Source organism: Olea europaea, chromosome 17 (genome assembly GCF_002742605.1).
Source record: "Olea europaea var. sylvestris chromosome 17, O_europaea_v1, whole genome shotgun sequence".
Classification (NCBI taxonomy): Eukaryota; Viridiplantae; Streptophyta; class Magnoliopsida; order Lamiales; family Oleaceae; genus Olea; species Olea europaea.
Window position 1 is genome coordinate 12,050,983 of NC_036253.1, and position 72,089 is coordinate 12,123,071.

General features: G+C 35.3%; 4 protein-coding genes across 7 annotated transcripts in view; 3 read left to right on the top strand and 1 right to left on the bottom strand.

Annotated features, from left to right (window-relative positions):
• Positions 1-17,786: 17,786 nt before the first annotated feature.
• Positions 17,787-24,764, top strand: LOC111366340 (lycopene epsilon cyclase, chloroplastic). Its single transcript, XM_022987090.1, has 11 exons — positions 17,787-18,302; positions 20,173-20,341; positions 22,392-22,527; positions 22,629-22,739; positions 22,816-22,918; positions 23,125-23,268; positions 23,354-23,461; positions 23,529-23,625; positions 23,716-23,844; positions 24,171-24,303; positions 24,482-24,764. Exons 1-11 carry the CDS (start codon positions 17,985-17,987, stop codon positions 24,645-24,647), a joined length of 1,614 nt encoding a protein of 537 aa, XP_022842858.1. The 5' UTR covers positions 17,787-17,984; the 3' UTR covers positions 24,648-24,764.
• Positions 24,765-25,979: 1,215 nt separating this feature from the next.
• LOC111366341 lies at positions 25,980-33,186 on the bottom strand. Its single transcript, XM_022987091.1, has 5 exons — positions 33,034-33,186; positions 27,349-27,529; positions 26,617-26,700; positions 26,329-26,532; positions 25,980-26,195 (listed from the first exon to the last, which is right to left on the bottom strand). The coding sequence occupies exons 1-5, from the start codon at positions 33,076-33,078 to the stop codon at positions 26,104-26,106; spliced, it is 606 nt and encodes a 201-aa protein (XP_022842859.1). The 5' UTR covers positions 33,079-33,186; the 3' UTR covers positions 25,980-26,103.
• A 5,413-nt stretch (positions 33,187-38,599) lies between these two features.
• LOC111366343 (protein ANTAGONIST OF LIKE HETEROCHROMATIN PROTEIN 1-like) lies at positions 38,600-40,583 on the top strand. Its single transcript, XM_022987092.1, has one exon. The coding sequence runs from the start codon at positions 38,711-38,713 to the stop codon at positions 40,343-40,345; it is 1,635 nt and encodes a 544-aa protein (XP_022842860.1). The 5' UTR covers positions 38,600-38,710; the 3' UTR covers positions 40,346-40,583.
• A 26,102-nt stretch (positions 40,584-66,685) lies between these two features.
• The window catches only part of LOC111366344 (WD repeat-containing protein VIP3-like), a 6,184-nt gene continuing 780 nt past the window's right edge, over positions 66,686-72,089 (top strand). Inside the window, exons 1-3 of one of the 4 annotated variants that reach the window (XR_002697643.1) lie at positions 66,686-67,103; positions 67,774-67,856; positions 67,952-68,233. Coding sequence is in view for 3 of the 4 variants with exons in the window: in XM_022987093.1 (XP_022842861.1) it covers positions 66,765-67,103; positions 71,812-71,898 (426 nt within the window). In the remaining variant the exon portion in view is untranslated. Of the gene's footprint in view, positions 67,104-67,773; positions 68,234-71,811 lie in introns of those variants that run through there. The other 3 variants (XM_022987093.1, XM_022987095.1, XM_022987094.1) reach the window with 3 other exon arrangements.

Here is a 72,089-nt window from a genome sequence, read left to right on the forward strand (position 1 = left end):
AACTTTCCATGGCTTGACGGAAATTGATCGGATCTGTCAACTTCATGTTCTTGAAGAAATACGATGTAATCATTCGAAACCGCACTTCTCCTCTCTCTAGTGGATCTTCTTAATGGCATTGGTTTTTGAGGGTGTAGAGTTTGTTCTTCTGGAACAATTTGTTGATCTTGAGAGGGAGGTATGACATTGTCTTGATCCAGAGTTGCTTCTTGAACAATATCAGGGATAGAAACCTGATCATTGTCAATGGCAATTGGGGGAATTTCAACATATTCCTCCTCAAAGACAAAGCCTGTAACCCTTTCTCCCCCCGCAAACTCAACATCTTCAAAGAACCTAGCATTTCCTGTCTCGAAAATTGCCTTAGTTGTGGGATCATAAAACTTGTAACCCCTGGACCTTTCAGAATATCCAATGAAATAGCAACCGATGGTCCTTGTGTCCAGTTTCTTTTCATTTGGCTTATAGGGCCTTGCCTCAACTGGACTCCCCCCCCCCCAAATATGTATATGCTTCAAACTAGGCTTCTTGCCCGTCCAAAGCTCATATGGGGTTTTATCAGTGGCCTTAGTTGAAACTCTGTTGAGTATATAAGCTGCAGTCTTTAATGCTTCACCCCAGAGAGATTCTGGTAAGGTAGAATGACTAATCATACTCCTCACCATGTCCTTAAGCATTCTGTTTCGTCTTTCAGCAACACCATTCATAGTGGGCGAACCCGGCATAGTGTACTGTGGGACGATACCGTATTCCTCTAGGAATTTAGCAAACGGTCCTGGACGCTGTTCACCTGAACCGTCATATCTGCCATAGTATTCACCCCCATAGTCAGATCTGACGCTTTTAATCCTTTTGCCGAGTTGGTTCTCAACTTGAGCTTTATAGTTTTTGAAAACATCCAGTGACTGTGATTTTTCATGAATGAGATATATGTAGCCATATGTTGAAAAATCGTCTATGAACGTTATAAAATATTGTTGACCATTCCAAGAACCCGTAGGAAATGGTCCACAAATATCCGTATGTATAAGTTCTAAGACGTCCGAAATCTTATTAGCTTGAAATTTCCTTTTATTGGTTTGTTTTCCCTTTATACAGTTGACACACAAATCATAATCTGTGAAGTCAAGAGGGTCGAGAATCCCGTCAGACACAAGTCTCTCAATTCTCCTTTTGGAGATGTGACCTAATCTCTTGTGCCACAACGAGGCAGAATTCTCATCGTTTAATTTTCGCTTTACACCTCGAGTACTTACATGCAAGGTTTCATTATAAGAAGCAATTGTATCAATTGAATAAAGATTATCGTAACCTGATAAAGAACCGGAACCAACCAATTTTGAATCATGAAACAAACTAAATTTTTCATTTCCAAAAGAACAAGTATAACCAAATTTGTCCAAAACAGAAATAGAAATCAAATTTCGTCTAAAAGACGGTACAATAAATGTCTCAACAAGATCCAAATAAAATCCAGTCTTTAACAATAATCTAAATTTTTCTATTGCCTCTACTTCTATTCTATTGCCGTCGCCAACATAGATGTATCTTTCACCATCACTTGGTTTTCGACAACTCAGGCAACCCTGCATAGACATAGTGATGTGAGTTGTTGCACCAGAATCTATCCACCATGTATGTCTAGGTACCGAAGTTAAATTAACCTCAGAACAAACCAAATGAAGAAGAATACCTTTCTTTACACGCCATGCGTGGTAATTGGTGCAATTCTTCTTCTTATGACCTGCAGCTCCACAGAAGAAACAACCGCCTTCAGTTGGTTCCTTATGCTGTTTCTTTTGCGGTGCCATACCTGCAGCTTCCTTATTAATCTTCCTTTTCTTGTTGCTTTTGTCCTTAGAGGTGGTGGCTAAATGAGCACTTTCTGTCTTTTCATGCTTCGGTCTTTCCTCTTCCTGGACACAGTGTGAGATGAGCTCATTAAGGGACCATGAGTCCTTTTGACAGTTATAGCTCACATTGAATTGATTGAAATGTGCCGGAAGGGATATCAGAACCAAGTGCACTAACAAGTCTTCAGATAAATCCAACTTGAGCGCCTTTAGTTTTGAAGCAATGTGAGACATTTCCATAATGTACTCCCAAATGTTTCCTTTCCCTTTATACCTCATTGAGACAAGATTTGCCAAAAGTGTACTTGTTTCAGCCTTTTCATTCTTGGCAAACCTCTTCTCAAGGTCCTTGAGGTCCTTGAGGAAACCCTTAGCCGTAGTCACCTTATCGAACATAGTGCCCTGGAATGCTTCTGGAATAGCACGCTTCATGACCATTAAGCTTATGCGGTTCGATCGTTCCCACTTTTCCATCTCCCTCTTGTCATCAGAGGTACTCTTATCAGTAAGTGCAGCAGGTTGATCGACCCGTAAAGCAAGGTCTAGGTCCATGACTCCGAGAACAATCATAACATTCTCTTGCCATGTCCTGAAGTTTGTGCCATTTTACATTGGAATTGAATTGATGCTAGCGGAGATATTAGCAGCAGAACCTGAAATTGAATTAGAGAACATTTATTATGAATAGCTCACATGAATATCTTTAATATGCAAATAATAATAATCTCAAATAGTGGTAGGGCCCATCACAAGATACCAAGCACAACATCAATATCCAGTCTTTGGACAGAGATATTGACTTGTAAGCGGTACTCTTGGTGTAGTGATCAAATATTGACGATAAAATAACATGTCAATCAATAAACCTTTCTTTGGACCGATTTATTGATCACACATTAAACCAAATAATCGTTACACGTTTATCACCATAGGTGCACGTGTATTCGGCTAAATATTGACATTTTTTTGGGCCGACCAATATTTCCATGAATAACACATGCACAAACACCTTTTAACATTCTAAGTTAGTCAATTTTCACAAGAGAGGTTGCTTTGGCAACATGTTGCTTCAATTAACTAACTTTCGAATATTATATCTCTTAAAAGAGTCTTTAATACCAAAATTTGAGAAAGAGAATCACCAATTTTGCATATTTTGATTTGTTTTAAACTTTAGGAGCCTTAGGATTAATAATTCAAAACTTTAAGGGGGCACAGTTAATTAATTTGAAACTTTAGAGGTTGAAATTAATAAACTTGAAACTTTATGGACCATAATTAATTAATTCAATACTTTAGAGGATCAATTAGAACAATTTTAAAACTTTAGGGGGCCAAAATTGACCAATTCAAAACTTTAGGGATCAAATTTTAAAAATTTGAAACTTTAGGGGTCAATTTGAATTAATTATGAACTTAGGGGGCCAATTTGAATTAATAATTAAATTTTGAGGGCTTTAATTATAATTTCAGAACTTTAATGGCTCGAATTAATTAATTTTAAAACCTTAGGGACTGAATTATTAAATTCGAAACTTAAAGGCCCAAATCTCAATATAACTTAAAAGTTAGGGACTGAAAACTTAATTTTATAACCCTAACCCTAATTGCAACTAAGGACCTCAATTCATCTAAATTACAGGAGAGACCCCCGTCTCAAAAAATGGCAAAACCTCAGAAACCTAAAAAAAAAAAATTCCGTCTTCTCCTTTCCTGGTGGCGGCGCACTCCGGCGTCGCCTGGAGTAACGGCGCCGACCAGCAGCAGTGCCCCGCGCCGCCGCCGACTTCCAAATTTTTTTTTATACAGAAATTTGAACCCAAAAAAATCTGAATTCCAAATCTAAATTTTCTCGACCAATTAATCCGAATTTCGAAAATAACAAAAATTATACCGCAAAAAATTTCAAATTTAACAAAATATATTGCAAGAACCAAATTATATTATTCGATTCTCAATGATTCAACATGAAGAGGCTCTGATACCACTTGTTGAAGAATTTAGTGATTTAAATTATTGGATCTTTCATGTTAAATCATCGAGAAATATAAGAATTAAAGCGGAAGCATACCTGAATCTGACATGGTTAATGCAATATGAATTTCGCGGTATGATCTTCCAAATCTACACGCAGTCTCCTTTTCCTCTCTGTGATGGGATGCAGTAGAGAATGAATAATACGTTGCGTTGCGTGTGATCTGAGGATCATAACCTATTTATATAGGGATGTCCTTTGACTTAATTCGGCCCATCATAGAATTAGGACTTGGGCCCGGTCTCTACACATATGTAAACCCATACTTTAACTGGATACATTAAAACCCAAAACCGAAACCTTATTAGATCACTTTAATCGGGCTCAACTGAATTCGATAGCCTATAATTTAACACACAATTATTCACACATACAAGCCCATCTTTAATTAAAAATCCTTACATAATAAACTCGAAACTCACCGATTTCTGTTATTTGCCAATGATCTTGTATGTTTGCAGGTTTTCAACGTAACAATCTTGTTACTAATCCCTCGTGTTTTTTGAGCTTGACATTGATTATCTCCAAGGATGATTTTTTGGTAGAATTATTGACATTTTTTTTGTAGAAACCACATACAATCATGTCACGCTTTTGGGTTTTCAACCCAGAATTTCGCTCACTAGTATGCCTCCTAGGATCTCCACAAGTGGGGAATACTTCAATTGCTCGAACCATTACCCAAAGGAGGAAGAATCCCCTAACAGATTCATGAGGACCACACCATCAAATTCCTACACCACCAGTATCACTTCAACGACCATAAACACAGGTGAGCTCAGGAAATAAGCCATAGCTTTAACAAAAGCTTTAAGAAACGCGTTCCGCCTCCTGCATCACGCAAACCCACTGCCTCCCAAATCTATCTCTCTTTACCGTGTCCTAAATCTCTGTTATCGTATTGTTATAGATTCAAGCGACATATCTGAAGGTGGCGGGTTTGGAGAGTTTGCTGGAGATAACCTTTACATTTTTCAACGAATGTCTTTGTAGAAAGAGGAAGGTGCAAATGGAGGCGACGGTAGCCTTCGGGTGGTGCTGGTGATAGTCTATGGTTGTATATAATTTGTACGTGATCGAGATGGTGGTGGTGGTGGTGACGGAGTGGAAGATTTGAGAGTTTGTTTGGGGTTACCTTTGCATTTTTTCCTGTAAATGTCCGTGCGGAAACAGAGGTGCTGGTTGTAGTGGTAACGACGACGGCGTTTGGGTAGTGCTCGTGGTAGTCGATGATTATAGATGAGTGGCAGTTGATTGCGATGGAGGTGGAGGTGGAGGTGGAGGTAGAGGTGGAGGTATTGCCGATTATTTTGGTGGTGATGGTTTGTCAATTTGAGTGATGTCAGTGATTAGGGTAGTGTAGACAGTAGTGGAGTGAGTAGAGATGAAGAGTGATTAGTTAATTTGATAAATTGTGAAGTTGTAGCTAATTAATTTGATAAATTGTGATCGATTAATAAGTTGTAATATATAAAAATTGTAATTTGCGTTTAAATTTGTAATTGTAACTTATATTTTGTATCTTTGTGACTGTGTGTCCTGTTCCTATTTCTCAGCCAGACCATAGTATTTTACTATTTCTATTTTCTACTTTGTGTATGAACTTTGATTTCCAAATGCACAAAGAGTCCATACTTGAGGTGTATATGTTGGTTTGTTAGTGTGTACAAAGTCGGCTATATATTTAAATTGGGTAATTAGCACAAAACATCCCTACCTTTCGATGTTTTTGTGGAAAACGTCCCTACCTTTCATTTTTTGGTGGATTACACTCTTACCTTTACATTTTTTTGCGCAAAACGTCCTTCTGTCAACTTTCCGTTAAAATGCTCCGTTAAATCAAAAAGGTAATTAGCACAAAAGGTCCCTACCTTTCAAAGTTATTGTGCAAAATGTCCCTACCTTTTATTTTTTAGCATAATTAGCAGAAAAGGTCCATACCTTTCAATATTATTGTGCAAAACGTCCCTACCTTTCATTTTTAGCATTTTCACCCCTACCTTTCACCTTTCATTGCAAAAAAGGTCATTCTCATCCATTTTTTCAATAAAATGACGATTTTACCCTCCTATTCAAATAAAACAAAAAGAAAAGATGAATTACCAACTGCAACCATAATCCTTAAATTTTTAAAAAATTACAAAAAATCATAAATTTTCAACCACCACCATTTTCACAACCTATCAAGCTGCCAACTATAAATCCACATAATACTGCCTTTCGGCCACCATGCCCACCGGACTCCACCACCGTAAATGTGGTTGTTTCGGACAGATTGGTGACCAATACTATGGAGGAGGATATTGGGGAGAGTGAGGCGACGCTGGTGGTGGTAGAGTCCTATGTGTTGTGATCGAAAAGTGGTGCTATATGGATCTATAGGTGGTGGCTTGGTGGGGTTGTGAAAGTGGCGGTAGTGGAGAATTTAGGATTTATCTGTAATGTTTTGAAAGATTTAGAACTATGATTGCAATTAATTAATTATTTTTTCTTTTCTTTTTGTTTTATTTCAATAGGAGGGTAAAATCGTCATTTTATTGAAAAAATGGATGAAAATGACCTTTTGCGCAATGAAAGGTGAAATGTAGGGGTAAAAATGCTAAAAATGAAAGGTAGGGACGTTTTGCACAATAATATTGAAAGGTAGGGACCTTTTCTGCTAATTATGCTAAAAAATAAAAGGTAGGGACGTTTTGCACAATAACTTTGAAAGGTAGGGACCTTTTATGCTAATTACCTTTTTGATTTAACGGAGCATTTTAACGGAGACTTGACAGAAGGACGTTTTGCGCAAAAAAATGTAAAGATAAGGGTGTAATCTACCAAAAAATGAAAGGTAGGGACGTTTTCCACAAAAACATCGAAAGGTAGGGATGTTTTATGCTAATTACCCATTTAAATTCTTGTTTGATGGAGATTAGAATCAAATTTTTTAGTAAATTTTGATAAAAGTTGATGAAATGTCTTGTTCGAAAATTGAGGATCTCATGAAATATATAGTTAAAATTAATTGTTAACTTTGAATTAAATTAAAATCTTGATTCTAACCCCAACTAAATAGGAGCTTATAAAAATATTAACATTCAAGAGATTTCAAAAGATTTTATGACTCGAAAATTCATAATCAGAAATTTTTTTTATCCTTACTTTTAATAAAAGTATATATATTTAATAAAGATAGACAAATATACTTTTGAAGAAAAAATTTAAACCATTGCCATTTTCCATTTCAATCCACGAAAGAAGGCCGCCTTAAAACTTGCCCTTCTTATGAATCGGACTATTTTCGCTTGTTTAGTATTGCTTTGGTTTCGCCCTATACGTAAGCTACCACAACTAAAAGAAAGAAAATAACAATATTTGCATGACTATTAATTTTTCGTGCAAGTTGCAACATTTTTAAAATTTTAATTCAAATTATGCCATAATTTAAATGTTGGTGATGATAGAAAGAATATTTTCTGCAATAAAAATTGTCAAGAATCGATTACATAATTGGATTTGAGATCAATAGTTAAATGATAGTATGGTGGCAAATATTGAGAACAATGTACTCGATAATATTGATAATGATATAATTATACGACGTTTTCAAAGTATAAAAATGCTTATGCTATAATTGTAGTGTGTATATTGACTTATTTTCTTTAATATTATGCTAATTTAAAAAGAAAGATTATGTTTTAATTTTTGACATAGCAATACAAAAAGTGTGGCTCCGCCAATGACTACACATTTAGTTGGAAATGCCAGCCCATAACATGCACCAACTTCTCTAAATGCAGTGTTCTTATTTTTCTTCTATTTTTGGTGTCTTCTCCAATTCAAGAATCCAAATTTATAAGAGGATTATTCCAACTTATATAGTAAAAAGTTTAAAAAGAACTTGATTCTCCTATCTAAAGACTAAAATGACCATTTTAAGCATTACATAAACAGTGATAAATAATGTGTCATTAAGTCCTTGATTTTGTTAAAAATTAAGGGTGCGGTTGGTTTAGTTTTTCATTTTTCATTTTCGGCTTCAAAACGATTTTTAGTTTTTTCTGAAAATGGTGCGTTTTGGGCGTTTTCTGTGTTTTGGAAATTTATAGCTAAAAACGTTCAAAATGATATAAAGTCGTTTTGTGTTTTCAGTTACAAATTTTAACTCATTTTCGAAAATGCATTTTCGAAAACGACGGACCAAACGCGTTTTCGAAAACAAAAAATGGTCCAAAAGCACCAAACCAACCACAGCCTAAAATTTTAATAGATTTTAATAAAACTTAACGAAATTTATAGTTTAAAAAATTGATAAAATTGTAAATTCTATGAAATGTGTGATTAAATATAGGGTAGCGTGTAATAATTCTTGAAAACTTTATGATAGAAAACTTTGATTTTTCTTTTTGATAAAAACATTTTTAGCAAAATTAAGTTACAAGTTTTGCCCAAAAAAATGAAAAATAAAATCAAGTTACGAAATAACCCACTATTGTTTTGGGAATTTATTGTCACTATTCTAAAGGATAAGAGTACATGGGGGTACTTTTTAGAAAGGCTGAAAAATTCTTCCTATTTTTCACAATGGCCTCTTTTGTTAAAAATACTATTTTGCCCTTACTAAAGTTATTTGCCAGATGTGTCTTATATCTTTAAGGATTTTTCAATCAGAACATATATCTATATTTTTCAATCTTTCTAACACCTTTAAATATTCCTTATATTTTAGTAGTTCTTCAAAGATTATGGATTGTACTTTCTTGATTATATATCCTTTAAATAATCCTTCTAAAATCTCTTCTTGTATATCTCTATGTTTAGTTATAATATCCTCTACCTTTCTTATTTCTCTACTAGTTCCTACAGAATTAAATCCTATATTATTTTTACAATTATAGTCTATATCTCTATATATTTCTTCAATTTTTTCTTAACCAACAGGAAATATATTATCAAATTTTTTGTCTAATTTAAGTAGAAATGAAATATCTTTTTCATCTAAGAATAATATGAGATTATCATAATTAGTGGATGTGGATGCTTGTGAATTGTTCATCAGAATAATTAAAACATAAGCATGTAAAGATAAGTAAATAACTTACAGTAATTAAATGGAAATAAACAGGCTTTCCCTCCAATATGCTCTTATAGATGCTTTGCATGTACTTAATCAATCTTCTGAATCAAGTAAAGATTTAAAATGTTTTTGAAATCATTTGGGTCCACAACTGCTTCCGCAAAAGGCTTTTCAATTAAGGTTGCACTTCTCATTCTAGAGAACTAGCCGTGTTTCCACAGACGCTATCTCACAGTATCCAGAGTCTCTATTTTCACCTCTATCCAAACTCTTTTCAGAATCAAGTTCCTACTTGAAAGGAAATTTTAAAAGATAACTCACACACAAGGTGCTACAGATTTTGTTAGAAAACTGCCTTTTTTTCCCCTAAACCATATATCAAAGACGGGTACTTTGGCATGGCTAACATCCATTCAAAATCAATGTTTTGAAAATCTTTTAAAATCTCTATCTGTACTGCCGAGGAATCATGAGAAACTTAACGAAATCTTTTTATGAAAGCTTTGTTGAACATAACAAACTTTACTTTGATATTCATAGACTGAAATTGTACATGCTTACAAACTATATTTACATACCTTTGGTACTCACCTTATAAAATTTAGAACTCCATAAGTGATTACCTTATTACACGCTTTACTATCTTCAAGCTATCTAATATTTTTTTGAATACAAGTGGTGTATACAGATTACAAAAGATCTATCTAAGATGTGTTTTCTCTGAGTGTTTTAGAGATAAGCTATTTCGAGATATCCTTCTTCTTCCTTCTTGCCTCATTTTATAGAAGCCTTTGTGAATCTTTTCTTGACAGGTGTTTTCCACCTTTCTTTGTTGGGTAGTTAGGCCATCTTATTTCCACCGAATTTTTTCATTATCTTCTTGCTAGTGGACCTCTCCTTTTGAAATTAGATGCCTTATCTTTTGAGTTTGTCTGCCACTTGTAGCAATTGGTGAGGGTAGTTACAATTATGGAGACTTTTCTTGCGCTATCTTCTGTCTTTTAGTAGCCACAGTTTTTCTTTAATAAATTTCTTTATTAAAGTAGTGATAAAGGGCTACTTTAGTCACCATCACTTTTTCATTTTCGAATCAAAGAATTCTGCAGGGAATTCTTCACTATTAAGAGATTCTTGACTCATATCTTCAACAACACAGCATTCACAATGGTGATCACTGTAATTCCAGAGTAATTTGCATAGTTCTTTAGCCATATCTTCTGATCCATGCACTTGGTTAGAAATAATTGCAGATAATAAATGGTCTAGATAACAAATATCTTCTTCCTTGGTAGCTATCCTTGCATTGGAATAGATAATATGATCTTCAGATGGATAAACCCATATTTTTTCTTTCTCGGTGATTATCTGAGTTACATGTTCAAATATCTCTTTGTACCCTTTTGCTCTTCTGTAGGGCATCATATTTAAAATATCTTGATATCCATTTTTAACAACATTTTGATTGATTGGTAAAAAATGTTGATTTGTAAGTCCCATTTTTATCACATGGAACGATGGATGCATATATTCAAAAATGGGATCCCATTCCATGGTTGCTGAATGGAATCTGATATATATATTTGTTGTCTTGACGACTTCAGTATATCTTTTAACAGCTTTCATAATGTTGGCTGGAAGTTGAACTATTTCTTTGAGATCTTTACTAGGATATATATAAAGTATATTTCCTATCTCAAAACAATTTCGAACCCAGTTGGCTGGTGCTTCTGGATAAAAATTTATCTTGTTGTATTTTGAATAATGGAGAGTCTTCATCCATTTTCCAATCTCCAGATACCAATCTGATAAAATATTAAAAATAATAATAAAGAGTGTTACTTCTTCATGGTTATCTTTTCTGGGAATTTTTGCTTCATGACATATCTTGACAATATCTTTTGGATCTATCTTTTCAATAGAAAGTTTAGATTGAGTTTGGCTCTGTGAAGAGCTACCTTCTCTTTTGATATCTTGAATATCTTTATTACCAGTAATAGGTTCAAGTTTTCCCTGTGAAGGGGTTCCTATTACCTTCTTTTCTTTCCCTTTATCCTCAGGGAGAGCGCTAGTATTCACGAGTCCCTGCGAAGGGATACTAGACTTGGTACAAGTAACTCCTTCCTCAAGGGCTATATTTTTGCCTCGAAAGCTATCTTGGATATTTTGAATTTGTGTTTCCAAATAGGAAACTTTTATCTCAAATATTTGGACTTTCGTCCTTAATTGTTCCAGCTCCATCCCTGCTAAGATAATCGGGAAGAAAGTTAATTTTACCTTTTATATATTCTATATCAAATTTGAAATATGAGAACCAAATTTGTATCCTAATAATCTATTGATAATAGATGGATCAACATTATTTTTCAAAAATGCTTTAATTTGAGTATTATCAGTTCTAATCAAGAACTTTTTTAATAACTAATAATCCTCATATTTCTGAATTCCTCTTTTCACAGTAATGAGTTCTTTTCTATTCGTCTCATATCTTATTTATACTTCTTTGAATGTTCCTGATATACAACCTGCAAGTATTTCAGGACAAAAACAATCTTTTTCACATTTATATTCTTTATGATTCTGTTTCACCTTTAACACTGCTCCCTAGTAATGATCTGAAGTATCAGTTTCAAGGATAAAGAAATCTTCTTCTTGTGGTATTACAAGTTTGGGCAATACCTTTAACTCTTCTTTAACTTTCCTTATATTTTCATAATCTTGTTCTTCCTAAGACCACATAATATTTTTTCTCAACTTTGGAAGAAAATAATTTTTTAATTTGGCACAATTTTCAATAAATCCTTCAGCATAATTTAATATACCAAGGAAGTTTTGTAATTATTTTTTATCTTTGATTTTTTCAGAAAATTCTTAAAGTTTTTCTCCAATATAAGATTGCAATTGCAATTCTCCTTCTTTTATAAATAATCCTAAAAATTCTATCTCTATTCTAGTTATCTCAGCTTTCTTTTGAGAAAGTGTAATACCATATTTTTTCATAATATAACAGAATTTCTCAAGATGTTCAATATGTTCATCAATATTATTTGAATTAATAAGTAAATCATCAACATATGCAATACAAAAATGAGTAATTGGTTTGATTACCTCATCCATTCTTCTTTGAAAATATCTGTGGTGCATTTTTCAACCCAAATAACATTACATTCCATTCGTATTGTGCTAAAGGATTGGAGGTACTAAATGCAGTTAATGGTTTACTTTCCTCTGTAAGCACGATTTGCCAAAATCCTGACTTACAGTCAAATTTTGAAAATATCTTTTTGTTCTGTACTTGTTTAATAAGGGTATCCTTATTTGGCAAGTAGTATCCATCAAATTTAGTAACTTCATTTAATTTCTTATAATGTATCACCATTCTAGCTTTTCCTCTTTTTATTTCACTGTGTTTTCTAACCATAAAGGCTAGGCTGCTATGTGGACTTTTACTAGGCCTAATTAACTCGGCTTCTAGCAATTCTTTTATCTGGTCTTTAAATTCTTTTTGGTCATCAACACTATATTTCATAGGTTTGACTTTAACAATAGTGTCTGGTTTGCTTAATTCTATCTTTACCTTTATTTTATCAGTATTCCATTTTTCTAACGGATTTTCAGAATATGTTTTAGAAATTTCTTTTTTCAATTTTTCTAATCTATTTTCTGTTGTCATTTTTAAGACTGTAACTGATTTAAATTTTTCTGTACTCCAACATCCACCATGCTGGGTTGATGAAATCTGATGGTTTATATCTGTATATGCTATTGTAACAGCTTTATTTATTTTTGGTGTAAATATTTTATGTCCACAAGGTGTTGTGAACATATATTTATCAATATATTGTGTAAATGGTGTATATTTTAATAGGAAATTTTGTCCTAATAAAATATCACATCCAATTGTAGTTGACATGTATATTGTATCAACAAATACTTCTCTAAAGGAAATTAGAAAAGGTACTTGCGTAGCATATTTGCTATATATTACCTTATTTCCACCTGCTGTTAGAGCAGTGACAATCTTCTTTGAATTGTATTTCCAGTATTCAGATGGTAATACATTTGGTAAGCATAAGCTTATTGTACTTCCTGTATCTAAGTAAGCATGAAATTTAATTCTACAATAACTTTTTATATTAAGTGTAATTTCAATATATGGATTCATGGGGTTAGTACTTATTACTCTTTCCATGATAACAATGATTTCATATTTTCATCTATTCTTGATATGATGATTGGGTTATCATCAACTGTTATTTTTAAATATCCTTGGCAAATTTTATAAGGACTATATTTCTCAAGAAAGTTCATTCCTAGTAAAATAGGTGAACGATCTACTCCATATAATTCATCTTTATATAGAATTATTTCTTTAGTATATTTTTTCTGATCCTATCCTATAAGTATAAGAGGGAACTTAACATATTTTCTTATTTCAAGATTATTTCCTAACTAATCTTTAAATATATATGGTTCTGGTATTTCAAAGTCTATTAAATGACTAACAAATTTAGCATTTACATGACTTTTATCTGCTCCAGTATCTATGAGGACGAGAAGATTCTTCTTGTACCCTTCTTGATTTACATATCTTGTCTTAATGTAATATTGTGAACTTGATGGTTCAGCAATACTTAAATTCTTAAGTCTGCTTATCCTAGACTCTTGTCTAGAGGGAAATCTTGCAATAAGATTATCTCCTTCTAAGCTAACACTATTTCTTCTTATTAATTTTCCTTCAGAATTAATTTCTCTAGCTTGTTTATGGAAATCAAGCATTATTTGTTTTGGTATAGTGACTTCATGTTCTTGGTATTTTCTAGGAGGTATATATTGTGTTAATTCTTCAAAATCTTTCTGTATGATAATATTATCAGTGATTTTCCTTAGATTGTTATGGTGGCTAGTACTAAAAGCAAAAATTGATTTTATGCTTATACTAACAACCTTACTTCTTCGTAACATTTTCAAGTTTCCAATTCTATAGTATAGATTAAAACTTTGGTCAATATTTTCATCATTTAAGGATATTGCATAATTTGGTTTTACTGTAAATATTATTTTTTGGTAGACTAAGTTTCCTATAACTGTTCCTAATAGAGCATCTATAGGAACTTGTAAGATTCTATTGTCCATACAGTAGATTTCAATTGGTATATTCATACATTCTCTAAATAATCCTTTTACCATTATCTGGACTCCTCCAAATTCAATACATTTCATTTTATTTCTTACATTCTCTGAAATTTTGGATAATTTTTGTTTTATCCATTCTTTTGTAATTATAGGAATCCTTGCTTTTCCTATAGTGTCTTCTATATTGATAGACATTTCTTTATAATTCATACTTATAATTGTTTTATTTATTCTTGGTAAAATTCCTAAGAATCTTTGATGGAATACATCTTTTTCGTGTATGTCTAGTATTTTCTTAGTGATTCCTGTGTATTTTTTAATATCAAAGGTAATCTCTTGATTTATACCTTCTATAGAATCTTCAACTTCTTCAGTTGTCTCTATTTCTATTTCTGGTTGTTGTATCTCCTGATTCATATATATTATCTCCTCATAATCTTCTTCTGATGAGGATATATCTAATTCATAAATGCTACTGCATTCACTACTTAAATCTTCAAAGTATTCAATTGGTTCTATATCACTATCTTTTTGGAATTTTTCATAAATTCTAAGAGTTTTTATATTTTGTCTATCTTTCTTTTTAGGATATTGAGGTGCAATGTGTCCTTCCTCATTACAAATAAAACATCTACATTTTTTAATGTTTCTTGTTTTAAATTTCTTATTCCAATTTCTTTTCTTGAAATATTTTTTATGTGGTTTAAAATTCATTTTCTTGAAGTTTTTATAGTTTTTGAATTTTCTTTTATATTTCTTATATGGTTTATATTTTTTCTTATGGCATCCAAATTGTTCAATTTGGCAATTATCTTTGTAACAACATAATGAATTCTTTCTTATCTTATATGCCTTTTTTATTTTCTAAAGCCTCTCTACACCATATACCTATCATTCTTTTTGTAAATTCAATTCTACTTCCAAAACTATCTATTTCTTCTCCTTCCTCTTCTCTTAGAGGTAGTAATTTTTCATATTCTTTTAATAACTTAATTCCCCATGAGAATGGTAACTTAGTAAAATAAGATCTTAATATAGGTTTATTTTCCTAATAATCTCCTTGATTTAGTATATAGTATATTTCTTCGAATTTACATGTGTATCTTTCTAGTTCACACATATTACATATCTTTAAATTTTTCATTGCTATCATTCCTTGATTATATTCATCTTGTTTTCTTTCTTCATTATTAGAAGTAAATCTATCTCCTAAAAATTCTGTTCTTAAGATCTTTTCAAATCTTTTTAATATTTCCTGAATATTTTGTTCATTTAAAGAATTTCTATTATCTAATATTTCAGTCCTACTTGCTCCATATTTTACCCTTCCTTTAATAGTTTCTGGTAATTTTCTCCACCATTCAAAAACAATTTCTCTGAATGTATGTTCTATAAATCTAAAAACTGTGTATGTCTCTCATTTATTAAATTGTATTGCTAAATTTGTACTTTTCATCCATGTTTGAATAGCTTTATTTTTATCTACACAGTCTAAATCTAATCATATCCCTATTGTATGGATTGGTTCATTATAAGATTTCATTGAGTTTATTTCTTTTATGGACTGTTTTTTTATATTTCCAGTATATATCTTCTGTGTTTTTCTATATTGGTTAATATCAGCTTTATCAGGTATTGGGGTACCATAGGGATAATCAGTTTCCTCATCACTTCTAAATTCTACTTTTATATTCTGACTTGAAGATGGATTAGTATTCATCTTTGTATTTTCCATTTTTTCAGTTAATTCTTCTAACTGTTTTTTATATTCTTCATACTCTTCTCCTGTATATTATAAGAATTTTTGTTCTATTTCTTCTATATTTGTAATCATATATTGTTTTTCTTCATGTTTTTTCCCTTTATTATTTTCTTTTTGTGTTATCCTGAAATCTTGAGGTGAATTAATTATAATCCTATCTTTTCCTTTAAGACTTTTATCTAAGAGAGCGTTTCCTACTTGTAGATTATGTTCTAGATTTTCTAATTTTTTATGTATATCCCCAAAATTTTCATTTGTGGTATTTTTAGGTAAATAGGGATAACTAGGTTTTTTATGTTTTTCAACTTTTTTTCAAAAATTCTTCAATTATATTTTCTTCATCTACTATATTTATCATAATTTTTGGTTTGTAACATGGCTCTGATACCATTTCATCGGAGTGTTCAGCGGAGGGATTAAGATTTTTGAGCCAATTAAAATCTTCATAAGTATTTAAAATATCACAATAGAATTTATAGAATTCACTATTTTTTATTAATACTTTTTCTTCAATGATTACATTTAATTCTTTAATTCTTCTTCTCAAGTTAAGAATTAATTTATATATATCATTTTCTGTTTTGATTGTATTATTATCTATAGAAATATTTTTATTTTTTAATTTTGGATCTAAGTATTCTGTAAAGAATTCTTTCAGATCTTCGTCTAAATAGTTTAATTTATTTTCTGTTGTATTTTTTAGATCAATAAAATTTTGTATAATATTTGGGTTTAAATTTATTAAAGATTTTTTATCTATATTTTCTTGAGGGCCTAATTGAAGGTTTTTATTCATTGTAGTGGCTTTGGTTGCAATTTCCTAGTAAGGGTATTTTTGGAAAGACAATTGTTCAAAGGCTATTTTTCAAATGTTTTTATTTTTTGGTCTATTCTCACAAACCTTCCTTTTATTTAGGCTAAATTGAGGTATTTCCTGAGTACATGGGCAAATTCCATCCGCAGTAACTAAACTTCAAGGAAAATTTCAATTGAATCACTAAACTTTAATTTATACCAATTAAATCACTAAAATTCACTTTAGCTTCAAAATTCACTATCCCGTCACATTTTGTCACTTATCGTCCCTAATTTAACAGAAATTGCTTATTTAATGTCATACGATAATTAATCTACTGTATATTTATTAAGTAGCATAGTAGTATAATAGCATGACACACAATGATTGCGTCAAAAATTTATTATGGAGAGACTCTTAACTAAGCCCCTACTTGTTACGAATTAAAATCTTGGTTTTTATTTAAGTCAAAAGTAATAATTAATTTTAAAAATATATTTTATGGGGCCCACTATTTTTCTACCATATATATTATCAAAATTTATTAAAGCCCCGTTTGGTACCCATTTTTGTAAGAATAAGAATAAAAAATATAATTGTTACGAGACTCACACAAGAGATAGAAACTCAAATATGATATCTTGATATGATTGATAACGATCATATTTTTCATTTTTATGGTTAAAGAATGAGAATTAAACAAGGGCTAAAAATCTGATTTTTAACGACAATGCTAAGAAATTTGTATATGTGTACAAAATTGGTGTACACGTAATTTAAAGGGTGTCGACACCCATTTTTATGGAAAAATGAATTTTAGAATAGTAGATTGATGGAGAATGTGTGGATGAAAAATAAAGAAAAGTTTTTAATTTATGTATAATATTATTTTAATGATAAATGTGTGATTAAAAAGAAGAGAGAAAAATATATTTTGATAAAAATGAGAATCAAACGGACCTTAAGTCAATTTTGTATCATTTAACTTTTGAAGAAAATAATTAATAAAATAGAAAAATGTGCTCAAGATGAACTAGCTATATATTCAAGAAACGTAGCCAATGATATGTGTCCACATGGCACCTCGGGGGAATGACCGTTGAACACCTCATAAAAGCGTCTCTTCCCCTATCCGTTCAGAAATCAAAACTATCTTTCTTCCACAACCAGAAACACACAAAACCCAATTCTACACTTCTCTTCGCTACAGTTTTTACAGTTTCTCACACTACATTTTCACGTTATGACGACGAAATGATCCCAAACTTGAGTTTCTGAACAAACTCTTTTGAATACACACACAGGTAGTTAAATAGACGAAAACTCAGCACAGAATTTCGAAAATGGAGTGTATTGCAGGTCGAAACTTGGCAGCCATGGCGGTTTCAGTATGCCCAACAGTCAAGTTATCAAGAAGAAAGAGAGTGAGAAGCAAAATGGGTTATTTTCCAATAGATACGTATGGTTCGTGTATATCAAAGATTTCGTTTAGAGTGCGGTGTGGAAGTTCTAGTGCTGGAAGCGATAGTTGTGTGGCTTTGCCTGTAAAAGAAGATTTTGCTGATGAAGAAGACTATATAAAGGCTGGTGGGTCTGAGATTTTGTTTGTTCAAATGCAGCAGAACAAACACATGGATCAACAGTCTAAGTTTTCTGATAAGGTAAGTTTCTTCCTTTTTTTGTTTCTTTTACATTCGTATCCTTCGTGTATTTTTTTGAGGAAACTTCAGAGATTTCAGTTGAGAATTCTGTATAAGAAATCTTTTCATTAAAAATGAGGGTTATTATCATTGTAATAATGCGAGTTTTCACAATTTAGCATCAGTGTGTGTCAAAGCCTTCATATAAGTCGTCAAAAATATTTATAATTGTGATCCAAATTCTTGAAAGTATTTGAATCACTGTATAGTTGTACACTTTGAGTGTGAGATTTAAACTTATAAAATAATTTGAGATTTGGATTTGCAAGTACGATACAATGAAACTTAGGTCCTGTAGAATCCTGTCGAGATATATGCTGAAACTTGGGCTCTGAATGTGGTTAGTTCTTAAGTTTTAATTTTCGAAATGTTTCTAATGTGTGATCTTATTGTGTGGATCGAATGAATGAAGACATATTTGGGGGGGTTTTTTTTTTTTTTTCAGCTTCAGACTTCTCTTTCCCTTAGGCCGTATACTCTGTTTTCATCCCTGCAACCTGAGCTCTCTTTCTCTGCAATGAGACCTGAACTTTTTTCTTTCATCCTTAAATTCCTTCATAAACTCTACTGATAAATCTCGAACGCTTCTTCCAACCTTTAAGCTAAATGTCCTGAATTGACATCATCTTCTCTAAAAATCTTTCATTTAAATGTATCTTGAGCTTTAATTTCTTCACTGACCTTTACATGAATAACCCTCCACAAACGCCAACCTACTGGTTAAAGAATGTACCTCTACATTTTGTTGATGACACTGTTGTCTCGACTACAAGTTACTGGCTTGAGGACATGCTCTAGAAGATGACAAAGGGTTGCACACAGTTCAATTTGGTTTTCTTCTAGTTATATTTTAAAGGTCCCTGTGCTGTCTCTTTGACAAATGCTCAAGCTGTCTTTACATAATATGGTGCATATTTGGCAAAGTTTAAATTTTAATGTAAACTGATCAAACATACTTTTTCTTATAGATTTCATAGGAGCCACAACATGCTACAAATTTATAATCCACGTATTCTGTAGGACCCGCAACATATAAGCACTACCATAACCCAGCTTGAGCTACGATTGCATAATTACTAGAACACCTAAATTTTCAACATTGTTGCATATACCAGAAATTTAAAATATCTGCCACATTGATTTGGTAAACAGAGAAACAATTTAGCAAATAAAAAACAGTGAAATGAGAAAAAAAAAAAAAAAAAAAAAAAAAAAACCAAAACAATTTGCCAATAAATGGGAAATGTGCTTCATCTTCTTGTTGTGTTACTACAAACCTTAGTAAGTAATATCAAGTGAATGTTACCTCATATTGTTATTAAAAAAAATTTAATTCTATGTAAATATTCATGGTAAGATATTGTAAACAACTTGACAATTCATCTTATTAGCATGTGAATATTGTGATTCGCTTGGTATGTGTACTTTCGTGGCCTAAAAATGAAACGATACCAAACTGCAGGCCTTTACCTTTGTGAAACTGAAAAGGAATTCGAAACCATAACCCAACAATTCCATCCTTTTTGGTTGGGTATGGTCAGTTTGGTCTGGTTTATAAATTTGTTGAATATCAATCCAACTTAAATCCTACTAAAAGGAGTTTGGTTGGGATAGCAGTTCTTCAAGGTGAGAAATACAGCTTGCATAGTAGGATTTGAGGGTGGCACAAAAATCTTATATCTCTTAGTTAGTAAATCAGCACATGAATGTGGAATGATTAGTAAACAGTAGAATGACGTGAGAATGAAACTGATCCATTTTTTCCTTGATACGACTGTTATTATGACATATAGCCGTCTGTCATCTTCATGAATTTTTCTCATTTGTGCAGTTACCTAGAATACTAGGTGATGATATACTGGATTTGGTGGTGATTGGCTGCGGACCTGCTGGTCTTGCTCTCGCAGCTGAATCAGCTAAGCTAGGTTTGAATGTTGGACTTATTGGACCAGATCTTCCTTTCACAAATAATTATGGTGTGTGGGAAGATGAGTTCAAAGGTGCTAATCTTTATTTGTTTTATGTTATCTGCTTGTTTCAATTGATACTGAATATAGGTAACTAGAAACTTATATACATACTGCAATGACAGTAGTATTATATTTTCTTTCATGCAATCTTATTTTGATTTCTTATCATGCTTTAGAAGTGGAGAAAGACATTTTACATGGTTGTGCATGCTACTTTCTTAGTTTCCTTGCAATACTATTGTTATTCCCACCAGTGCAATCTGGTGAGGTGGAGCACTTTGAGATACTGCTGCTGCTCCTTGATTTCGTTTATTTTACTAAGTGAATTAATTAGTGTAAGAGGTGAAACTCATCGGTTAATTTATGCCCACATGTGATGCAAGAGCTAGACTGTGATCCACCCCTCTCTCTAGAGGAAAGAAAAGAAGCATGTCAACCACTTACCAACTATGAGATGATACGGACGAATGGAAACTAAGATATCGAGAACAGTAATGAATTAAATTGATTGGATTAACATGTTAGTATGTGATAACATGAAGAATAACATGGAAGGTATCTATAACATCATGTACTAATCTTAAATGCTACAACATGGTACACACCTACTTTGTAGAAGGGCTGACATTGTGTTTCCAACATTTAGTAGTTCATGCCGTGTATAGGTGTCCATGATCTTAAAATTCAACTCAAATCACAATCCTTTTTTTAATACTCTGTTATAATATCCTGTCAATTGATTTTTTCTTCAAGGTGAGAAATACAGCTTGCATAGTAGGATTTGAGGGTGGCACAAAAATCTTATATCTCTTAGTTAGTAAATCAGCACATGAATGTGGAATGATTAGTAAACAGTAGAATGACGTGAGAATGAAACTGATCCATTTTTTCCTTGATACGACTGTTATTATGACATATAGCCGTCTGTCATCTTCATGAATTTTTCTCATTTGTGCAGTTACCTAGAATACTAGGTGATGATATACTGGATTTGGTGGTGATTGGCTGCGGACCTGCTGGTCTTGCTCTCGCAGCTGAATCAGCTAAGCTAGGTTTGAATGTTGGACTTATTGGACCAGATCTTCCTTTCACAAATAATTATGGTGTGTGGGAAGATGAGTTCAAAGGTGCTAATCTTTATTTGTTTTATGTTATCTGCTTGTTTCAATTGATACTGAATATAGGTAACTAGAAACTTATATACATACTGCAATGACAGTAGTATTATATTTTCTTTCATGCAATCTTATTTTGATTTCTTATCATGCTTTAGAAGTGGAGAAAGACATTTTACATGGTTGTGCATGCTACTTTCTTAGTTTCCTTGCAATACTATTGTTATTCCCACCAGTGCAATCTGGTGAGGTGGAGCACTTTGAGATGCTGCTGCTGCTCCTTGATTTCGTTTATTTTACTAAGTGAATTAATTAGTGTAAGAGGTGAAACTCATCGGTTAATTTATGCCCACATGTGATGCAAGAGCTAGACTGTGATCCACCCCTCTCTCTAGAGGAAAGAAAAGAAGCATGTCAACCACTTACCAACTATGAGATGATACGGACGAATGGAAACTAAGATATCGAGAACAGTAATGAATTAAATTGATTGGATTAACATGTTAGTATGTGATAACATGAAGAATAACATGGAAGGTATCTATAACATCATGTACTAATCTTAAATGCTACAACATGGTACACACCTACTTTGTAGAAGGGCTGACATTGTGTTTCCAACATTTAGTAGTTCATGCCGTGTATAGGTGTCCATGATCTTAAAATTCAACTCAAATCACAATCCTTTTTTTAATACTCTGTTATAATATCCTGTCAATTGATTTTTGGCCAACTTTGGGGCCGCACCATCATTCTTTCACATGCAACTTCTGGCTCATCTTACCATTATTTTAATGCTGTATTTACCATGTACTTAAATGTTTCCTAACATTCGGCCATTAGAATTTGGGAATGGTTGTCATAGTAAAAAGTATATTTTTCATTGTTTTGTACACTTCTTTCTCAATTGCCCATACATCTTATATAAGATGATTTTTCTTAAAGTCACTTCTCTTTTATTTCAGATCTAGGCCTTGAACGTTGCATTGAACATGTCTGGCGGGATACCATAGTATATCTTGATGATGACGATCCTATTTTTATTGGTCGTGCATATGGACGAGTAAGTCGCCATTTGCTCCATGAGGAGTTACTGAAGAGGTAATATTTTGTTATTTTGAATCACACGCATTTACTCTTCTTACTGCATTTGATGTTTGTAGTACTTATTCCACTTTTCTATACCTTAATAATTTTCCTAGGTGTGTTGAGTCAGGTGTTTCGTATCTTAGCGCAAAAGTGGAAAATATTGTTGAAGCCTCAGGTGGCCACAGACTTGTAGAGTGTGGAGGCAATATTGTGATTCCTTGCAGGTATGGCTGATATAACCATTTTCCAGCAAGATATAAGATTTCTCCTCATTTTGAAGTGTCTAACTAAGACCTATAGGCTTGCCACTGTTGCATCTGGAGCAGCCTCAGGGAAACTCTTACAGTATGAGGTGGGGGGTCCACGGGTTTCTGTCCAGACAGCTTATGGCGTCGAGGTTGAGGTAGGAAAGTAGTAGATTCCCGACTCCGTCATTTGAATTATGTCTTTCTCTATGCTTGTAAGTTGACAAGAAATTCGGGACCTTATTACTATTTGTTTAATTGTAATACTTCTGTTTATGATCTTCCAAGCTATGAGGTTGACATTGTAACTGTTAGAATTGCAATTCTTTGATTGGTGATATAATTTTTTTTTGCCATATTTTAGGTGGAAAACAATCCGTACAACCTGGACCTGATGGTTTTTATGGATTACAGAGACTACATTAAACGCAAAGTTCAAGGCTTAGAAGCACAATATCCAACCTTTCTTTATGCAATGCCCATGTCGCCAACAAGAGTATTCTTTGAGGTTCAATGTTTTTAGTGCTTATTTTTTTGATGCACTCCTTATTATTCATTATGATGATTTTGTGCACTAAAATAATGTGTCACAGGAAACCTGTTTGGCATCAAAAGATGCCATGCCTTTTGAACTATTGAGGGATAAGCTTATGACAAGATTAGAGACAATGGGTGTCCGGATTATAAAAACTTACGAAGAGGTATTCGACCTGTATACTTTATTGTTTAAATTACTAAAGTGGAGACATACTTATAAATTATGTACAGGAATGGTCTTATATTCCAGTGGGTGGATCCTTACCAAGTACAGAGCAAAAGAACCTTGCATTTGGTGCTGCTGCTAGCATGGTCCATCCAGCCACAGGTAATGAAAGAATAATTGTTGCCTTTGTCTTCTTGTCTTCTTGTTCTTGAATGAAATTATTTCATTCTTTTGTCACCTTGCATTTATCAGGTTATTCAGTTGTCAGATCATTGTCTGAGGCTCCAAATTATGCATCCGCCATTGCAAATATTTTGAAACAGCGTCGTGACCGGAACATGCTTATCACTACAGGAATTACAGAGAATATCTCAATCCAAGGTACATGGAAAGTGAATAATATCTTACCTTTAAGCTTGTCGAGGTTCACTGGAAGTTGTGTTTAATAATTTTTCAATCTTGTTTGGACTCTGGTAATGTGGTTTGAACTAGTCGGTAAACCTTTTTTCCATTGAAACACCATCAAAACTTAGGTCGGTTTTTTGCTGCCCCCCTTTGCCTAAATGGTAACTTTATCTGGTTAGGAGTTTGACAATGAACGAGTTCATGTGACTAGAAATTTTGGATAATTTAGTTTTTGAAAATACCATGTTTGTCGTTTGAGATTGTTGTCATCCCCAACATGCAAATTGTGGATGTAATTTCAGCTTGGAATACCCTCTGGCCGCAAGAAAGGAAACGACAACGAGCTTTTTTCCTATTCGGATTAGCACTCATACTACAACTGGATATTGAGGGGATAAGGACATTCTTCCACACATTTTTCCGTTTACCAACTTGGTAGGTTTGCATCTTCTCCATTTTCGTGTTTTCCAAGAATAATTCTTCCATAGTTATATGTACTGCATAGATTAAGTTACTTATTTTGCCAAACATGGTATTGAAAATTACTCTTTTACAATTAACTTATTTTTCTTTGTACTTGACATGATCCTTGGCTAATATGATAATCTCACAGGATGTCGCAAGGATTTCTTGGTTCAACTCTATCGTCAGCAGACCTCGTATTATTTGCATTTTATATGTTTGTTATAGCTCCAAATGACCTGAGAAAAAGCCTTATCAAACATCTGATATCTGATCCTACTGGTGCAATTATGGTAAGAACTTATCTTACAATCTAGAAAACACTTTTTGTCCAGCATTTTCGGAAGTCCCAGTTAAAATGAGTATCTCATTAAACTCGCCCATGCTCGTTCGTGTAAATAACTTTTGTATTTGATAAGTATTCAAACACATAATCTGAGTCTATTTCTCCATTTCTGGTTTGAATGATGTGAAGTTCTACTTGAACCTAAGAATGCTGAGAATTTCTCTATCTGCATCCACATTTTCTTTAACATCACCTCTAATTATTGTCTAAAATCCGAATTTTTTTTTATCATAAAAGAGCATGAATTATTAGATTATCATAAGTGAGATAAGAGAATATATACAGCAAACAAAGCTTTATTCTCAATAAATTTAGCATCAAATAATATTTGACTAAGTTTTGGTTGTAAATGTATTGCGACACTTCTAATCCAAGCTTAAAACTGGCTATGATAAAATATAGATAGAATTAGACGAGAATACATATTATAGACCACAAACCTTTGTTTTCTTGTTTTCCTTTTGCAGTTAAGGTGGTCTAACATGTATTTTCATCCTTGCTAAACATTGAAGCAAATGTTATGGATTAAGCCGTAATCTTAGTTAATAGAACATTAATACAGATTTCATAACTTAGCCCCTGTTTGTTATTCATTCTTTTTTTCTACAGTACTCATTTTCAATCATACGCTTTTCATTAAAATAATATTAAATGTAAATAAAAAACTTTTCCTTTTTTTTTTTTGAATCATACATTTCAACATCAATCACTATTCCATAATACATTCTTTACAAATAATGGGTGACAAACACACGCTTCAAATTGCATTGCTCGACAAAGTTCACATCAACTCAATTAAGTAGATTAGCTTGTTTTCAATGAAGACATTAAATATTTTAAAGAGATTTTATTTACAAATGCATATCAAGAAATCATAGATATAAACCAAATACTCTTAGTTCCTAATCCAATATGCCATAATGTTCTCTCTTTTTTCCCTTTATTTTTCAACTGTAGAAGAATGAAATAATTATTAATTATTATTATCTATCTAGACAATTTCCTTACCAACAGGTTTTAGTTCTTATTTGGAACTTTTATTAGATAATTAATAGCCCCCTCGCAGAAGGGGGTCATACTGATCAAAGCCCAGACCACTGTTTACTGAAAATGAGGTCTCTACAAAGTTGTAAGACCATGTTTGGGACTAACGCCTCCCCTGTGGCCAAACAAATAGTAGCTGATTGCATTTATATAAAAGAGATGAAACTGAACCAATAAACAAGTAATGCTCTGCAACTCATGGATAAACTTCACCTGATTTTTTTTATTTGAAGAATATCTTGAACTAGAAACATTTTTTATCAGCGGTATTAATTCGTACTTACCTATCTTCGTAAGTCTAAATACATAGACATCAATGGCCAAGTATGGCATACAATCTTATTTATACACAGAGCTTTAAAGTTTCTCGACGCCATTCAGCATCATTCAACTTGTGTAAATTCAAGGGCATTGGCATCAGGATCTCGTGTGAAAATTGCCGGTCTCCCAGAGCGACTGAGGGTGTACGAGATGCCTGAAAATTTGAAAACTGGGTATGAATTCAGATACATGTAAAGAACATCATCGCGACGTGGAAATCCTATTAAGGTACCAAGGTTTTTGGAAATAAGGCAATGAATGATAAAGCAGCTAATAAGATGAATCACCTTCTTTATCAAGAATTGCTTTCAGTTTAGACACATCCCGAATTGCTATGCAAGTATGACGATCTCGACCACCATGTTCTGGTCGGCCAGTTAATGGGTCGGGATTTGGAAGCTCCATTAAGTGTATCATCTCAGACCCCACCCACAACCAAGCACCCCTGTAAGGGAGCTTATCATGTGGTCGTGCCTCATTTATTCTAAGACCTGATTACTCTAACAGTTAGCATTTTCTTACCCCTAAAGAAAAAGAATAGTGTTCATCAGCTTTATGGCATACAGAAAATTTACCGAGAATATTCTGGTAAAACTGCAATGACCTTTCAAGGTTCTCACATAAGATTCCCACATGATGAACACTAAGAACTCCAAAATCTGCACAGACAGACGTTTTCTATCAAGTTTAGCATCAAATGGTCTTTTGATCTTCGGTTAAGTCTCTATGCCAAATTATGAGATATCCAATTCAACAAATGAATGACCTCAGAATAATCATCAAAGCAATTGGAAAACTACTAGTTTATTCTCACTCTCTTCAATACATAAAGAGTAGAATATAAAATTGGAAAAGTACTTGTTTTGCTTTCTTTCCTTTTTTGTGAACGATCCATAATCAAAATCAAAAGTCTTATGGTGTTTTGATGGGGTTGACTGAAAACCTTTTTCTTCTAAGCCTTCTGTTTTATACAAAAATCATTAAGCCCATGTTTGAGCCACATTCTAGAGAAAAATGCATTATTCATGTCAAATCAATGGGCAATGTGTGGTTATAAAATAAGGAAAAGTTTTAGATTTTTGTGTAGTATTATTTTATTGAAGAATGTGTGATTGAAATGATATCAAATCACTGTTGAAGAATATATATATATTTTTTAAATAATGTGGCTCAAACAAGCCCTAAATGTGTATTCGTTAGGACTCAACCAACATAAACATTTGTAGGTAGCCACAAAGCGCATCACTTGAGCACTTCATAAATCTAGTACACAATGGTATATGTAAAAGATGAAAAAGAATGATTACCATTTGTTTCATCAGCTGCCTCGACATTCAAAGATTCTTTGGCAAGCACGTCAGCTTTGAAGGATGTTTTAGATTTTATCGTCAGATAATGCCCATGACATCCACTGGTTCTTCTAGCAAAAAGATAATCTCTGTTTGACAACGCTTTTACTGGGAGAGCTTTTGCATTTCCATCATTGAACTAAGAAAAAAAACCTCAACCAATTAGCAGGCTAACAAAGAGCTGTAAAACCCGGTGATTTCAATAATGTTAAAACGTATATAGTGGCAGTAAGTGTAGTGAAAGAAAGAAATAGATAGTGGCAGTAAGTGTAGTGAAATCATTATCGGATAAAACTTACCCAGGTACATAATTCTAGTAATTTTGCAACTTGGGGTGAAATTTTTTAGTTATAGGAGCGGCCACACGCTACTTGGTAATGTTATATTTACTTCATTCACAAACAATTTGCTGCTGCTGGGTTCTAATGGAAAACCACCTCCTGGCTATAACAAATTCCAAAAAGAAGTTGGCAGACAACAATCCAACAATTTTCGCTTAAGTGCTTGTTTGGTAGGAATTTTAGACCAATTAAAATCAATTTTTTGACCGTTATTTCACTATTTCAGCCGTCACTTTTAAATTCTTCTCTCATAGATAGGACCCATTTTATCTCTAACGGTCAAAAAATCAATTATCAAAATCTCCACCAAACAAGCTCTAATTTTAGGAGGAAACTTGTATTCATGCCATTCAAAATCGAGTTTCTCATCCACTCCCTCTCAACTTCTAAAAAGAAGAGGGTAGAATTTTAATTTATATATCATTAAGGGTTATGACATTTGGTGAAAGTAAACCTAAAACATTTAATAGACAACTATTATTCCTTTATATGGAGAAAGGATATTTGAATTAACATATCTGTCTCTTAATGAAGAGATACGAAGAGACACACCTCTTTAAGAAAGGAATCATTTTTTCCCCCAAACGCATTCACAAAAGACGTGACTGATAGACTTATGGTACCAACTAAAAGAATGTTGTAAAAAATTTTGAGCTTTCCTTTTCATATCTTGATGCTTAAGGGTATGATAAAGAAGTGTTTGTCAAGAGAGGCATTTGGCACTTATTTACATGGGTTGCGGGCCATAAAATCGAGGAATTTAGCATTTCTTATCATTAGTAGAGATGCATCAGCAGTTTGGTGGCACTGGGTCCCTAATTCTTTTTCAATAGAGTCGTAATGCACTTTAATGCATTGGACAATAAAGCAAGAGATCTATTGCCACCTAATTGATGATGTATCTCTACTAATGATACGTAGCATTACTCTGCCCAAAGGTGATGAGTGATGACCGCTGGAGGCCTATGTTCAAGTCTTCGCCTTTGCTAAGTGGTGATTAATATACTATTATCTTATTTTTGTTATCATATTCAGTTGAATCAATGTGCCTTTTATATTGACAACTATTATTCCTTTCAATGGAGAAAGGATATTTGAATTAACATCTCTGTCTCGTCATGAAGAGATACGAAGAGACGTTTTTTTCTCATACACATTCACAAAAGAGGTGATTGACAGACTTATGGTACCAGCTAAAAGACATGTTGTAAAAAAAATAAAAAATTGAGCTTTCTTTTCGTATCTTGATACTCAAGGCTATGATAAAGAAGTGTTTGTTTAAGTCACAAAAGGAACATATGGCACTTAATTACTTGGGTTGTGGGCCATAAAACTGAGGAATTTAGCATTTCTTATCATTAGTAGAGATGCAAAGAAGTTAAGTGTCACTGGTCCCCTGATTCATTTTTCAATAAAGTCATGATGCACTTTAATGAATTGGACAATGAAGCAGGAAGCATGTTATCAGGTGATGCATCTCTACTAATGATGGATAGCATTACTTTGCCAAAATGTGATGAGTGATGACCGCTGGAGGCTTATGTTCAAGTTTTTGCCTTTGGCAAGTGGTGATTAACATACTATTATCTTATTTTTGTTATCATATTTAGCTAAATCAATGTGCCTTTTATATTGAAAACTATTATCCCTTCCGACGGAGAAAGGATATTTGAATTAATATCTCAGTCGCTTCATGAAGAGACACGAAGAGACAGACCTCTTTTAATAAAGTAACCTTTTTTTCCTCATACACATTCACAAAAGTGGTGACTAACGACTTATGGTACTAGCTAAAAGATAGGCTGTAAAAAAAATAAAAAAAATAGCTTTCCTTTTCATATCCCGATACTCGTAGTTATGATAATGAAGTGTTCCTTAGGTCACAAGAGGGAAATTTGGCACTTATTCACTTGGGTTGCGGGCTATAAAACTGAGGAATATAACATTTCTTATCATTAGTAGAGATGCATCAGCAGTTAGATGACACTGGGTCCCCTGATTCATTTTTCAATAGAGTTGTGATGCACTTTAATGCACTGGACAATGAAGCAGGAGACCTGTTGCTACCTAATTGATGATGCATCTCTACTAATGATGGATAGCATTACTCTGCCAAAAGGTGATGAGTGATGACCGCTGAAGGCCTATGTTCAAGTCTTTGCCTTTGCCAAGTGGTGATTAATACACTATCATCTTATTTTTGTTATCATATTCAGCTGAATCAATGTATATTTTATATTGACAACTATTATTCCTTTTGACAGAGAAAGAACATTTGAATTAATATATCTCAGGCCTCTTTAATAAAGTAACATTTTTTCCCCTAGTATACGTTCACAAAAGTGGTGACTGACAGACTTACGGTACTAGGCATGTAAAAAAAAATTGAACTTTCCTTTTCATATCCTGATACTCAAGGTTATGATAAAGTGTTTGTTAAGTCACAAGAGGGACATTTAGCACTTAATTACTTGGGTTACGAGCCACAAAACTGGGGAGCATTTCTTATCATTGGTAGAGATACATCAACGGTTAGGTGGCACTGGGTCCCTAATTCAATTTCATTATAGTCGTGATGCACTTTAATGCATTGGACAATGAAGCAGAAGACCTGTTACCACTTAATTGATGATGCATCTCTACTAATGATAGATAGCATTAATCTTTGTCGAAAGGTGATGAGTGATGAGTGCTGGAAGCCAATGTTTAAGTCTTTGCCTTTGCTAAGTGGTGATTAATATATTATTATCTTATTTTTGTTATCAAATTCAGCTGAATCAGTGTGCCTTTTATTATGATCAAGGATTACTTTATCAACCGTCCCTACTGAATATGATTCCCAATTTTACATAATATGATTGAAAAACAAATAACCATAAATCTATAAACAACCAAAGATGTAACTAGTTATCATTAAACCGATCTGAGTATCCTGGGCTATAGCTAGAAAGTTTTAATCTTGACTATCAGTATTATCTTTATGCCCTCTATTATTCGCAAAAGATAAGCATTAGAGCTGTGGAAAAAATTCTTCTTCCCAAATGTTAACCACATCACCCCATCTTAGTTGGGATTTAACCAAAATTATCTTGACTAATGGCTATGTAAAAACAATACCATGATTCTCAACGATCAAACTCAAGAGAGAATGATGTACACAGGCAGCTTCTGAAGTACTAGCAAAATGAGATATGCTTAAAGTGTGGAATGCAAATAGAATGCCACAATTTAAAGGCACATGAACAATACATTGCTTTAAAATGATGCAACAAAAAATTTAGTCACGTGCTTCATGAGGAGAGAAACAAGATATCATAAATCAAAATGAAATACTTTGCACAACGTTTTACAACAAATGGAAATTATAACATGAGCAAAATATTTTCTATTCTACCAATTTCATTTGATCCTTCATACTCCAAGTATATACCAACCAAAATTACATGATTAACAAGAAGCTTAAGTTTTTGCTCCAACTTTCTAGTTCAACTTTTCAGTTAATTAAATGAGTGGACACTGAACTTTATTCATGGTTACTACTTGGCCACTGAAAACTAAATGGTTACCCAATGCTCACTAACATATTCATTAGTTTATCCATCCATCACCAAAGTCAATTCCATCTATACAAGTGGACAAATATTTTTACGTGTCAGATGAAAAATGATGTGGCATACAAAATGGGTGAATCATAGCAATTTCATTAGAAATTTGTATTTATAAATAACAAAAAAAAAAAATAAAAAGTTAAATTAAAAAACGTTTCTTCTACAAATCACTTCTTCTCCCAAATCCCGCCATTTCTCCTCAAACCAAACTAGTTGCCACCATGACCACGACCTCACCTCTGAAGCCTCAACAATGATTCAACCCACAAAACCCACTCAAAGTTTTGCAATATTTTATGGATTTTATCAGATCCTAATTTCAATAGCAAATGAAAAAAGATTTGATATTGGAATAAGAGAGAATTACCGAGGGATGATGAATCCAGTACGGCTCTTAAGAAATAGGTTGAATTGAGAATGAAGGTTCTAGAGGAAGCAAATGGTGAGATTTTCAGGATTTGAGAGCCCAATTGGTTTAAAATAATTAAAAAATTTTGCACCTAGTATGGCAGTACCCAGTAGCATTGTCCAAGGAATTTAGCTAAATGGCCGCTCATTCCCTCTTCCTCTCTCTCTCTCTCTCTCTCTCTCGCTCGCTAGATACTGCCCCCACCCCATAAATCATAAATGTGTATACACTTCTGGGCTCTTAACATGTTATCTTTGTGTTTGTGTAGAAATGCAAACAGTGAGGATAAAAGTTCATTTCGACTCTTGCTTTCAACAAATCAAGATGCCATCAAATTCAAGAACCCTCCACCACAATCCATGAAGAAAGTGCAGATCACGACATAGAAGAAGGGCAGAACGATGAGTTAAAGAGCAGAATTTTCAGATTCAACACTCCTCAAGAGGAGCACCGCCAATATTTTACAGAAATGGATTGGGGAAGGCAACAAAATCACCATCTCTGACCTCTGAAGCATCTCTGAAGACCTAAGAAAATCCCACCGTTATCTAGGATTAAAAAAAAAATGTTGGGCATCATGATCCTGGTGAATATTGATTGAACAAAGATTAACAATGTTGGAGAAATCGTTTTACAAACAACAATTTATGCTGACGTGGAGAGATTAACGGATTCCATTTGCCGCATCATCTTTTCATCTGTCATTTGGAATTTTTTTGCCACTTGTACAGGTAAAATTAAGAGTAGTGATGAATGAGTAATTTGATAAATACTTCATTGAGCATTTGGTAACCTTTTATTTTCAATGAACATGTGGTAACCAAGGATAAATTTCAGTGGCCACTCATTTAATTAACTCTCAATTTTTTTCTCTGATATTGGTTCATATCCACCTTATTAAGCACATGAATGATTGATAAATAACCATTCTTTAGCCATTCTCATAATCTAAAGCTCCATGAAAGAAACAAATATATAGTTAAATTAAAATGAATAAGTTACCAAATAATAGTATCCCCAACTTATCATCAATTGATTTTACTTGTTTCAAACCTAAAATGAAATTTATCTTGTTAACATTATAACAATTCTTCAAGACGTAGATTAGTGAGGAAATCGATACATAGGGCATCAATCAAAATTAAAATTTTTGATGTTCAAAATCTACACTTCGAATTCCTCGAAACCCTATTCTCGCAATCACTCTACCGCCATAAACAACCAACAAAACTGATAATTAATATATCTAGAAAACATAAAATTACAAAAGAAATATGATTTTTACCTGGTTGAAAGGCAAGTTCAGAGCAGAGCTCAGTAGAGAAGCCATGGTTAGAAAACTCCCTTTTCATTTATATTCTTGTTCTCTGGTTTTATATTATCTATTTGGTTAATCCGTGGCCCAAAACACGTAACCTGAAGTTCACGGCTGTGGATTTCTGGCGGAAGAACACCACAAATTGAAGTTTAGGGGTAAATCTGAAAACATTGTGGGTGTTTTTTGTGAGATTGTGAAGTTAAAGGACCCCAGGGCCGAGACTAGTCAAACTGTTCGTGCATGAATGTCAAATTCATCCTCTAACTATTGAGAAGTATCATTCAAGTCCCTCTTGTTCATAATGAATATGATTCTGATTCCAAATGAATCGAACTGAATCATAAATCATTGGATTTCTTGATAATGGAACCAATGATTTTTATTTTATTTATTTATTTATTTTTTGGCTTGCTTTTGGTTCCATTACTTAAATTTTCAAAGATAAATCCGTCCGTTAATAACACTTGTCTAAATTAAAAAATAAATAAATAAATAAATATCAAACATTCTATCATTAAATAAAATATTGTGTGATAAAATTTATTCACAAAAGTCCAAACTAACAAACAAAATATATTCATAATTTAAATATACAAACATCAAGTTCCATCATTATATAAATATTGTCCAATAACAATGACTCACTAACGTAGACGAAAGAGTCACTGACAAAAGTTGAATTATTTTTATATATAATTCACTGATTTGTAAAATAAATACATATATGAAAAAAAATTAATAAAAATTAAATTTAGTTCTTGGTTCTGTTCAGAACTAAAATCAAAATCATTAAAAATACGTATATTTTTGTAGAATCGAACCAATTTCTCAATTTGGTTTGATCCTGGTTTGATCTGATCATTTTGTCCACTCCTAATCAAATTCATCATGTAACTAGGGGAAGTTTATTCTTCATCCCCATCTATCTTTAAATTCAAGTTCATCTTATTATTCAAATGCGGCAATTTGATCCTTCAACTATTCATAAATATCAAAATCATTCTCCAACTACTAAAACTATCAATGACGTCCCAATTAATTCATAAATGTTAACTAATCCTCTAACTACTTGGAAGTATCATTAACATTCCCCATCTATTCATAACTGTCAAACTCATCCTCAAACTACTATGAAATATCATCAACGTCCCCGTTAGTTCATAAATTTCAAACTCACCCCCAACTAATTTGAGGTATAATTATTGTCCTTCATCTTTATAAATGTGAATTTCCTCCTCAAACTTTTTAGATGAGACAATTCGATCCTTGATCTATTTATATATATCCTCGGTTTATTCATAAATGTCAAATTCATCCTCCAACTATTGCAAAAAATAACCATCATCCCCCATCTATTCATAGATGTCAAACTCATCCTCCAATTACATGGAAGATCATAAATGTCGCCATTTGTTGTTAAATTTTAAATTCATCCTCCAACTATTCTAATGTAACATTAGCATTCCCATCTATTCGTAAATGTAAATTTCATCCTTCAACTACTAAAAAGCATCAATTTGATCTTCCAATTATTTAGATGTGAGAATTTGATCATGAAACTATTAATAATTGTCAAATTCATCTTTGATTGTTCTGAAGTATCATTGGCATCCCGCATCTATTCTATTTATAAATGCCAAATTCTCCAGTTACTAAAGACCATCAATTTGCTCGAAAACGACAATTTGAATGCATTAATCATATCCTCCATCTACTCATTACTATCAAATTCATCCTCTAACTATTTTGAAGTTTCATTAGCATCCGATCTATTAATAAATGTCAATTTCATCTTCCAAAAGAGAATCAATTTGCTCCTCCAGTTATTAAGATGCAACAATTTGATCCTCTAACCATTTAAATGCATCAATAATATTCCCATCTATTCATACATGTCAAATTTCTCCTCAACTACTGAAAAAGCATCAATTTCCTCCTCCGCTTATTCAAATGCGACAATTGGATCCTCCAACTATTCAAATGCACATATTATGTCCTACATCTATTCAAAAATGTCAAATTCACCCTCCAATTATTGTAAAACATACTTTTCGCCTCCAATTATGATAATGCTTCACATCGTCCATATCTATTCGTAGATGTCAATTTTAGCATCTCAAGTACTTTCATATGTTAATTTAGTCATCTAACTAATAAAAAGCTTTGATATTGTGCATTAATCTCGTCCCATTTCATTTATCTAATGTCAATTTTGTCCACCAACTAGTATGAAGCATCAATTTCTTTCTCCAAATGTTCATATACATTGACTTGATTTATTAACTAATAATAAGAGTTGAATTCTTCCCCCTCAGATGTATCAATTATACCCTAGTCTATTTTGTAGCATCAATCACATACTCATCTATTCATAAAATGTCATGTCATCCTCCAACTATTACTAATCGTCAATCTTATCATCCAAATATTACGATGCATAATTTGGTCACCCATCTATTCAAAAATGTCAATTTCGTCTCCAACTACTTAGATGTGTTTTTTGGTCTACAACTATTCAGTTGTAGCAACGAAAATATCAATTTCATCTACAACTATTTAGATGTGTTATTTGGTCCGCAACTATTCAGTTGTAGAATTAAGTCTCCCACTTTTTATTAAGTACAAAAATTTCCTTCAAATAATCAAATACATTAATTTGGTCCCTTAACTACTCATATGCATCAGTCTCATCCCCAATCTATTCATAGATCCTCATTTCATCCTCCTACTATTAAGAAGCACAGTTTAACAACATTTTCTATTTAGATACGTCAATTTCATCCCCCAACTATTCATTAACATTTATTTCGTCTTCCTACTTTAGTTAATTTTCCCACTACTATTCAAAAGCATCAATTACGCCCTCCAACTATTTAGAGGCATTAATTTCACAATTCTACTATTTAAAATCATGAATTTCTTCAACCAATTATTCAAAAAAAGTCAATTTTGTCCAGCTATTTTGAAGCATCAATATCATCATCCAACTATTTGAATACGCCAATTCCATTCCCTAACTATTCAGATGCACCAATTTCGTCCCCCCATTTATTCTTAAAGGTTAATTTCATCACCAAAATATTCAAATATGTCAACTTAGTCCTCTAACTAATCAAAAGCATTAATTTCTTCCCCTAACTATTTTGAAAGCATCAATATCATCCTCAAACTATTCCTAAGCGTCACTTCCGTCATCCAAATAATCCGAAAGGGTGAATTTCGCTCTCCAACCATCAATATCATCCTCAAACTATTCCTAAGCGTCACTTCCGTCATCCAAATAATCCGAAAGGGTGAATTTCGCTCTCCAACCATTATCTACTTTTTATTTAAGTCAACTGTATAATCGATGCTGAGGCATTTGTTAAGACAAAAGTGTCACTAAATTTTCTTTCTTTCTTTCTTTCTTTTTTTTCTTTTTTCTTTTTTGGCGTAAAATTCGTACATTTAATCTCGTCCCAATCAATTTCATCAATATAAACTTAAGAAACGTGCGAATGTCAACTACCAACAATCAATCTAAGTTGCTATTATTTCATTGACTTAGATTGTCTGAAAAGCATCTTAAAAAATGTAGGTTGCGTTTGGTAATTTGTAAAACACAACCTCAATAAAACAAATTATTGCAACCAGTAAATTGTTGGTAGTTAATGTTTTAGGAACCGTTTGATAAGACTTATAAAAAAGTTGAAAACTGCTTCTAAAATTAAGAAATTGCCTTTTAAACTTATTTAGATAATTTTATAAAAAATATTTTGTTTAGCTAAATGAGCTTTTAGAGAAAGCTAACCTAAAATTTTTTCTACAAAAAGCATAAGCAAAAAAATAAAATAAAATAATCCACGCACATATTCCTCAAGGTTTTATAATTAATTATTAATTACCATGTTCTTGGTTGAATAAAAAAATGCTATTCATAATCAACAGCTACAATAGTTAACCCATGCTGCAACTTGTTATTTGAATCATTAATTTTATATAATTTTGTTACATCATATAACAAGTTAATACCGTAAAAAATAATTTGGCACGTAAGATGACTACTGCAACCGTTAGACAATAAATAATATTACTCAAAAAAATTACCTATAATTATTTTTGAGATTCAACATATTATAAATTCATTTTAAATAAATTGAATATGAACAAATGTTTCGACCAAAAATCTGTGTTCCTATTGATTTGGTGGATTATTAATTCCACAGTTGAGGTAAATGATAGAAAGAAAGTGAGTTGGTCCTTGTTTGATTTTGATTTATATAAAATTACTTTTCTTCATGCTCGTTTTCAACACATTCTTCAGCAATACAATTTTGCACATAGGCTCATAATTTTTTATTACTTTTTTTAACCACATAAAAAAAATTATCTTTCATAAAATAACTTTGCAATAAATCAAAATCAAACAATTGCTTAAAACGTTTTTGGAGATAAAAAAGTGAAGAAATTTTTCCTTGCAATTTAATAAAAAAAATTGAAAATTTTCATTTCCTAATTTTATTGTAATTTTAAAATTTGAGTTTCCTCAATACTTCTCACAGTGTATGTTTGGCTAAGATAAATGAATTTACTTGACTTTAGTTTTAAGAAAGGTAAGATATATGTGTTATATAATTTTGAATTTTTGAAAAATGTGTATTTAGCCCCTGTTTGGACCCCATTACGTTGAAAAATTAATGGGTGGAATAGTATTTTTTTGAAAAATGAGTGGTTGAAAGAAGATAAGGTTTTCGATTTATATGTAATATTATTTTATGGAAGATTATGTGGTTAAAATAAGAGAGAGAAAAATGAAAATTAATAAAGGCCAAACGGGGGCTTAAGAAGTAGGAAAATTTTATATGTTTACGTGCAAAATATTTATTGTGAAAATGTGTGATTAAAAGCGAGTTTGGAAGAAAATTAGTTTTTAGATAATGGGATCAAACTGGGGCTAAAAAATTTTCTTGATTAAATTTTAAAATAAATAAATTGCTTATTTGAAAATTAACTTAAGCTTAGCCAAACATCCATATTCACTTTACTTTTCTTTTATAGGCGAAAAATTTGTAGGTAAGTGAACAATATTTATTGTAAGAATGTGTGGTTAAAAACGAGATTAAAAAAAAATGAGATTTTAGATAATGGGATCAAATATGGGCTAAGATTTTTTCTTGATTAAATTTTAAAATAAATAAATTGCTTATTTTAAGATTAACTTAAGCTTATCCAAACGTGCATATTCACTTCTCTTTCTTTTATAGGGGAAAATTTGTAGGTTTAAGTGCATAATATTTATTGTAAGAATGTGTGGTTAAAAACGAAATTGAAAAAAAAAATGAGATTTTAGATAATGGGATCAAATATGGGCTAAGATTTTTTCTTGATTAAATTTTAAAATAAATAAATTGCTTATTTTAAGATTAACTTAAGCTTATCCAAACGTGCATATTCACTTTTCTTTTCTTTTATAGGCGAAACTTCTATATCTGATTCTCGAGCACGACTTTAAGGAATAATCTCAAGACTCCAACCGCGTTAAAAAATCCAAGAACCTCCGTCCTCAGTCCCTGCTGTCGGAAATCACACCTGATTCTTCGTCCAAGGCGTCCACGTTTTACACGCCTCCTTGAACCCCAACCACTCTGCTAAATTGTTTGCATATATGTATATATCAAACCCCACTCTTATTCCCATTCCCGATTCATTGACTCCATTAAAACTCTTCTGTGTTCACATTCCCGTTCAAACATCTTTTTTCACAAACAATTTCCCACTGTTATTTCATGGAAATTTCTTCTTTCCCATTGTTGAAGACTACTCGTTGTCAAACTTGTTTTCTTTAATTCATTTAGACCCCAATAGTGTTTCAATAACCAATACTACTAATAAGCGCCCAGGACGTGATAATTTTTGCAATGAACTGGGGAACGAGTCGTCATCCGTGCAGGATTTACCAAGCGAAATTTTGGGATTTGATTGTCAACTAGAAGTCCAGAAAGCAAAGCAGAACGTACAACCCGTACGTTATATACAACAAGATTCTATTTTGGAGTCGAGAATTAAGCAGAGTCACGAAATGGATGAGGGTGAAAATTACTGGAATTTTGATCAGAATCAAGATGCTTTCATGGGTTCGAGTTCTGGTCAATCATCTTTTGCTGAGAGGAGTCGCTCAGAGAGTCACGATGTGATGACAACTTCTGATGAGTCCACTGGTACGGCAGGTAGCAGTTCGCAGCGTAGATTGTGGGTGAAAAACCGGTCTAAAGCGTGGTGGGAGCAAGTTAACAGCCCGGATTTTCCAGAAGAGGACTTTAAGAAGGCTTTTAGGATGAGTAGAGCAACCTTTCATATGATTTGCGAGGAGCTCGAATCAGTTGTGACGAAAAAGGACACAATGCTGCGGTTGGCAATCCCGGTTCGCCAGCGTGTGGCTGCGTGTATATGGAGATTGGCCACTGGCGAGGCTCTTCGTGAAGTTTCGAAACGTTTTGGTCTTGGAATTTCTACCTGTCACAAGTTGGTTCTTGAGGTTTGTTCTGCAATAAGTAGCGTGCTAATGCCGAAGTTCTTGCAGTGGCCTGATGAGAATAGAATGGAGGAGATTAAAAGGGCGTTTGAATTTGTTTCGGGGATACCAAATGTGGGTGGTGCATTGTACACGACACATGTTCCGATCATTGCTCCTAAGGTTAACGTGGCAGCTTATTTTAACAAGAGGCATACAGAGAGGAATCAGAAGACTTCTTACTCGATTACAGTTCAAGGTGTAGTAGATCCTAGCGGAGTTTTCACTGACATTTCTATTGGTTGGCCTGGTTCATTGACTGATGATCAGGTTTTGGAGAAGTCTGCCCTTTTCCAGAGGGCCAATCAAGGATCTTTGAAGGATGTTTGGGTGGTTGGGAACTCGGGGTATCCATTAATGGATTGGGTTTTGGTTCCTTATACTTACCGGAATCTAACCTGGACACAGCATGCTTTGAATGAGAAAATCGATGAGGTTCAAAGGGTTGCCAAGGAATCTTTTATGCGATTGAAAGCAAGGTGGAGTTGCCTGCAGAAGAGGACAGATATGAAACTTGAAGATGTCCCGGTAGTTCTTGGGGCATGCTGTGTTTTGCATAACATATGTGAGATGAGAAATGAGGGCTTGAATGAAGATATGAGGTTTAATCTATTTGATGATGAAATTATCCCTGAGAACAATGTGAGGTCGATCAATGCTATGTACACGAGAGATCAAATTGCTCACAAGCTCTTGCACCATAATCTTGCAGGCAGAAATGTCCTGTGATGACAGAGTTCTGAACTTGTTGTAGTCTTTTAGTGATTCAATTCTTTCCTGGCTTGTTATACTCATGCGATAAAATAATTTGATCCAAGTAATTCTTTGACTTATAGTAGACAATCATTTGCCTTTTAATAAAATTCCCAGTTTCTCTTGTTCTATGAAATTGTGATTGTATATGGAAATTTTGTCTGGAACTTTTTGTATGATTCCATGTGAATGGGTTCAAAAGAAGTTGTGTTTATATGATTTCATCTAGTGATCATGATGATGGAGTTCTGAATTCTTCGTAGTGTGTTTTAGATATTCAATCGTTTCATGGTTCGTTGCAGTCCTGTAATGGAATAACTGTATTGAAGTGATTCTTGGTTTCTGTGTGGAAAATTCATTTGCCATTCTATTTCTTCTTAGACAAGATCATTGATAGCTGGAATTTTGATTGCTTAGCATGATGACTGAAATTTTGCATCATAAACTTTTATGTAAATTGTTGGTGCATTAGTTCAGAAGAGGTTCAGGACCTGTTAAACGATCGAGACAAGGAAGATGAGGCACGCTTTCAAGTGTAGATTGAAGGTAATTTCCAGTATAACCACATTAGACAAGTTTTAGCATTTTGATCTTGATGTGTGGTTTGAAGAAGATGAATGCTGTTTCTTTCGTTCTTTTCTCTTATACATTACTTGAATATACGGGTGACTATCGATCGGTAGGTTGAGTTTTCTACAAATACATTAGATAACGTAACGGTATCGACCACAATCAAAGGATTGACTAAACTTTGATTGACTCTTCAATTCTGTTTATTTCTCAAATGGAACAGGTAATGGCTAATCAAGAAAGAAATTTCTTGCTGAGGGCTATTTTGATTGACTAATCATATTAAACTCACTTGTCAATGGTCTTCTGGATTGCACTGATGCTGATGGAGTTAATGAGGTAATCTTCGACAGAGTTTTTCTTGATGCAAATATTCTCCTGGTGTTAGAGACATTCTATGTTCTCATGATTGAGACCGCTCTAAGAACCCGTTTGAAATTGCTTTTGGATCCATTTGGCTAATTTTATAAAAATTCTGTATTAGTTAAAAGAGCTTTTAAAGGAAGCTGATTCAATATAACTTCCTTTAGAAGTACTTTAGAAGTAGGAAACAGTTTTAAAAATTAGTTTTTCAAACAAAAATTAAACTAACTTCATCCAAAAGCTATTCTATGAAAAGCAAAAGTAAAAAAACAAAAGCTATGCCAAACATGCCCTAAGTAAGTTTAGAGGAAGGTGAAAAGTTGTGGAAATTGAGGGTACATTTATTTAGCAGGATATGGAGTTCAACAATTTCAAGTTGTTGTGATTGAATTTCTTAAAGATTTTTTATTCACAAGACTCTGTTGGTTGAATCATAATGTACAAGATTATGAAATCGTTAATATAATCTTGTCTCCATTCATTGGCTAGTTAAGACCATCAATTTGTAGGTTCATAGAGGCAGAGAATCGAGCAATAGCAGTTTCAGGAGGCCGTCCGGCTCTGCTCACTTTCACTCTAAAAATCGTCGTTACTTTTCGAAGTTTATTGCCTTTTGCTGCTCTGTGGTGATTGATAAGTAAAGAATGGCTACTATAATCAGCAATTTATTCTTGATTTATATTTGTTTTTGTTATTTTTTCCCTTCATTTGACATGTCTATGAGCGTAGAGATTGAAGATGTAGGCGTGATTATCGTAAATGTTAGAACTGGATTTGTGTGCAAAGTGCAAGTTTAGTTCATGGTTTTGATTGAATATGTGTATTATGATTATAGTAGGAATATATTTCTCATACAAATACTTAATGTGTCTTCGACTTAAGTATCGCATGTTAAACTATTTGATTTATAAATTTGAACTATTAGATAAGGTCACTTGGATCACGTGAAGGTTGGATTTAATTTCTCATCGAATCCTAACGGGTGACAGCAAGGCTTGTACTCAATACATTTTTTAGTTTTGACAGCATGTCGAACTACTTAATCTGTTATATACAGCCAAATGGATATCAGTCAAGTCCCTAATGAAAATTCAAATATGCAGTAAAATTGATTAAAAAATGATGAAATGTGTTATTAAAATTATTTTTTGATTTTAACTTAATTTTTTATCAAAATTTTAAGCCACAACAAACAGAGGACCAAACAAGGAAAGCTTAAGATGATTCTACTACAAACAAGCGTTGTATTGAACTAAAGAGACAAGTTTACATGCATCAAATGGTTTTTGTAATCTCCGTTATGATTCAATTTTCTTGTCTTTAGCTATTGAGCAGTGGTGGACCTCGCTATAAGCGAGGTAGGCGATCGTCTAAGGTTTCATTTCTTTGAGTGTCCCAATTTTTTTAATTATATATAGTTCATAAAAAAATATAAATAAAATAAAGTCTAAATGCAGTCAACCAAACCAACCCAATAAGAAAAACCTTTTGGTGAATTATTATATATAAAAAATTTGAACTTGGTATTGATGATTTAAGATGTCCGGATTATGATATTGATTTTAATAAGAAATAAAAGCATTCAAGTTTGCAGAAAAGACCATGTAGTTGTAATACTCTAAATCTTGCACTTTGTGATATCACAATTCCTGCGTAAAGGTTAAATCTTTTTCTTTTTTTGTGGAAATTTTACAGTGCATATGTATATTGTTTTAATCTTCTACAAAGTGGTGAAATTCTTTTCGAGATAAAGTGAAATGTGTGATACTCAAGACATCATCACAAACGCATTGGAAAAGGCAAATTGGAAGTGTTAAAATAATAAGATTTCAAGTGTTAAAAAATAAATCACTTTAGAACACTTGTGGATAGACTCTAAAGACATTTAGAGATTCTGACAGTTTATCTCCTAAGTTCTAACATTATGAATTTTGCGTTTTTGTTTGTCATGATTATTTTGTACAATATATTATCACCTGTAAATAGAGTAAGCAAAATATTACAAAATAATGATATGACTATTGATGTTGCTATTTGTTACTTGAGAGCACTTATTTCATTTTTTGAAACATATAAAAAAACTTAATTTGAATCAGACATGAAGAATACTACTAAAAAAATTGTTGTTCAAAAGAAAGTTGAACTCAGGCCATGTTTGATTGGCTACATTTTCCATTTTCCATCGAAATGTAGTGTTTGATTGCAATATTTTCTAGGGAATTTCATTTCCACCTTTTCCCCCACACGTGCAATTTCCTTGAAATGGTGGGAATTCGATTTTCTAGCTTCTTTTTTTTTTTTTCAGCAATGGGAATAAAATTTATCCCTTTAATTGACAGTTTTAAAACAAAACCAAATGAATACGAGAAGATCCAAAATTTCAATATTTTTCAGATGAAAAAGTATACCAATCAAACACATTTAATTGACAATTCTCAAGAAAACAAGTTCTAGACAATTCAATTTACTAGAATTAGTTTTCTTTTCACCCAAATTCCATCCTTGCAATTAAAAAGACCTTTACATTCTTTGAAAAATGTACTATTCATAGAAAGAAACCATGAGATAAGATTCAACTAAAAATTCTTTAAGAATTGATTATTTTTTATATGTAATCGATCAAGCTCTTTATTCAGTTAAATTAAGATTTGAACAATTTCAAAAATACAAAAATACTTTTGAATTTTTGTTTGATTTAAATAAAACTGAAGACTGCAGCGGATAATTCTTTGAAGTATTGGTGTGATAAGCTTGAAGAATATTTGAAGCACGACAGAAATTTTGATATTAAGGGCGACAGTTATTTTTTGAGTTGCAAATGGTGAGAAACTATATGTCAGAAAAGACAAAAAAAAAAAAAAAAAAAGGTGATAGAAGTGTTAGACTATATTAAAATGATAGAATACTATTTTCCAAATGTATAAATTGCTTATAGAATATTATTGATTATACTAGTTACAGTTGTATCTGTCAAAAGCAATTTCTCAAAGTTCAAGTTAATAAAACCTTACATTTGGTCAACAATGTCACAAGAAATGTCGAATGGATTAATTATGGTGTCTATTAAAAAAGAAGTTCTAAATTATATTGATAGCAATAGTTATAATTATAGATTTTCTATAAAAGAATTCTAGAAGAACATATTTAATTTAGGCATTTAAAAGTTTTATATCATTTTATTTAATAATATTTTATTTATTATTAATATATTTTTTAAATATTTGTAGGGTCTCATATTTGAAATTGACATAAAGCTCTTAAAATCTTACGACCTACCCTACTAATAAGCCTCTAAATTTATGTTCTTATCTAATTGCAACATCAAGAAGAGAGTCATCAAAGGAATGGTTCTCCATCTGAACCTACTTCACCATAATCCTAATTCCATATTTATCCCATTTCTGCTTGCTACTCGAAATTGGAAGCTGCAGCTTTTTGAATAAATTCTTCCAATCAATATGTTTTACACAAATACTTGAAATTTGATTTCTTGATCTCTATCTTCCATTTCTATAGCATTCCATTCATGTCAAGTCACGAATTGATTTCTCCAACACTTTTTCTGTGTTGGTGTTCTATGTGTTCGATTTAACTTTGTACAAATCTAGACTTGTTACAAAGGATCAGTGAGCATCAGACTAATTCACATGGTATTAGTAGTTTTGTTACATGGTTTTGGAGATTTTTGCAAATCTTGGTTTGGAACAGTGAGCATTAGGTTACGATCATAGTAACCAATTTTTAATTTTTTTTTTTTTTTATCACAATCACATATAAGTCACAAATAATACAAGGTCACATCACAAATACACAATTTTTGGATTACAAATTACATATTTAATCACGAATCACACATTTTAGTAGGTCACAGATTATTAATTAATCACAAATTACCCCATTAAGCGGTCACAAACACTCTTCAACTCATCCCACCTCACTCTACCACTATCGACATCACCTAAATTGCCATCGCCACTTCAAATCCACCACCACCACCTTCACTATCTCCACCTCAAATTCACCACCACGTCCAACCCACCGCCTTCTTCTTCTAACTTTCTACACGACTAGTGGCGGATCCAACACCTGACACGGGGGCACAATCGCACATGCTCGGTTCGTCAAAATTTACAAGCCTCGTCAGTGGCGACCGTGAAGAAATTTGAAGGCGAACACAAGGACTTCAATTGGAAAGATATCATTTGTGGATTGAGCATTTTTTAAATTGTGGACCTTTTCTTTTAGGCCTCTTGTTTTGAAAAATAAAAATAAAATTGGCCTAGTGGTTTGTATCAGAAAATAAATTCAATTTGCAAATTGGCAAACCCTATATCACTCCTCCATAGCCACGCTGAGCACTAAAAAACAATGCAAGAAGTAGTGGCAAGTTCAAGAAGATCTGTGTAATGTGGATGCCACCCTGAGTCATAGTTAATGCTGCTATTGAGTTGGGCAATGCATTGGTGGGTTGCTATTAGTCAATGTTTGATTGTTCTGATCTTGGTTTAACAACAGTTGACGATAATATTTTATTGTTCTGTTTTTTGATGCTAAAATAATGACTTTTGTGTTTTGCTTATGGAATTTTCGCAATTTTGACTTTGTGTCAAATGGTTTTAGCATTTCTATAAATGTTGTTGAATATTGTAGATGTTCATGGAATCCCTTGTAGGTTTTGTTTGGATTTTTTATTATGGCATGGTGAAATTTTGTTTTTTTAATGACTTGTTGGACTTTGTGGTGTCTAATCATTAATTTAAGTTTACCATTGAGAATAGGGCATAATCTTACCATCCCACGATTTTTTTCTTGTCAAGGTTATACTTGGATGGTGGGATTGACTTGATAATTATAGTGGATGTTGATGACATGTTGATAGGAAGATAAAGGTTGAACCTCAATCTTGAGGGCCCCCACCACTCTGCCCCTAGAGCTTTGTGAGGAAGATAAATCGAGGAATGTGTTCCAACTGGTCAAGGAATAAGAGCTGCATGTACACTACGCATACAAAGAGTCAAATTCCATATTTTAGGAATCGAACCCCCACACCGCGGCTGCCGGCAAGGCGTGAGATAACCTCACTCCTGTTCTTTATACTACTGGACTATGCCCCGGGGGCGTGTTGATGTTGATAGGAAGATAGACTTGATGTGTGGGGGAGGAAGTGTTGGGTTAATGGGGATAATTTCTCGTAGAGTCTATGATTGGGGCTACGATGTTCTTCAGTATATAAGATTCATTCGGGTTTAAAACACTGCTAGTCATGTAATGGATGTAGTTGACTTTGCTATTACTATCATCGACGATGAACGACCTCCCAAGTAGAACGACCTCCAATACTAGATTCGCCACTGTCCATCATCATCAACATTACATCATCCAAAAATGTCGCCTCTTTTCAAATTCACAATCCACCACAACTAATACGACCACCACCTTCACCTCATATCCACCACCACTTTTACCTGTAACACACCACTACCAACACCTCTTCCTTCCTTTTCTGATGAATCTGCAAAACTCATAGTTGGTGGGATCAAAGCTTAAGCCCCCGTTTGGCCCCCATTCTCATTCTTTTTCTCTCTCTGATTTTCAACCATATAATTTTCATAAAATAATATTACACGTAAATAAAAAAAAATTCATTCTTTTTCAACCATACATTTAAAAAAAACATTATTCCAACCATTAAAATTTGAAAAGAATGGGGGCTAAATATTTGGAGCTTATCCTAGAGAGAGACACGACCAAAGTAGACTCTTGGGAATGGAAGGTAGATCTCGGTTGATAGAACCGCCGCCATCACCACTTCCACCTCCAATCTACCACTACCAACACCTCCTCCCTCCGCCTATGGTAAATCTACAAAACTTATAGCTAGTGGGATTGGAGCCTGAATAAGTACAGCTCAACGTAGAGAGAGACATGGTCAAAGTAGACTCAATGGAATGGAAGGTGGAGCTCCACTGAGTAGGTGGAGACACATATGTTGGAGGTGCCTCAATGGTTAGTTTTCGAATACGAAATATCTACCCTAGTCATAATAGGTGTATTTGTCTAATTAGAAGGAGAGATCAACATTGAACTTTATCTTTATCAATTCTTCAATTGGTGAAAATGATCATTGAGTACTAGTTTTAACAGGAATTATTCCCTTGCCATCACCATTTTCCAATTGGTCAAAATGACCATTTCTAAATTTCTAGCATTAAATGTATGTTTGATTCGTAATTTTATTAAGAAATCAAATGGACAAGTCTTTAGATTTAAATAATTTATCAACTTTTGGTATAATTCGGATGCTTGAAAGCGCCAATTAAATATAATCACTCTTGTAAGAAATTGTTACGATTATTCAGTTCATTTTTCAAAACACGACCCTTGCAAATCTTAAGCGCAAAATACTTTTAAAAAAGCCATAAATTATCGCTTTACTAAATTAAAGTGAAGAAAAGAACAACATTCATAACTGAAAGGACGAGGACAAAATAATTATGAGAAAAATGGAACTGAAAAAAAGGAAGAGAGAGTTAATGCTATTTAATACCATTGATATTTAACAACAGTCTACATGACAACATTAGCAATATTAAATTAGAGGTTTAATTAAATACAAGGGATTATTACCCATTTAATAGGAAAAATATATAACTCAGGCCTTAACTATATCTCAATTCAATTTTATGAGAAAATGTTTAAAAATTCAAAATCCAAGTGATAATTAGCACTTGTTTGAGCCCCATTTTAATTAAATTTTGGTAAAAATTGTATTTTAGTATAGTAATTTTATTTTATTTTTTTCGGAGAAAAAGTATAAAAATACTGCATCACTTGAAGAATTGAATTTATAGTAATGTGGAAAAAAAAATATTTTTCTTCTCTCTTTAATTTCTTAGCTCTTTTGTACGTAATTTTGAAGAATTTGAAGAACTGAAACGAAATCCAATTCCATTTTCAAGGAGGAAACAACAAGAAAAAGTTGCATTGTCTACTCAAGAAATGTTACAAAAGCTTCACTTTCTATCAAAGATGATATTGAAGATTACACAATGAAAGCCAAAATTTTCAAAGAAAAAATGATATTTCTCTAGAGCTTTGCCATGAACCTAACCCAAAGAAAATTTCAGGTAAATCATCTCTAATACCTACTTCTAAATCTGACAAGTCGTTGAACATTCCAATTGCTCTTAGGAAAGGTGTTCGGTCATGTACTAAACATCCTATGTCCAGTTTTGTATTTTATGATAAACTATCACCTTTATTTCGTGCTTTCTCAATTCAATTTTCTACCATAAAAATTCCTAGAAACGTACAGGATGCTTAAATTGTTCTTGAATGAAGGAAAGCAATTCCGGAAGAAATGAGGGCTCTGGACAAGAATGAGACTTGGGATGTTGTGGATTTACCAGAAAGGAAGAAAATTGTGGGCTGTAAGTGGGTATTTACTGTCGAGTATAATACATATGGCACTTTAGAACGATATAAGGCAAGATTGGCAGCAAAGTGGCTTGACTACTCTGAGACCTTCGTACCAATTGTTAAACTTAATTCAATAGGAGTTTTACTTTCCATTGCCGTGAATTTAGATTGGCCACTTCAGTATCGGGATGTAAAAAATACATTTCTAAATGGTCAACTAGAAGAAGAAGTTGACATTGAGCCTCCTCTGGGATTTGACCAAAAATTTGGCACACAGGTGTCTAAGCTAAGAAAATTATTATATGGTCTCAAACAATCACCAAGTTCATGGTTTGAAAAATTCACTCAATCTATTAGGAGGCAAGGCTACACTCAAGGACAGACAGATCATGCATTATTTGTAAAGTTTTCAGAAGGGAAAGTTGCCCTCCAAATTGTGTATGTGGATGATATAATTCCCACCGGAGACCATTTAGTAGAAATGGAGAGACTTAAAAGGTGTCTAGCTGCTGAATTCGAGATCAAAGATCTTAGGGCATTAAAGTAATTTCTTGGCATGGAGGTTGCTCAGTGAAAACAAGGAATTGTTGTCTCCTAGAGGAAGTATATACTCGACCTCCTAAAAGAAATAGTAATGAGTTGTTGAAGACCCTCTGAAACACCAATAGAGCCAAATTTCAAGCCTAGAGACAGTAGAAAGAAAACTCCTATTGATACTGCACAATATCAAAGACTGGTTGGCAAACTTATTTATTTGTCCCATACAAGAACTGATTTAGCCTTCGTAGTAAGTCTGGTAAGTCAATTCATGCATTCTCCTTTTGAAAAACATTTTGAAGCAGTACACGAGTTCTTGAGGTACCTAAAAAGTACTCCAGGGAAAGAATTAGTCTTCAAGAAACATGAGCAGAGAGGAGTAGAAATGCATCAGCATCTACATATTAATAATCTTCTCAGTCTCTTATCATGCAAGATTGTGTTTAACCATTTAGAGAAACCGTAGATCGTAAATACATTGAAAAGTGCCTTGAGAGTTTCTCTATATGGAGTTGTAAGCATTTTTTCAGTGTGCACGGACATTGGACTGAGTATTTCAATTTTTAAATTTCAACTTTCTGTAGGAGATTACAGGAACCACATTCTCTTTGAAAATTGTGCTTCACCATCCATAAAGAAAATTAAAATCAACAATAAATAAGTTTGTCATCAAACGAGTAAGTCATACCCTTGTATAAATCTTATATGAGCCATTTTGTTTCCAGCACAACACTCTAGAAATTGTCATGAAGAAAAGCAAAGATATTCAGAAATTATGGCTTAGTAATTTTTTTCTTACTTTCTGTCCGTTTAAGACTACTAATAGAGCATTACCACATGATATAAGATTCCGTGTCTCTACTTTTTGGTTATCTTGTGTATCTGAATTGGATTTCATTCTCTTTGAATTTATATTTGGAGGCTGGAGCTTACCAACAGCAAGTGTTATCTGATTGTTCCTTTAAAATATGCCATCTAAAAAATCCTGAGTGGATAACTTTGTAATGATGCTACATTTTATTTAAACTTTTGCCAATCTTTGCCAATGCAGGCAGAAAATGGGGTGCAATGAGTTAGATTCTAGTCTAATATTTTATATGTTAATGTTTTTATTTATATTCTTTTCGTAATTAAAAAAAAAAAAAAAACTCGATTTTCCTGATAGTGCATGTATGTTGTAGGTGATTCTGGAGTAAAATATTCCTTAAAGTACACCATTGATGAAGGAGAAGTTCTTAAAGCGTACAACATCAGCAATTACCCTTCCATATTGATGAATATTCAAACCTTTTTGCATAAAACACCTGTTGTAATAGAGAATCTGTTTTGGTAAAGATGGTAGCTTTCTGCTTATTTTGAGAGATGCTCCTTGAACAAGTCCAAAAACAGGGGGGCCATGTGGCACCCCCTATTGGAGGATGGGGCTGACATTGTCTTATTTTTTGTCAAACTTCTGAGCAGTTCTGTAACTCTGCTGAAGTTACGGACCATGTATTTTGGGAAGCTTCCTAATGTATAGGATATGGGGAAAATTTAAGTAAATAAAAAATTTATTTAAATGCTTATTGTGTGTTTGGTTTACAGTTTCCAGTTTTCTATTTTGCAAAACATTCAAATACTTATTTATTTAAATTCAGTCTTCCAGTCCCACTGACGTGCATGATACGTGCAGAATTTGTCGTAAATGGATGATCATGAGACTTGAAATGGGAAATTCTGCCTACTTTAGTATAATGCTTAATCATCTCATCTAAAAATTTAAGATATTAGAGAGGGACACACATTGTGTAGATGCTACTTATTTGCCATTGAAGCTGATTGGAGATTTTCCTACGTTCTTCAATTGGAATGATCCAGAAGTATGTCAATCTTCTTATGGCCTGCCTTTGAGAAATTTTACAGCCGTTCTTTCCACTTCCCAAGTTGATATCTACTTTCACATCTTCATTTGCTCTCTGTAGTAAATCCGTAAAATTCTTTGTGCAATGACCAAGTAAAATAGCAAATGCTTCCTGAGCTGCAATGGCTTTTTGCATATTAAAATCAGAAGCCTACTCCAGTCTTATGACCGATTTCTTAGTTCTATCATATATGTATCACAGAACTTCTTGGCTTGACTGTAAAAAAAAATCTTCTAGAGGATTTAACAGTGTTACATTGGCCTGTAATGATATCCATAATAAATGGTTACATGGCGTTCGAGAAGGGATAGCATGGATTCGCACTAGAACGTTGTCTCTAAGTCGAAAAATTTTAGTATTCTCCTTCATCAAGGGTTGTAACTTTGTTTTTCAAATATATGGAATGAGTATTAGTGAAAGATTGAATTTTAAACATCCGAGGAGCCGATCTATTAAAAGTTTAGGTAAGATGAAGAAATATGGTTGTTGACCCCAAAAAATGTTGCCAACAGATGTCAGGCCCACCCGCGTACACGTGAGCGAAAGTCCAACATGCTAAGACACGTGGACGGTCTAAAATGGACAGATCAAGGGCGTGAGAGTAGTTCAATAGCGTGGGACGAGAACGTTCGAAATCCGGCGGGATGTTCGTAGACCGATTGTACAATAATTACCGATCGATATTTGTTAATGTGTATCTACCTATGTATGAACTCGTTTGTGTTGCAAGATAATAAGAAAGAGAGAGTTAAGTAAAGTATGATTTCTTGTATTGATTTTTGCATTAGCTTTTGTATGGGGTACATGGGGGAGTATTTATAGTGTCACAAGTTAGATCGGGACCTTTGGTTCGGGGTACCCATGGCCTCATCCGATTAATTTACATGTCAAATTGTAGGTATCAGTCGCACCTAGCCTGCTATACATTTATTGATTGGTAGAGTCGCCTCTACTAGTGACAAGACTTAGCATTTACATTTATGACAAACGTCCTATCAATCATTCAAGTAAGATTTTTGTATAAAGGATCTCTTGGCAGAAGTGTCTATGAAAGATGCTGCTTTGTGATTCAGAGGCTGCTACCTCGGCTACAGAGTTTCGGCCAATACTTTGTGGGCCTAGACTTTGTGGTCCTCAGTTTGTGGGCCACGGCTATGTAAATCACCCGACTTGAGTGCCACGTGGTTCGACATGAGTTGGCTGTGGGCCCCGGTGGGTTGCCCAAGTGTGCAAACATGTAACAATAGTCCCCCAAGTCCAAGTATAGTCATTTATGTAATGCGAAGACTTTGATGAAGTAAAGCCAACCAGTTAAGTTGAAAGAAATTTTTGAAAATTTTGTACCCCAAACAATAGTCATCTAAGTCCAAGTATAGATATTTATATCATGGTTGGAGTTAGAAATATGCTGTTGTGGAAGAATGATGAAACTGAGGTGATTTGAGAAATCGAGCCTACGAGGTTTGTGGAGGTTGAATTTTGATGAGGAAATCGAGGTGGTTGAGAAATCGAACCTGTGAGGCTTATGGAGGCTAAATTCTGATGAGGAAGTCGAGGTGGTTGAGAAATCGAACCTGCAAGACTTGTGGAGGCTGAATTCTGATGAGGAAGTCGAGGTGGTTGAGAAATCGAACTTACGAGATTTGATGGCTGAATTATGATGAGGAAGCCGAGGTGGTTTGGGAACCGAACTTGCGAGGCTTGATTAGCTGAATTCTGATGAGGAAGCCGAGATGGTTGAGAAATCGAACCTGCGAGGCTTGTGGAGGCTGAATTTTGAGGCTCATTGGTAATGATTGTTCCTCGACAGTTGTGCCAATAATTTGATGTTTTACGCATATTTTCGAGGAAAGATAGTTGGACCGTTCAACTTCCAAGGGGTCTGCTGCCGTCGAATTAAAGTCGTAATTATGAGCACAGCTGGACATTCTAGAAGCAGACGCGTTTGGGGGGTGCGTGGAGGACACACTTGAATCTGAACCGTAGGTTTAAAAAATCATTTGAATTCTACGCCTCGAATTTGATTTTGAATGAAGGGTTTAGATTCAATGGGCTTTGATCAGACGGCTGGGGTTCGTCCTTGCCCTTTATAAAAGGCGAGAGACCCCCATTTTCCTGGATTTTCAACCTTTGCAATCTGATTTCTTCTTCAAAAACTCAAGTTTTCCGGCGTCCAAACAGTCAATCTTCTCGTTTTTCGACGTTACTCCGTTCGCATAGTCATTTCCCGTAGGTATTTTCACAGAAAATCCCTTGTATTAAGTTCATCATTTTCTGATATGGAGTCCACCTCGAGTAGGGAATTAGTAACTGCTGCGTCATTCGACGAGGGGGCGAGTCATAGAGGGGACCCCGAGGTCTAGCAATATGCTATGACCGAGGAGCTAGTAGATTACAGTGAGGAGTGGGTACCATCCAGAGTGCCTTCAAATATGACTTTGAAGAGGTTGGGGGAGATCAGGGAGAGGTATTGTGTACCTCATTATGTTGAATTGTAGATGCTCGAAGGTCATGAGCGTGCCTTCTATCTGAGGCCCGGATGCATGGCGGTGAGTGAATACCTGTTTAAGGCAGGTATGCGTCTTCCTTTGCACCCCTTCTTTAAGGCGGTGTTGAGGAACTTTACGTTGTCGCCGACCCAGGTTCTGCTAAATGGGTGGAGCTAGTTGGTTGGCTCATACTTCCTGTGAAAGGAAGTGTCATTTGGGTATGACATGCCTCTCCATGTCTTCATGACCCTATTCCAACCTAGGGTGATAGGTAAGGAGTCAAGGGGGTGGTATTACTTAACTCCTTGGGGGGCTCACGCACCATTTATGGTGGGGCTGCCTTTTTCAGTCAAGGGGTAGAAGGAATCGTGGTTCTGGGTGAGGGACAGGTGGCAGGTAGTGGAGGGGGACACAGCCTTGGCTTGCACAGTACCAACCCAGTACTACGAAGCTCGTGAGTCTCCCAACCTAAGTAGTTTACATTCTGTATTCAAAATTTTCTTGGCTTGCACAGTACCGACCCAGTACTACGAAGCTCGTGAGTCTCCCAACCTAAGTAGTTTACATTCTGTATTCAAAATTTTCTTTTTCTAACTGTTGAGGCTTGCTGTAAAGATACTAGTACGAGGTTTGAGTTGAGCAAGGAGGAGTTTGAAGTGATAGAGGACATTTACAAGAGACCTCTGAAACTTCAGCACTTCAACCACTTCTCCGACTAAAGCCGCTACTTCATTGACTTTGAATTGATGGCCTCCAAAGGTAAGAGACTTGTATACTTGTGTATTTCTTGCTTTTTATTTCGATGCTGATGTACTGACATGCTTTGTAGACAACTTCAAGAGAAGGGAGTACCTAGCCCCAGACATGGTCTCTATCCTTAGGGCCACATCTAATGTGATGGCGAGGCCCCTGAAGCCGAGGTCAAGTGGTGCCAAGGAGGTTCGGGGGATGATGGAGCGCCTCTCCAAAGATAGCAGTTCTTGAGGTACTGAGGAGGGGATCCCCCAGAGGCCGGAGAAGGCCAAAGAGCCTTAGGGAAAGGAGAAGGTCCCCGAGGAGCAGAAGAAGAGAAAGTTGGTGCACGTCGCCAGTTTATCTGGGAAGGTCGGGACCTCTGTGTCCCATTAAGGAAAAGAAGCCCCTCAGTTGAAACTCCTGGAGGCCGCCTCAAAAGCGATGAAGATTGAAATGGTGTGGTGCGCTGAGGCTGAGGAAGAGTTTGCAAGGAAGGCGCCTAAGAAGGTAGAGGATAAAGCTGCCAAGTAGAGGCCCGCAAGAGTGCAAGGGCAATCTCTGAACTTCCTTGTCGGGAGGGAGGAGGTCCTGGCCCCAGCGTTGGTAGAGGTTCTGCCAGCCAAGATCCGAAGCGCTGCTGAGAGCTTCTACAAATTCTGGATGGATTGGTGGCAGTTGCACGCCTCTTCCTGTGACGCGGTGGATTTGACAAGGCCCCTTATGAGCCAAAGTGTAAGGACATTTGGCCTCGCATTAGAGTGCAGGGAGGCCCTTACTGATTTTTAGACGATGACCCAATCCTTAGAGAAGAAGGTGACCTTCCTCACAGAGGAGCTGAAGAAGGCCAGGACAGAGGCAGAGGAAGCGAGGGCCCAAAAAATTGAAGACGCTGTCAAGCTGGAGTCTGCTTTGGCTCAAATTGAGGCCTTAAAGAATGAGGTCTATGAGTCCCAGTGCGAGGTGGCTTCCCTTACCAAGTTACCAAGAAAGTAGAGGTCTCCAATAACCACTAAAAGGTGACTGTTGAGGCCTTGGAAAAGGCCAATCTGGAGCTGGTTGGGGCCTAAGATGCCTACAAGTTCTTGGAGGGCCAAATAAAGTAGCATGTGGATAAATTGGGCAAGGCAAAGGAGGAGGCCAATGTGGCGAGGGAGGAGACAGTAAAAGACTACATTGCCAACTTACACAACACTGAGGAGTACAAGGGCTTCAGTATCTACTCGAGAAATTATGCTTATTCCGAAATGATGGAGAGGGCTGAGGAACTCTACCCAAATCAAGACCTGTCACAGCTGAGGTCGGAGTTTGTGGATGAAGTGCCTCAGATACCAGTTGATGAAGTGGTTGGGGATGAAGTAGTGGAGGCAGAAGAACGGAGTTCTGATGTTCAGGTTGCAGAGGCTCCTGCTGTCGAGGCACCTCCACCATCATCCGAGACTTAGGATAGTTTACTTTTCAATTAATTTCGATGTACTGGCCTCAGGCCCTCCTTTTGTAACTGATTGAAAATCAATATAATCTCTTTCATTCAATGTTGTTCTTCTTCCAAGTGCATTGGCCTCGTTAAGTAATTGAACTTAAGATTGATTGAAGAATTAAATAACCTTGACTTGATAGCCCAATTCCAATCACTTAAGCAAGTAAATTGTACTTAAGCCACACGAACCATGACTGATATTGGACTTAAGCAAGTAAATTGTACTTAAACTTAATAACTGTAACCTGAATAGATCCTAAGACTAGACCATCTTTCAACTGAACTGAGAACATTGTTAGGTCTAATTGAGAAGGTAGTTGCGCGAAGCTCATAGTGGTTGAGCCTTGTGAATCAATGGGTAAAGAAGTTTGACCCTCGTTGAGGCTTCTCCCCTTGGCTTTCAGCCTCACCAAAGGGAGGCAAGTTGCGTAAGCCTTGAAGTTCAAGCGAGGTGGCCTAGAGATGGGACCCAGACCTCTCCTCCGAGGTGACGATGCTTCCCAACATGGTGAATGGTGCACCCATGTTAAGCTTCTCCCAGTGGCATTCAGCCTCGCCAAAGGAAGGCAAGTGGCGTGTGTTTCGAAGTTCAAGCGAGGTGGCCCAGAGATGGGATGCTGACCTCTCCTCCGAGGTAACGACGCTTCCCAACATAGTGGATTGCTCATCCATGTTGAGGTTTCTTCCAGTGGCATTCAGCCTCACTAAAAGAAGGCAAGTGGCGTGCGCCTCGGAGTTCAAGCGAGGTGGCCCAGAGATAGGACGCTGACCTCTCCTTCGAGGTGACGACGCTTTTCAACATAGTGGATGGTTCATCCATATTGAGGCTTTTCCCAGTGGCATTCAGCCTCGCCAAAGGGAGGCAAGTGGCGAGGGTCTCGGAGTTCAAGCGAGGTGGCCCAGAGATGGGACGCTGACCTCTCCTCCGAGATGACGACGCTTTCCAACATGGTGGATGGTTCATCCAGGTTGAGGCTTCTCCTAGTAGCGTTCAGCCTCGTCAAAGTGAGGCAAGTGGCGTGCGCTTTGGAGTTCAAGTAAGGTGGCCTAGATATGGGATGCTGACCTCTCCTTCGAGGTAACGACGTAGTGTGACACTTGAATTCAATCATGGACAATTTTATTGAATCATGGAAATGTTACATGAGCTGGGAAAGACTGTCCAGCGAGGTAGTACATTCATTGATAAAAGATTCGGAGGTGCTTAATGTTCCATGGACGGGGTTGTGCCTTGCCATCTATGTCTTCAATCCAGTATGTCCCAGGTCGGATCTCCTCCTTGATTCTATACGGGCCTTCCCAATTCGGACCTAAGCTACCGGTGCGTGGTGCCTTGGAGGAGAAGAAGACTCTCTTAAGGACCAGGTTGTTGATTCGAAATGACCTCTTCTTCAACTTTGAGTTGAAGTACTTTGTCATCTTTCTTTAATATGTGGCGGGCTTCAGCTGGGCGTCATCTCTTCTTTCCTCAATGAAGTTGAGGTCGCACCTCCGAAACTCGTCGTTTGTTATTTCACTGAAGTGCAGACGTCGTGGAGATGGAAGTCCGACCTCGACAGAGCTCATCGCCTCAGTTTCATATGCCATGAGGAAAGGTGTTTCCCCTGTGGGGGTCCTCGTAATAGTTCAGATTTCCCAAAGCACTTATGGCAGCTCATCCACCCAGGTCCTTTTGACACATCAAGCTTCCTTTTAAGGATGTGTTTGATGGTCTTGTTCACAACCTCAACCTGCCCATTTACTTGTGGATGATGAGGTGTGGAGAAGTGCTTCTTGATGCCAAGTTCTTCACACAAACTTCTGACCGCCTTGTTGTCGAACTGTTTACCATTGTCTGAGACGATTGAGCAGGGGATCCTGAACCGACAGTTATTTCACAAGAACTTGGAAGTGTTTGCTTCTGTGATTTTTGCCAGTGGTTCAGCCTCAACCCATTTTGTGAAGTAATCAATGGCCACAATTTCAAAGCTCGCACTTCCTCTGCCTTTCGGTAGAGGACCTATGAGGTCCCAACCCCACTTCGAGAAAGGCCAGGGGTTGGAAATCGTGGCCAAATCTTGCGATGGTTGTCTTTGGATAGGAGAGAATCGTTGGCATTTGTCACATTTTCATACAAACTGGTGGTTGTTTTTTTTCAAGGTAGGCCAATAGTATCCCTGTCTCAGTATTTTTTGCGCCAAAGTTAGACCTCCAGAGTGGTTGCCGCAAACAACCTTGTGGACTTCCGTTAAGATGTAGGTAGCATCTTCTCCTTTCACGCATCGAAGGAGTGGAGAGGAGAAGCTCATCTTGTAGAGTACATTATCAATGAAGAGGAAATGAGCCGACCTCCTCCTTAGCTTGTAAGCTTCATGCTTATTAGTGGGAAGTACCTGGTCCTTTAGGTAGGCTACGATGGGCTGCATCCAGGTAGGAGCCCCGGCCACCCACATCACATTGAGGGCCTCGGTTGATGGTATGAGGAGGTGCTCTATTGAGACTATTGTGAGTAATTCGGAGTCCTTGCTACTTGCAAGTTTGGAGAGTGCATCCGCATGTTCATTTTCAATGCGGAGGATCTGGATCAACTCAAACTTTTCAAAGGATGGGATGAGGTTCATCACCATTTTCAAGTAGGAGGCCATGGTTTTGTCTCTGGCTGAGAGGTTACCGTTCACCTGGCTAACGACTAGTTGGGAGTTACTACTGATAAGTAGCTTCTTCACTTGCATTTCTCTAGCTAATCTGAGGCTTGCAAGAAGCGCCTCGTATTCTGCCTCATTCTTGTTGGCCTTAAACCCGAATATCACAACTGAGTTCAACTTGTGACCTTCCGGGCTGATGAGGACAACTCCAGTACCTGACCTGGTATCCCCAGCTGACCCATCCATGAATAAGTTCCATGTAAGGAGCTCGACATGTTCCATGATTTCATCCACCTCGGGTAAATTTGCAATTTTTGCCACAAAATTAGCCAAGGCTTGGCCCTTGATGGCCGTCCTAGCCTTCAACACGAGGTCAAATTCACTTAACTCCACTGCCCATTTCAATAATCTTCCTGAGGCATTCGGCTTTTGAAGTACTTGCCTCAGGGGAAAGTTTGTTACCAAATGTATGGTGTGGGCTTGGAAATAGGGCCTCAATTTCCTGGAAGTCGTGATCAAGGCCAAAGCGAGCTTCTCCATATGAGGTAACGGGTTTCTGACGATAGGAGTGCTTTACTTGTATAGTATACGGGGAGTTGGGTGGTCCCCTTTCTCGGATTAGAGCCGCATTGATGGCCTCATTGGAGAAGGCCAAATACTGCTAAAAAATCTCGTCGGGTTTCGATTTGGAACGGAGGAAGGCCTACTCTAGGTGCCTTTTCAAGCACTGAAAGGCCTCTTCACATTTCTCGGTCCATTAGAACTTCTTCCCAACTTTCAACACTTTAAAAAATGGGAGACATTTGTCTGTAGCTTTGGAGACGAAGTGACTAAGTGCGGCCACTTGCCCAATCAAGCTTTGTACCTCCTTTGACTTTTGGGGGACCTTATCTTGCATAGGGCCTCAATCTTCTCAGGGTTGGCTTCAATTTTGCATTGGTTGACCATTTATCATAAGAATTTCCGATGGCAACCCCGAAAGCGTACTTGAGGGGGTTGAGCCTCATCCTATACCTTCTCAAGATTTAGAAGGTTTTGTTGAGGTGCGTTATGTGGTCCCCAGATTCCAAACTTTTCACAAGCATGTCGTCTATGTAGACCTCCATTGTCTTGTCGATGAGGTCTACAAATATTTTTTTGACGAGCCTTTGATATGTGGCCTCGATGTTTTTCAACCCGAAGGGCATCATCTTATAGCAGTAAATGCATCTGTCTGTGATAAATAAGGTGTGTTCCTCATTGACAAGGTGCATGGGAATTCGGTTGTAGCCGGATTATGCGTCCATGAAACTCAACAACTTGTGCCCAACCGTGGAGTCTACCAGTTGGTCAATCCTTGGGAGTGAAAAGCTGTCCTTCGAGCAAGCTTTGTTGAGGTTAGTGAAATCAATGCATACCCTCCATTTTTCGTTGTGTTTCTTCACTAAAATCGGGTTGGAGACCCACCTCGAATAGGTGGCCTCCTTGATAAAGTCATTTCGGATGAGCTTCTGAACTTCTTCCTTCAGGGCCTCATACCTCTCAGAGTTGAGGGCTCTTCTCTTTTATCTATGCGGGGCAACCTTAGGATCAATTTTCAAGTGGTGACAACTAACCTTGGGATCTATGCCTACCATGTCCTCATGCCTCCAAGCAAAGACATCAAGGTTTCTACTTAGAAAATCCTTAATCTTTTCTTTCAAAATGTTGGACAAGCCTTTACCCACTTTCAACAATTTGGATGGGTCCCGGGGGTCCACCAAGAAGCTCTCAAGTTCCTCAACTGGGGATGCTTGAGGTTCGTGTTCAATTATGCGGGCGTCAATCTCATTGATGACCAATACTTCCGGAATGGGAGGTGGGTCAATCATTTCCACATCTTCCAGTTCAAAGGGAGCATCACCTGGGACATCAGTTATGACTATGTCGACGATAATCACGTGGACGTCCTGGGGCTCTACCTTTCTGATGGAGCTTAGTTAACACACTCTCTCGAGCCTCTTTGATTGCCTCTCACCGTTGCCACCCCATTTTCCGTTGGGAATTTCATGCATAGGTGATGGATGAAGGTGACGTCTTCCAATTCCTTTAGAGCTGGCCTACCCAATACTCCGTGGTAGGCTGATCGACTGTCAACAGTGAGGAACTCTATGAAGTTTATTGTAGTTTGGGGAGACTTCCCCATCTCTATTGCAAGGGTAATCTTTCATCTCGGAGTGATGCTATTTTCGATAAATTCGTACAAGGGAATGGAGGTAGGCGTCAACTTCTGGTCCAGTATCATCTTGTCGAAGGTGGACCCGAGTAGAATGTTGACAGAGCTACCATTGTCGACTAACATTCGTTTGAGCCCATTCCGGGCTATGACCGCTCTCACCACAAATGCATCGCAGTAGGGGTAGTGAACTCCTTCAACATCCTCCTGGGTGAAGACAATAAGTGGAGCTTGATTCCTCTGGGAGCTGTAGTCCACAATATAGCTGGTCAGTAGGGGGCGCTTGGCCTCGCGGGCGTAATTCTTTTAAGCGTTTCGCGTTTCACCGTCCACATATGGGCCTCCAAATATGATATTCACCTTGTGGATAGGGGCCTCATCCTGAGTTTGTCGATTTCTTGGATGTCTACGCCCTTCCCTGGGCCTCTCTGCATCTGCTTCCTTCGCCGCGAGGAAACATCCCTTTGACGGGGAGCGACCTCGTCATACCTATGTGGGGACCTGTTCGTCTGAGGTGATTCATTTCTGTCCCTGAAGGTTCTTGTCGAGTACGGTAAGCATAGTCTCGACAATTTGCTGTGTCGTGGCCATAGGACCGGTGGTATATGTAGTATTCAGGGAGGTTCGAATTTGACCTATTTCTAGGTCCCGAACCCCAACCTCAGCCTCTCCCCCTGCGGGATCCTTGCGGAGTTCCTATCTGTTGGATGTCAGTGATTGGGTTTATATCCTCATATGCCAAGGTAAGAACTGCGTTCAGAGTGGTGGCGGCAAGTGCTTACCCAGAACTCTCATTATCGGCTTGGTTCATTTGGTAATCCATCAAGTGGGAGGTCGGCCCTCTAGCACGCTGTCTTTGCAGAGGTGGGAGGCCTCGACTTGCCCTGTTTCTATGCTCAATCAATTCTTCATTGATGATCTTTCGTCTCATCATCTCGAGTAGGGCGCTATAGGTGGTGGGGTCTTGATTTTGCACGTCCCTTTAAAATATGGTGTTCATGTTCAGGCCTCCTCTCAGTGCAGGTAACACCTCACGGTCGGTGACTTGTACACAGTAAGTCATCTCATCAGTGAAGCGTGATAGGAAGCTCTTTAGGGACTCCCCATGTGCCTGTCTCATATCTTGGAGACGTTGGATGGGAGCCTCTCTCTTTTTGCTCACAGCGAACCTCTTTAAGAAGGTGGTCTTGAATTCGGGCCAACTTCTTATGCTCTCAGGTGATAACCTACTATACCAAATTTCAGCTGCTCCGCTAAGTGTTAAGTGGAAAGCTCTGCATTTCACAGCTGGGGTAGCGTCCCTTAGGCTCATGTGAGTTTTGTAAGCATTCAGGTGCTTCTCTAGGTCGCCTCTTCCATCATACTTTGGTATCTTAGGCGTAACGTAGTGGTTCAGGACCTGGGCACTCCTTAGTTCCCTTGAGAATGGCAGGTTTTCATCATCATCGTCCAAGTCACAGGACCTCTGCTGCTCATCTGAATCATTTTCATCGGCCTCATACCTTGGTGGTTGGTGAGAGGTGCCGGGATGGTTCCTAGCCTCCTCTTTCCTCCTTTGGCGCCTATTTATAGGCGGTGCAGTACGATGGGCATTTTCATGCCTTTCTTCCGGCTGTTAAGATATTGGAGGTGGAGACTGTGGCCTTGTCCAAGGCTCGCGAGGCTGTTGTTGCCTAGGCCTTAGTTCTGCAGGGCTGATTTTGTCAAATACACTACCTGACCTCCTATGTCTTCGCTCTTGCTCATATGGAGGTGGGAAGTTATCATGGTTCAAAGGGACCTCAGTGGGTCGTCCAGAAGCGTAGTTGGAAGAAACATCAACTTCCACTTTTCTTTCAAATGGGCTTCTACCTCGGCTATAGTCCGGCGAGGCAACCCTTTGATTTTGAACTTCATCTTCTTGCTAGTAGTGCCCTTGGGGGGCATATGGAGGAATAGGAAAGCCTCCCTGACCTTGCATTTGGGCCATGAGTTCCCTCATAGTCATGTTCTGGCTCACAATGTCCCTCATGTTGGCTGTTATGGCATCCATTTCTCTTGATAGCCGGGCTGTCACTCACATTCCACCTCTTCTATGGTGGTGGCGGAGTCGGTGCCGAGCTGCTGGGGCAGCTGCTGGAGGGGGCACATCTGCATTTTCTCTTACGCTCATGGGGGCTGTATCTTCATTTGAACTCATTTTCTTTGTTTGACCTTCAAATTTTTGCTAAGTTTTGGGGCTTCCTCTTGTTCTTTTTCAAGAACAAATCCTTTTTCAAGGGGGATGCCCAAATGTTCCTCTTCAATAAGCTTTCACCACAAGGTTGTTCGTGGTTATTGTATAGATTCCCACAAACGGTGACAATCTATTGACCCTAAAAAATGTTGCCAACAGATGTCGGACCCACCCGCGCACACGTGAGCGAAAGTCCAACACGTTAAGACACGTGGACGATCTAAAACGGACAAATCAAGGGCGTGAGAGTAGCTCAACGGCACGGGACGAGAACGTTCAGAATCCGACGGGATGTTCGTAGACCGATTGTACAATAATTACCAATCGATGTTTGTTAATGTGTATCTACATATGTATGAACTCGTTTGTGTTGCAAGATAATAAGAAAGAGAAAGTTGAGTAAAATATGGTTTCTTGTATTGATTCTTCCATTAGTTTTTGTTTGGGGTATATGGGGGAGTATTTATAGTGTCACAAGTTAGATCGTGGCCTTTGGTTCGGGGTACACGTGGCCTCATCCGGTTAATTTACATGTCAAATTATAGGCATTAACCATACCTAGCCTGCTATACATTTATTGATTGGCAGAGCTGCCTCTACTAGTGATAAGACTTAACATTTACACTCATGACAAACGTCCTATCAATCATTCAAGTAAGATCTTTGTGCAAAGGATCTCTCGGGAGAAGTGTCTATGGAAGATGCTGCTTTGTGATTTGGAGGCTGCTACCTCGGCTACAGAGCTTCGGCCAACAGGGCCTCGTCTACCTTCAAAGGGCCTCGGCATATGGGTTTCGGAAGCTCCTCAAGAGGCAATGATAGATGGGCCTCGGTATATATGGGCCTAGGCTTTTGTGGACCTCGATTTGTGGGCCTCGGCTATTCAAATCACCTCGACTTGAGTGCCACGTAATTCAGCATGAGTTGGCTGTGGGCCCCGGTTGGTTGTTCAAGTGTGCAAACACGTAACAATGGTTCTCCAGTATTTGCATTTTTATCAATTCCTTCATTGCTGCCTCGACCAGTTCAGTGTTCATCAGCATATTAGCCTCAGTATGTACGAGATGGCCTAAGAATATCAATAGCTTATTCAAGAATTATATTAGATGACCATAAATAGGAAGTTCTTATAATGCCATTCGGTCTATTGGTTAACTTCTTGTTGAACAACCTCATCTATAATTCGTAAGATAGTGGACACATTTGTGTACTAAATTTTGGTCATGTACGCTTCCACTCACATGAATGACAAGTGTTTAATTTTCATAAATCGATGATTGTGAGACATGAATTGAGGTCATTTGCATGATCTAATAAGATGTTGACCTATCTCATATAAAGTTTAAGATCTTACAAAGTGATAACATTCATTTAAAAATTTAATCTTCAACATCCCATCACGTGCATGGTTTTCGTAAATGGGTGATCGTGAGACTTGAACCGAAGTCCTTAGCCTACTATGAAACAATACTCAATCATCTCATCTAAAAGTTCAATATATAGTACTTAATGATCTCGTTTAAAAGTTCAATATGTTAGAAAAAGGTTATACTCAGTTAAATGCTACTTCGTTGAGATTTACCTATGTTCTTCAAATGGAATGATCCACACACGTATTTATCATTATTATGGTTGCCTGGAGAAAGTTTATAGCTATTCTTTCCTCTTCACAAGTCGATGTCTACTTTTACATCTTTTGTTTCACTCCCTAGTAAAATCTCAAGATTCTTAATAAAATGCTACGAGCAATGACCAAATAAAACAGAAAATGCTTCCTGAGTTGCAATGGCTCTTTACTTTGCATATCTGGCTTTTCTTCGGAACTTGTCCTTCATTTTCGTTTTCAGTACTTGAGAAAAACTTTCATAGAAGAGAGTATTAGATAACAAGCATCCAGAAAATATAATGAAAATAAATCATATTCATGTAACATATTTTAATGTTAAAATTTGTCTGCATGTTGTTTGTGTGTGTGTCTGTGTGTTTATTTTATTTTATTTTTTGGGTTATGTTTGATACATCTGAATTTAAAGATGGCCGTGTGGCACACATATTTGGATGATGGAACATTGATAACTAAGCCCTTGTTCGGGCTTCATTTTAATGTATTTTGGAATAGTGATTTTTTGAAAAATATATATTTAAAAAAAAAAAGAAAAAAGGTTTTGAGTCGTGTAATATTATTTTATTGAAAAATGCTATTTTATTTTATTTTATTTTTTGGGTTATGTTTGATACATCTGAATTTAAAGATGGCCGTGTGGCACACATATTTGGATGATGGAACATTGATAACTAAGCCCTTGTTCGGGCTTCATTTTAATGTATTTTGAAATAGTGATTTTTTGAAAAATATATATTTAAAAAAAAAAAGAAAAAAGGTTTTGAGTCGTGTAATATTATTTTATTGAAAAATGTGCAATTGAAAAAAAGAAAGAGACAAATCCATTAAAATTAAAATGGAGTCCAAACATGCACTAACCCCGTTTGGTACCCATTTTTTTCAAAATGCATTTTTCTCTCTCTTTATTTCAACCACACATTCTCTATTAAAATAATATTACACGTAAATCAAAAACTTTTCTTTATTTTTCAACGACACATTTCCCATCAATTTACTATTCAAAAATGTATTTTTACATAAAAATGTTTCATTTTCAATGGCTCAAACTTTTATAACGGTTAGAAATGGTATTAGATCGTGTAAAATAATTGGGTCCAAGTCCAACGATGACTCATTTAAAAAATTGTGCATGTATCCAAGTTTTAATTAAATAAATAACAAATCCATTCGAATCTTTCGGATACTTACCTTCGACCAACTATTATTTAAGCTCTTCAAACTTCTGATCACATTTGTCTGTCCATAAAAACTTTATTTCCTTTTTAATTAGCTGAGCCATTAATCATATGATCTTAGAGTTTCAATGAATATCTGATAATAGCCAGCTAACTTCAAGAAAATTCAGACTTCGTCGGCGTTAGTAACTTAGTTCAAATTAGTCGTTACTTCAATTTTAGTCAAGTCAACTTCGTTTCTTTGAGGAGTAGTCACGTGTAAAGAACTCCCTCCCTCTCTCTTTTTTTTTTTTACTTTTTTATTTTCTTTCCTTTTTTATAGCTTTTATCAACTTTTTAATTATATATCAACTTTTATTAAAATCCAATTGAAAATTTTATTGTTGGGGTTTAGTTGAAGGATAATTAGCACAAAATGTCATTACCTTTCATTTTTTGACATTTTTACCTTTTATTGCGAAAAATGTCATTTTTCAATAAAAAAAATATAAAATGACAAATATAGCCTTCTATTTAAATAAATAAAAAAAGAGAAGAATTTTAAAAAAAATATATTGCAATTATACTCCCCAATTTTTTAAAAAATCACAAATGAATCCAAATAAATTTTTAACTTGATAATTAACACAAAATATTCATATCTTTTAATATTGTTATGCAAAAACGTCCATACCTTTTATTTTTTGACATTTTCACCATTATTTTCACATTTGATTGTGAAAATTATTATTTTCATCCATTTTTTTAATTAAAAACTGTAAAATAATGAATATACCCTCCTATTTAAATAAAATAAAAATAAAAATAATAAAGATTAAATTATAATTATACTCCCAAATTTTTAAAAAAAGTACAAATATATAATTTAAAATTTAAAAAAATCACTTTCTTTTTTTAAAAGAATACTCTTTAAAAAAAAAAATCTATCAACTTTGTAATAAAATCCAATAGAAAATTTGATTCTTAGGGTTTTAGCTAAACTATGGACTTGAACCAAACATTTATTCCACTCCAAATTTTCACTCTACACACCTGAAGCTAGGGATTTACTTTTTCCTGTCCCCTCAAAACCATGAAACTAGCGCCTCTTAATACTGTCGGGAACGCCCACGACGATTCGGTTTGGACTGCGGCGTGGGTTCCGGCCACCGAGGTCTCACCGCCGCTTCTCCTGACGGGATCCCTTGACGAGACTGTCCGTCTGTGGGACCCGGAAAGTCCCCAGAAGCTCCAGACTAACACCGGTCACTGCCTCGGCGTGGTCTCCGTGGCCGCCCACCCCTCTGGTAGAATCGCGGCCTCTGCCTCGATCGACAGCTTTATTAGGGTTTTTGATGTTGCCACAAATAATACCATTGCAACCCTCGAGGCTCCCCCCTCTGAAGTCTGGAAACTGCAGTTCAATCCCCAGGTATAAGTCAACTTACAGAAACACAACTTTGCATATATGTCACCATTATTCCGTGTGTAAATGGGCAAAAATTGGTGGAAAAAAAGATACATGTTACTATGATGAGATGCAATGAGGATTGGAAATTCATGAGAAAAGAAGTCAGTCTAGCAAATTACGGATATTAGGTGAATAAGTTTGTTTTGAAATGGGAAAGTGCTATGCAATTTTTTGCCTGAATTTATGTTTGCAAGCGCCCGTGCCTGTGGTAGGAGGGATAGCGCAAATGAATTTATCAATTATGGGTAATCTGTTTATGGGTTCATGTAGCTGGCATGCATGTGAAAGGAGCAAGAAATTTGTTGTTCCCTGTTAATTATTGGCTCTCTTGAAGTAAAAGTATCTTTTTTTTTTTTTTTTTTTAATTTTTTTTTTTTTTAATTAAAACGAAATTGGTAGGAGGGATAGCGCAAATGAATTTATCAATTATGGGTAATCTGTTTATGGGTTCATGTAGCTGGCATGCATGTGAAAGGAGCAAGAAATTTGTTGTTTCCCGTTTATTTTTGGTTTTCTTTAAATAAAAATATTTTTTTTTTTTTTTTTTTTTTAATCTTTTTGTTTTGTAAGTAAAACGAAATTGATTTGGTGAAGTGATTATATTAGTTTTGCCTCTTGTACTGTGCATCAGCAATCGAGTTAAGCTGTAAAAAATGGGAAGATTTTAGAGAAGGGTGAAAGTTGCAGAAATTGGACTAACACGTGGGTAAACAAGTGAGAATTCGTTTATTAACTCACGTATCTTTCTGGCTGGTTGTCTTCCTTCACTAATGGACTCTGTTACTACCAAATCAATTTCATATGCCCAGTTAATGGAGGACTTGAAGCACAGTGAGGCGCAGTAATGTATGTGGTTGTGAGGTTTCCATAGGTGCAGTGTATAAAGGCAATTTTCCATTGAACACCAGAAGTAGAGAAATTATCAGTTTCCCTCTCATTCTTAGCCTTTTCAAATTGACACAGGGAAAGTTGGGGCTTAGCTCATGGTATTAAACTTAGATTGTAATATTATGTAATGAGATGTTAAGTTTGCTAAAAAATTAGCTATAATTTTATGATATTGCCTATTGGCTTGTTAAATTGTTACGGTTTCTTAGCTTACTTGACCTCTATTTTTGAGTGATGATTTCTATTTTATAAGGGTCAGGAGTGAGCCTGAGTGTTGTGACTTGTGATGCACTAGTGAGGCAGTTCAGTGGATGATATTTTATGAAAATTTCTATTTTTTGTTGTTGCTTTTATGGGGCTCAAAATTAGAACTCCTTAGTTCAATGAACTTGAGCAGATTTTCTGAATCTCAGTCTGTAATTTGCTTAAAATCTTCAACCTGTATTCAACAGAAATCAATTCTCAGATCTCTTTCCTTTTGTTGAATTCAGTTTTATTATTCAGTATTACAATAAAGTTCTCGGCAACATAAGATTATAAGGTTGCAACAATTTGGACTATTTTTTTCGTTAGAGCTTTAAGACCCATTAACATGATGCAAACAGAGAATGTGAGGTGAAGATGCAAGTTCATGAAGAAAGGATTACAAAACTTTAAAAGATATTTGATGGATTAAAGTAACCAGTTCATGATTTACGGAAAATGTTATGAAGATATCTCTCATTGCATGAAATTTACCAAATAAACACTAAAATTTTGAAAAAAATAAATATTGAATTGTCTTAAGCTTAGTGCATCGTGACTTTGACAATATAACAGAAGGGCATACCATATTAGCTATGCTGGAGGATGTTTATTAGGAAACAGTCAAAACAAAATTTATAGTCCTCCAAATAAAAGAATTAAAGATGCAAAGATCAGTTTCAGGAGGGTGAAACAGTAAATACTGAATTATGGATATTCTTTGGGAGTCAGTGCATTCATCTCTAAACTGAAAACCATATGAGACAAAAGAGAGCTCACTCCTTGAGTTATTTTTATCTCCTGCCATGAGAGGTTCATTGACAATCTTCCATATGCTTCGCAGTCTAATTCACATTTTTTTTTTTTTTCCATTTCTTTCTGATCTTCATTTTCTCTCCATGTTCTCTCCTTTCTTGGTATTGGTTGCCAAAGTTTTCTAGAAGTTCAACTGGAAATCAAAATTGACATTAAAGTCACGATTATCAACTGTTAAATTTTATCTACATGGCATTTTTCTCTGAATCTTCTAAAGTCATGAAGTACTTGTTGGGCTGTACTTGACACCAGGTCATGGGATCATTTTTCAATTGTTGCAGTGATCACATACTCGCATTCAACCTGTATCTGAATTCAAGTAATGTGGTTTGCATGCCTATCATCTGTTGGTCTACGTAAAGTTTATGCCACAATGAATTTCTTTATGTGTTTATGATTTAGAATATGCATTTTTTTTTTTTTTTGTTGTTCACTATAAAGGTGGTAGGAGACACTTCTGTTCTTGAAAATTTGATATTATATTCTGGACTTGGAACTTCTACACAAACGCTAGAGATCTTCACTAATGTAGTTTTTTATGTGGAATGTGATGTTGGATGAATAAGAAAGAAAAAATAAGGAATGGGGAGGAGAAACAGAGAGAAGGGAGAAGAGGAGAAGAAACTAGGGGAAGAGAGGGGAGGGAGAAAACGGCTGCAAGCCAAACAATATTTCAATTCTAATTCATCATCGTCTCCTGAAATTACAACTGAAAACCATATAAATAGTAAAAACATAACCCTACCAGTGATGGGCTTGGGTCAAACCAATAATACAAGCCCAATAACTAGAAAAAGTAAAATAGTGCGATATTAATACAAGTGATGTCCGCATGAATTCTCTCGGGGTGGAAGAAAAACTCGACTCTGTCGAGTGAACAAATGACAGAGCTACCGTCAAACTTCAATGTTTGAACTCATACCACGGTGGACAATCTTTTTGAAGAACCAAATATCTGAACTCCACGGTTGATAACAATGCAAATGGCAACTTGTCCTCAAGAATATGATCCGACCAAGGCGGACGATCCCTCATTTTAATCAAGTACCGACATTGGACTCCAAATAACAAGTACTCCTGCAACTCATTTCCAAAATCTTCACATGATTGCGCATAATGTGAAGCACAATAAGAACGTTGATCTGCCCAACAATTAAAGAAGCACCGATTCTCTCTATCAATGGTTAACACAACCTGTTCATTTAAAATTACATCAATTTTATCTTTGTGTGTTGCGACAGGTGGTATTCGAATAGACATAGGAAAAGATTCGGTGTGGGAGTTCTCAGGTACAGATAGAAAATGATCAACAAAAGTGTTAAAATAGCCATTGTAAGTATCGAAGTCCTTAACAAATAAAATAGGGTGATGGTCATAATGTGATAAAAGATCATTGACATAGGCATTTTGACCAACATGTTTTGAAATTTTAAAAAGACCAGCATTACACGCTTGCAATATAACATAATCCCCAATATTAAATTCAAAGGGTTGTTTATGCCAATCAACTTGAGATTTATATAATGCTTTACTTGCTTCAAATTGTAGGAAGATACGGATATGGGCAAGGATTCCATGTGTGAAATCTTATGTGTGGATTGTCTTAAACTAATAGGATAAAATTGGGTAAAAGTCTTGAGTTGGAGGTTGATTTGATTGAATAAATGTATGATAAAGGGCATTGCACTAATCAAGGCATATATTTTGAAATTAAAAACTTCTCTCTAAAGCTTTTATGACTCGAGTAATTAAGCCTGCAAGGGTATCTTAAAACCTGATGCCCTAAAGTCATCTGACTTGGGAGTCATCGGCCTAAAGCTCGTTACAGGGGTTATTTAGAAAGCAATCAGGGATGAAGTTGCACTTGAAAAAAAAAAATAAAAATTTGTTCTCTTCGAAGCCTTTTTGACTCGGGTGATTAAGTCTGTAAGGGTGTCTTAAAACCTGATGCTCTAAAGTCATCTGACTTGGAAGTCATCGTCCTAAAGCCTGCTACATGGGTCATCTAGAAAGCTTAATGGAGAGAGAAAAAAAAACTCTTAAAAATCAGAAAAAGCAAGTGCATGAAAAAAGCAAAAGCACTAATTGCCTTGTTAAGTCCGAGCACTTATTCGAGAAAATTTGACTTTTCAATGAAGGATAATTAGCCTAGTTGAGTCCTAGCGGTTGAAGCAATCAATTAATTGAGAATCTTTGTTCATTGATGTATTAACTTGCAACTAGTGACGTCCACCTGAACTAGAGAGAGTAATGATAGTAATGAAAAATTCAACCTTAGATCACCTGCTGGGAATTGAGTGAAAATAATAAAGTTGGGGCTGTGTGAATCTTACGAGAGATGAAAGAATATATTTGACCATAGAGGGTCGGGAATTAAAACAACTTGTGAAGTCATTAGTGTCTACTTAATTTTTCACACACACACGTCGATTTTGCATTGGAAGAGTGAAAATTGGTTTGGTATTGCAACTTTGAAGCAGTTTATAGATTTAATTCGGTGATCTCAAATGCTGTGGTAAAAAGTTAAACTGTCCAACCAAATAATTTTTGCATGCTTGTATGTTTGTTTACTTAGATTTCAGTTTTGTTTGAGGACAAACAAAGATTCAAGTTTGGGGGTTTGATAAGTGTATTTTCTACACTTATTCGGGGCTCTAAACTATATAATTTTATTGTCTTTTGGCAAAATATGATATAAATTTTATTGTATTAATTTTCTTAGGTAAAACTCGTGCTTGGACGAAGAAGGAAGGGAAAGAAGCAAAAAAATTGGCGAAAAGTGACAGAATCCAAAAAAAATGGGGATTAAATTGGCCATTGATGGAAGTTGGAGGCCAAGGCATACAAGTCAAAAAGTGGAGGATTTGAGATGCAATTATTCAGGGACCAAAGCTGAAAATTTTCCTAGGTTTTACTATTAAAAACCATGCAAATCCTTGGAGAAGAAGGAGAGGCCGAGAGAAAGAAAAAAAGAGAAAAACGGCTGCTGATGACTAATAT

Excerpts from the sequence above, each read along its gene's own strand:
- LOC111366340 (XM_022987090.1), top strand. The coding sequence starts at position 17,985 with ATGGAGTGTATTGCAGGTCGAAACTTGGCAGCCATGGCGGTTTCAGTA. Across the intron at positions 20,342-22,391 it reads GTGGGAAGATGAGTTCAAAG|ATCTAGGCCTTGAACGTTGC; the intron begins GTGCTAATCTTT and ends CTTTTATTTCAG. Across the intron at positions 22,740-22,815 it reads AATATTGTGATTCCTTGCAG|GCTTGCCACTGTTGCATCTG; the intron begins GTATGGCTGATA and ends TAAGACCTATAG.
- LOC111366341 (XM_022987091.1), bottom strand. The coding sequence starts at position 33,078 with ATGGCTTCTCTACTGAGCTCTGCTCTGAACTTGCCTTTCAACCAG. Across the intron at positions 27,530-33,033 it reads TGAACTTGCCTTTCAACCAG|TTCAATGATGGAAATGCAAA; the intron begins GTAAAAATCATA and ends TTTTTTTCTTAG. Across the intron at positions 26,533-26,616 it reads GTTTTACCAGAATATTCTCG|GTCTTAGAATAAATGAGGCA; the intron begins GTAAATTTTCTG and ends TAGAGTAATCAG.
- LOC111366343 (XM_022987092.1), top strand. The coding sequence starts at position 38,711 with ATGTATATATCAAACCCCACTCTTATTCCCATTCCCGATTCATTGACT.